The sequence below is a fragment of the Helianthus annuus genome, chromosome 2, assembly GCF_002127325.2.
Source record: "Helianthus annuus cultivar XRQ/B chromosome 2, HanXRQr2.0-SUNRISE, whole genome shotgun sequence".
Taxonomy (NCBI): domain Eukaryota; kingdom Viridiplantae; phylum Streptophyta; class Magnoliopsida; order Asterales; family Asteraceae; genus Helianthus; species Helianthus annuus.
Genome location: NC_035434.2, coordinates 173,318,747 through 173,390,835, shown reverse-complemented (window position 1 = coordinate 173,390,835; position 72,089 = coordinate 173,318,747). Strand labels below are relative to the sequence as shown.

At 36.1% G+C, this 72,089-nt stretch overlaps 3 protein-coding genes and 1 long non-coding RNA gene across 4 annotated transcripts in view; 2 read left to right on the top strand and 2 right to left on the bottom strand.

Annotated features, from left to right (window-relative positions):
• Positions 1–12,411: 12,411 nt before the first annotated feature.
• Positions 12,412–13,340, bottom strand: LOC118488434 (NADH dehydrogenase [ubiquinone] iron-sulfur protein 1, mitochondrial-like). Its single transcript, XM_035986019.1, has 2 exons — positions 12,813–13,340; positions 12,412–12,580 (listed from the first exon to the last, which is right to left on the bottom strand). The coding sequence occupies exons 1-2, from the start codon at positions 13,213–13,215 to the stop codon at positions 12,573–12,575; spliced, it is 411 nt and encodes a 136-aa protein (XP_035841912.1). The 5' UTR covers positions 13,216–13,340; the 3' UTR covers positions 12,412–12,572.
• A 3,739-nt stretch (positions 13,341–17,079) lies between these two features.
• Positions 17,080–37,213, bottom strand: LOC110927276 (DNA repair protein RAD50). The gene is made up of 27 exons (XM_022170935.2): positions 36,865–37,213; positions 35,921–36,007; positions 34,886–35,053; positions 33,914–34,089; positions 33,172–33,286; positions 31,519–31,747; positions 30,792–30,970; positions 30,515–30,685; positions 29,445–29,549; positions 29,255–29,362; positions 28,098–28,309; positions 27,471–27,563; positions 27,138–27,265; positions 26,361–26,475; positions 25,305–25,434; positions 24,190–24,399; positions 23,899–24,107; positions 22,753–22,954; positions 20,614–20,783; positions 20,201–20,525; positions 19,410–19,535; positions 19,223–19,275; positions 18,962–19,112; positions 18,824–18,886; positions 18,112–18,245; positions 17,511–17,639; positions 17,080–17,427 (listed from the first exon to the last, which is right to left on the bottom strand). Exons 1-27 carry the CDS (start codon positions 36,985–36,987, stop codon positions 17,388–17,390), a joined length of 3,951 nt encoding a protein of 1,316 aa, XP_022026627.1. The 5' UTR covers positions 36,988–37,213; the 3' UTR covers positions 17,080–17,387.
• A 24,444-nt stretch (positions 37,214–61,657) lies between these two features.
• Positions 61,658–64,510, top strand: LOC118488430. Its single transcript, XR_004884702.1, has 2 exons — positions 61,658–62,559; positions 62,841–64,510. It is a non-coding gene; the product is annotated as an uncharacterized LOC118488430 (long non-coding RNA).
• Positions 64,511–69,360: 4,850 nt separating this feature from the next.
• LOC110927275 (selenium-binding protein 1) overlaps positions 69,361–72,089 on the top strand; it is a 7,201-nt gene continuing 4,472 nt past the window's right edge. The window contains exons 1-3 of the mRNA XM_022170934.2: positions 69,361–69,533; positions 71,541–71,736; positions 71,858–72,085. Of these exons, the coding sequence (XP_022026626.1) occupies positions 69,419–69,533; positions 71,541–71,736; positions 71,858–72,085 (539 nt within the window). The 5' untranslated portion in view covers positions 69,361–69,418. The remainder of the gene's footprint in view (positions 69,534–71,540; positions 71,737–71,857; positions 72,086–72,089) is intronic.

Genomic DNA, 72,089 nt, shown 5'->3' with positions numbered 1-72,089 from the left:
CTTAATTTACTTTAGCGAGTATAAATATAAATTAAATATTAAAAAATTATCCATTTAATCTTTAAAATTTACTATACGAGAATTGTGGTTTACATTTCCACTGCAAACAAGTATGTAATTCGAATTCTTAATTAATAAAAAAATTTGGAATGTAAAATATTTTATGTTCATTTTGATTTGAGTATTAAAGATCTCAACTTTATCCATGGTCAATTTATTTCTTGTATTTATTTATTTAAATATTATCTTCTCATTTTTCCAAATGATCAAGCAAATTTGAAAATGGACCTACCTTTTTATTATTTCATCTACTAATAGGTATTTATTGTGAATGTGTGAATGTGGTTGATGGAATGAAACTTTTTATCTTTTCATCTACTAAAAGGTATTTATTTCCTTATCAACTAGTCAACCATCACCGCACGAGTTATACATTTTTGTAATGTAAACTTGCATATAGAGGTTTTTTTCTTAGATTTATTGTGATAATGTGTTTCACCGCGTGTGTGTATATATATATATGTATATGTGTCTTGTATTTATTGTATTTATAGTTAAAACTTGTTATATACGTGTCCATATCTTTAGATACACTAATCCTTTTTATCTTGAATTATTGTTTAAAGACTAGATTCATATCACATCCTCATCGACGTGTCATCGTAAAAAAATGTTTGGCTAAGAGCATCTCAAATTAGCGTTTTTTAGAGAGAAGGTGTAATATAGAGAAGATAGATTTTAGGTTGTGGTAGAGGGTTGAGGGCAGATTGACCAGTTGCCTAAGAGGACTCGTCTTTTACTATGACCATCCTTATTATCGCAATTGTATTAGCTTAGTTATTTTAGAAGGAAGAGAGAGTAGTGATAGAAATAAAATCTCTATAAGTCTACACTATTATTTTTAATTATTTGATGTAATATAAATAAATGTTATTGAAATATGTAGACATTCCTTGTTATTTTAACAATTGAAAAACTTGTCTCACATCTAAGTGATTCCCTAACAAGATCCTTTAACATCGTTAAGACTTGTTAATAGTATATATTATTATATACGGTAAGTGATTTCCTAACAAGATCCTTTAACATCGTTAAGACTTATTCATAGTATCTATTATTATATATGGTTTTAAGTTTTACATTAATTAGGGGGATGAGGGGCATTAACGGGTAAAGGAATCTAGGGTATTTACCCACGCTAGAACACGACCACCACCCCTAATGTAGAGGAAGCTGGTAGTTGAAGCTAAGAGGGATACTCACGTGAGAGAAGGTGTTTATTCAAGGTGGGGTTGACTTTGAAATTTAGTGGTGACTTGTGATTGGTTGGGGTATTTGATTCTATTAGTTTATGGCATGGATAGGATGCCTCCTCTACTTACTTTTTTTTGAACGACAAATTTGGATCACTGATAGACCACTGGAGTATCATTGTGCCACCCGATCATATCTATCTCCTCTAGCCATAATGCCTACACACCAATTCAGGAGGAAACCCAATAAATATGGGAAAACCCGCTTTATAGAAATCGAACCCAGAATCTATTGGTCTCAAAGTCATATCTCACCTCCAAAATATAACTAAGCTATAAAGCCATCGGCCCTCCTCTACTTACTAACTAATTAGTATTTTGTATAAAACTAGTTGATGCCCCGCCCGCGTTGCGGGGCGATGGCCGAATAATGAGCGAGTGGTAGGCAGCTCATTAACACGAAAAACAATTAAATCGAGTCAACCAATTAAAACAAAACACTTTTATAGTTTTGATTAAAAAACTAAAACAATGCCAACATTGTAATTTTTAACTGAGGGAAAGTTGTATTTTTTACTGTTGTAAAATCGTAATTTGCCAAAAGCTAAAGTGATGGCAGTACTGTAAATTTGAACCGGGGGCAAAATTGTAAATGTTCACAGGGGCAAATTCGTAATTTTTAACTTAGGGTAACAGGGTTATATAAATTTGAACTAAGGGCACATTCGTAATTTTAAGCTGGAGGCAAAAGCACAATTTTTTTGAACCGAGGGCAAAATCGTAATTTTGAGTTGGGGGCAAAAGCATAATTTTATTTTTGACTGGGGAAAAAAATGTAATTTTGAACTGAGGGTGAAATCATAATTTTTTAAACGGGGAAAAATAACATTTTTTAACAAAGGGAAAAATCGTAATTTTTAGATTGGGGCAAAAACAAAATTTTATTTTGAACTGGGGGCGAAAAGGTAATTCTGAGCTGAGGGCAAAACCACAATTTTATTTTGAATCGAGGGAAAAATCGAAATTTTGAGCCGGGTACAAAAGGGTACTTTTATTTTGAGCTGGGGAAAAACCGTAATTTTAAGGAGGGGAAAAACGTAATTTTAAAATGGTTATAAAATAATAAACTGGTTGGTCCAATGGGGGAGTGCCATGCAAAATCGTAATTTTGGATTGAGAGCAAAATCGTAATTTTGAGATGGGGACAAAAGCGGAATGTTATTTTGAGCTGGGGGCAAAACGATAATTTTAAGCAGGAGCAAAAACGTAATTTAAAAATGAGTATAAAATATTAAACTTGTTGGTCCAATGGGGGAGTGCCAGGCAGCTGCCTGGCACTATTCCCCCATCTTAGAAATGTATGTATGGCGCTGCCTGGCACTATTCCCCCATCTTAGAAATGTATGTATGGGAAAATTTGACATTAAGGGTGTTGATTGGTTGGAGCTAAGGTAACTATCCTTGGTGCCCGCCACCCTTGTCACATGATTATTTCTATAAAATTAATAATATATAGAATAGATTTCATAATGAATGTAAAATTGAAAAATGTTTCTTCCCACTTAAATGCCAGCTAATTAAGATTGTGGGGTGTGTAGAATATCTTATGGCATGTGAAATGTGAATTTCTTTTTTCTACACCCTCTCTTTTATATATTTTATACTTTGTAATTAATATGACATCTTGTTTTGCATCTACCATGAGCTATCATCTTGACCCTTTTGTGTGTTAAATCTTATTTTACAATTTTGCACCATGAACCTTACATAACAATTATCTTTATTAACAATTTTCAAAACTATGTTAAATCAACCATTCTGATGATTCATTAGTTTAATCGGTTGGTTCACTATCAAAAGTGGTCGTACAACAAAGGCGAGGAGACAAGCATCGGTGGTTTGTCAACAATCTTTGTTAGTTTAGTTTGGTTCACTAAAAAACGATTGGTTTATTTGTGTCTGGTCTGTAACTTGTAACAATCTTGAGAGTTCTTAATTCGGGTGGTGGAATTTGTTCCGGTCTTTAAAACATAGCTTTGCCCTTTAACTAACTATTAATCTTGCTATACTAATTTTTCCACAAATTATTGATGAAGATTCCGGAAATTTTAATTAGAAATTGAGAGTTAAATTGTAGGTTATGTGGTCAAACTTAGTACTTCAAACTTTGGGTATTGTAACAAAGGAAAATTGAATTTAAATAACTTTGATTTTAACATATTGCTCATTAGCAATCCTAAATTTAATAATTTTGACTTTAACATAACAATCTAAATCATCAAACATTGACTTATTTGCTAGATAACTAGTACACGTCAGCAAAACTTTGATTTTTTTTTTGCCATATAAGCAGCTCACGTAAGCAAAAACTATCTGGGTTAACTTTTAGTTAATATGAGATTGATGAGAAAAAAAATAGTCGGTCACAAAACATTTCTTTAGTTGAAATTGTTGTCGGCCAATATATCAAAGTTGCGACTATTAAAAACTAATTTTTGTAAAGGTGGGTCTCGTTATCTTGCTTGTAAAAATATACGAGGGCTAAAAAAGTAATAATAAATAAAAGTTATGTAATCTTCTGTCTAAAATTTGCAATATATTATAAACTAGTATTAAGGCTCCGCGTTGGGTGGGGAAGTAAAACCGTGCTAAGTAGAATTTATGTCACACCGTCGTCAACGGCCACAACATCCTAAAAGCTTGTAAAAAAACGAAAAAAATAAAACCGAACGAAAAGTAGACGTAAAAACGTTAAACCACGCCATTGCGACTGTTAATGCGCAAAACTTAGACCTAATCATAAAACACAACACGACTCAAATGGGAAAAAAAGTAAAGGTAAAAACATTGAACCACATGTGCACGTTGCGGCGTATTAACTCGAAAATTTAGACCAAAACAAAAAGTATGTATACGATGAAAAGTATATGAGACCAAAGTTGAAAGTGAAAAAAAATTTTCGGTTAAATGTAATTATAATCTATTTTATAAACTTATACACACTAAACATCATGTACAACACATCTATGCACAAAAAACTCATTAAGCATCATGTACAAACCCACTATGCACAAACAACTTTCAAACTAATAGTATACAAATATACTTCTCGGTTCGTAGATCTACGTCGCTTTGCAAGGTTTTCCGAGGTCCTCCAAGAGCTTTTATTAATCAATTTGCAAGGTTTTCCCAGGTCGTCCAAGAGCTTTGTATTAATCAATTTAAATATAGGGGATTAAATGTCGAGAACCAAGATGAATGCATCCATATCATTAGTACATATATTGAAAGAGTGTGTCGGTGTGAGGGTGGGGAACCACAAGTACTAGTTTTATCATAACACAAATCAAGAGTAACATAGAAAAAGACATACGACCTAGAATTGCAATAGATATGAAAGACAAGGACATAGGAAAGTTCCTTAACATGAGTACAATCATGTAATCAATGGATGATAAATTTGGAAGGAAAAAGAATGTTATTTATGGTAACTTGAAGCATTATAAAAAAACATATGTTATACCTTTCAACATAGCATATAAAGATTTCGGTAAATTTAAGTTATCTTGATTTGTTTACGTTAATATAACCTTAAATAATTTGTTTTTTTAACGGCAAATTTGGATTACTGACGGACCACTAGAGTATCATCGTGCCACCAGCGGAACCACCCGATCATATCGATCTCCACTAGGCAATAATGCTTATACACCAATTCAGGAAAAACAATAAATCTGGGAAAAACCCTCTTTGTGGTAATCGAACCTAAGATTACCCTTTTCTTTTATCTTTCGTTCAACGAACACTAATATTTTATAATTTTTAATGGAGATCGGGCTCGGCACAATTCTCTTTAGTATTTCACGATAAACCATGATATTAAGGTCATAACTATTATTTTTACTCCTCACACGACATGAAGTTTTGATAGCTTCATAGATATGAGCATCTCATGAAATGAACTATCATCGATAATCCTATTAGTGACATCAACATATGTTATAGTCAAAACAGGAAACTTAATCCAAAAGACTAACTTGCTGATTTCAGTTCGAAGTGGGACAAGTCACATACCTTACAATGATTTCAGTCCATAACATTCGACCCTGCATAAGAACCAACGTCCTCATTGGTCACGGTTGGTTCTCTCTAGGCCACAATTCCAAGTTTGACTCCAATACTGGTGCTACAAGTCAAATAGAAAAACTCATCTCAAAATATTAGTCTAGTCTGTGAGATAATCCATCTGGTCTATGAGTATAAACCTTACATTTGTTACCCATACAATCGTAGGCTGTTGCATCTTCTTACTCAACATCTGGTATTTTTTTATTTAGCGTTACATTTTAAATTAGGGTCGTATTGAGGTATTGTTACATCCAAACGTTGTTTAATAGTGCCAAATTTTCGATGTAGTATGTTGTGGTTTAGCTCTTTAAAAGCTTTGATCACAACATTTTCAATACACATAAAAATATTTGATAATTAAACAATTGTTAGTGATATGGTAGATGATGTGAGTAAACATTAATTTGTTTTTATTTGTTATATTTCATTTTATGATGTAGTAAACATCGTGTACTTATTATATGGGTGGAGATATAATAGGAAGTTTATTTGGCTAGGAAGGCTAAGAATTGATTTTGACCATCCATTAAGTTAATCAAAGACTAAGATTAAATCAGGGAAATTGAAAGGAAGAAAAGAGGCGCGTGAGTTTGTTCAAGGGCATTCTAGTCAATCCAAGCCAATAGTTTCTCTCTCCTCCAATTCCCCTCCATTTTTTAAACGTTAATAACTCTTTCATACGACATTATTTTTTTATAAAAATTGCACCAAAAAAACGAGCGTTTTTTTATCTTTAAAACGAGTATACTATTGCTATATTTAAAAAAAAATTTAAAACCCAGTTGCGTAAAACGCAATAGAAAAACCACCAGTTACGTAAAACGCAATGAAAAAAAAAACCTAAAAAATGACATTTTTCTAAAACGCAATGCACCAAAAACATAAAGAAATGACTTATTTGTAAAACGCAATGGTCAGAAAACACAAAGAAATGTCTTATTTGTAAAACGCAATGGTCAAAAAAGCTGAAGAACACGTTGATGGGGTTTTGAATCATTGATTGGTGATGAAAATCGCACTATAATGTAGTGATTATTGAGATAGAAAGTGAAGAAATGGTTGAAGATGGTGGGTTTTGAAAATGGTGGGTTTTGAAGTTACTGGGTTTTGAAAAAGGAAGAAGGAGGAGTTGGATTGACTAAAATACCCTTTTTCTTTATTTTAAATGTTGCCACATGTCATAATTCTATGGCTTCCTATCATTCCTAGCCAAAATTAACTTCCTATTTGATTTTTTCCCCTTATTATATTATATTAACTTTTACTAATAAATAAATCTCCAATTTTTTATTACTTTAATATATTACATTAATCGACATCTATCTTGTGAAACAACATGACGTTTGGAATACAAACATATATAATCATAAAAAAGAGGCACGTAATTCTAGAATGAACTAAACAATGTTACACAACTAGTTGATGCCCCGCCCGCGTTGCGGGGCGATAGCCGAATAATTCTCAACCAATTAAAAAAACAGTATTATAGTTTTGTTAGGAAAAAAAAAACGATGACAAGACCGTAGTTCTGAGCTCAGGGCAAAACTATAGTTTGTCAGGATTAATGAGCGAATGTTAGGCAGCTCCTTGACATGGAAAAAAATTTAATCCAGTCAACCAATTAAAAAACACTTTTATAGTTTTGCTAAAAAAAAACTAAAACGATAGCAATACTGTAATTTGAAGTGAGGGCAAAGTTGTATTTGTTGACTTGGGTAAAATCGTAATTTGCCAAAAGTTAAAGTGATGGTAATGCTATAAATTTGAATCGGAGACAAAATCGTAATATAACTATGCACTAAAGATAAAATCGTAATTTTAAGCTGGGGACAAAACTATATTTTTAATTTAAACTCGGGCAAAATCAAAATTTTGAAATGATGGCAAAATCGTAATTTGAATTGGGGGGCGAAAGCATAGTTTTATTTTGAAGCAGTCGAAAACATAAATTTAAACTTAGTGCGAAATCATATTTTTTGAAAAGGGCGAAAATGCAAAGTCGTCATTTTTAGTTTGGGCAAAAGCAAAAATTTATTTTTAACCGGGGCGAAAATTGTAGTTGTAATATGGGGAAAATAATAATTTTGAACCGAGGGCAAAATCGTAATTTGGGCGAGGGACAAAAACGTAATTTCTTTTGAAGTGGGGGCGGAAATATAATTTTATTTTAACCTAAGGACGAAATCGTAATTTTAAAGCGAATATAAAATTTTTAAACGGAGGGCGAAATCGTAATTTTGAGCGAGGGACAAAAACGTAATTTTATTTTGAAGTGGGGGCGAAAATATAATTTTATTTTAAATTAAGGACGAAATCGTAATTTTAAAGCGAATATAAAATAATAAAGCCGTTGGTCCAATAGGGGAGTGCCACACAGCTGTGTGGCACTATTCCCCCGATCTTCCTTTTGTTATAGTAGAGAATTTGTTTATAAAAAAAGATGTTTAAACTTCCTCAATAAATGCCAAAATGCCAATAAGGTGGTGGTGGAGTGGTATGAGAGATACTTAGGTAGTATTTGGTATGCCTAGTGATGATGGGAGACTATGCGAGTAGACAGAGATCACTAGTTCGACCCTTGAACTGAGCGGATTTTACCTCACAACATTGTCGTACATTCGGGCGAGTGTTCACGGGCTTCGGCCCTAGGTGAGGATTTTCCCCGTTCGGAGACGAGTGTATCCCAATATAAATTTCATCAGTAGTCTATTTAAAGAATTCGTTGTCTGTTAAAAAATGCAATATAATAAATTAATTAAATTTGCAATATAGACACAAGACATGTAATCTTAAAAAGGAGGCACGTAATTCTAGAAGAAGAAATACGTACAAAATAAAAACATAATTGAAGTTGCGTTGATGATTTGACATTTAAAATTTAACCAACGATACATAATGGCTTTTATAACTTCTTGTCGGCCAATCAATTAGGTGAATGAAATTTATTATAAACCCTAATAAATTTCATTTATATAATGTTACCCAAAGGCATAAACATTAACTAACTATTTATATATTATCAAATTTATATATTATCAAATTGTAATATGTTTGTGCTATTGTTTGTTGTATCTTATGCATTATTGGTTTAATGTGTATGATATGTTTGTACATTTGACTTTTTAACTTGTATAGTTAATTAACAAATCACATTTTACAACCATCTTTTAAAGAAATTCAAATAATTGTTATTTATATAATATAATTTTATAACATTTCTAGGTATATAATTTTGTACATTTAGCTTAGTTAGTGGTGTTTCATGCTTTAATTGGTTGTACCCTTAGTTTAGAAGGTTGTAGCTTTTGGTTTATTTATATACTATTAATTTTTAACATTATGGTGCATTAGAAGTGGTACTCTAAGCATATATTCTTGGACAATGGTTTTTTTTTACAAAACGTACTATTAATTTTTAACATTATGGTGCATTAGAAGTGGTACTCTAAGCATATATTCTTGGATAATGTTTTTTTTTACAAAACAACTAGCTTGTGTGGGTTATTGTTTTGGGCCAACTCTCTTTAATTGTACCGGTACCCTCTTTCCCCATTTTTCGGTACCGGTATTGGAACGGTACAAGTAACGGTACCGGTATTTACAGGTAAATACCGGTACTGATACCGAACTCGTATATTCAGTACCGGTACCCACTTTTCCCGTTTTCAGTACTTGTACTTTGGGTACCGTTACCGGTTTGATACCGAACGGGTACCATGCTCATCCCTAATCAATATCAAGTATTTGTATTTCCCTCCACAAGACATTTGGAAACACAATGTGATTGTTTGGATATCTAACTTGATACAAAGATGTAGTAGTTAATCCTTAGGTTTGTGGTTTTAAAACGCCACGAGCGGATCGATAGAGAAGTATAAAATAGATTCACTGCGCCGTAATTGTAAGGCAACAAAGGAGAATGGGCCGGCCTAGTTAAACTTTACAATACAAATGGTACAATTAATTTTATTAAGATTTTTAGGGCCACAAATATGATGCAATTAGGTTTTACTTTAATTTGATACCATATTGCCAATGACCTCTAGCTTAAGTGGTAGGAGGACTTGAGTTCTTCTTTGAATATTCAAGTTCAATTCTCATTTGGTGCAAAAAAAAGAAAAGAGTGAGACATTGGTGGGTAGTGATAGGAGACCCAGGGAAACCTGGGTTCGATCTTTGAGCCAAACATGTTTTACTGGTAATAAACCGTCGTGTCTACGGGCGGGTGGGTTACTGGGTTTTCCCCGGAATTGGTGGTGGATGACTCGGTTACTCTCGGAGTACTCCGTTTGTCCAGTGGGTGCGCCGAGAGTGCTCGGGATTGATTTGTTGGTCGTTCAAAAAAAATTGATACCATATTTTATTTCAAGAAAATAGATAACCACATATTTTATTCTATTTGCATGTAACATATTTTATATAGACTATTGTTGAATAAAAAAAAAACCATGGATCGAGAGCCAGGACTTGAGCAACAACGTGAAAAAAGATAGTTTTAGATACACAGTCATCCAATCATGAAATAGAAACTTTTACGGTCAAGTCAATAAGTAGAAGTACCAAGAAGTATGTAAGTATCTAACATGTATATTGGGAGCATGGTTGCAAAAGTTGCTAGTCACTCCTTAGTCGGATTCGGGAGTACTCGGGAAGTACTCGGCTTAGGCGGAGATTACTCGGGGAGTAATTGGCCTGGGAGACCAGTACTCGTGCCTCGGCAGCCTACCTTGTAGCGAGTACTCGGGGAGTACTCGAAGCCTAGGCGGGACTTTTACAACCTTGATTGGGAGATGTTGAGATGTAGATGTCAACCAAGTAAAGGTGAGAATTGAAGGAGAAATATTTAAAGCTCATGGTTAAAACATATAAAAAGCACTAAAGCATTTGTGTATGAACGGAAAAACAATGTCAGATAACCATAGACAGACCCAAGTTGGATATGTCCTCCATTTTTTATGAATCTTTAAATAACCTCATGGTCTTATTTCCCTATTCATTTTTCATGCTCTTTAAAAATCTCATCTTCTTTACACTAATAAAATAATAAAACACGTGAAATACTTTAATATTCTAGATAGTCTCAATGTTTGTTATGTGTCTCAAATTGATTTACTTTATTATATGTATAAATATACATGTATAGATTAATTCTACCAGGTCAATAATATAAGTTGAATTACAATTTAGACCAATATATTTAAATGATATATGTATATATAACAAAAACGATCATCAAAATCTTGACTACTTTATAATGTAGCACTAATTCTTGGTACCATTTTTGACATCGCCATCGTGACTTTTTTTTTCAAGAAAGCAACACCTTTTGCGAGACCTTTCTACCGTCTTCAAGATCTCAACGCTCTTTTTTATCATGATCTCAACATAAAAGTTGACACCTCTTCCAAAAGCTAGAAAGGGTATAATCTCAACGAAGTTGTCTAACTTTGATTGTTAACTTATTATACCTAGGTTTAAAAGTTCGCCGCGTTTCAACGAATTTCTTTTGTAGAAAAAAACACTAAAAGATGTAAGGTAACGGTGTTGAACCCGGGTAGTCGTCAATAAAACTAGAACCGATGTAACCGGTTACGGGTACTCTAGACCCGGTTCTGGGTGTTGTTTGGAACCGGTTCTGTCATTTTTTTTCAAACCAAAAAGCTGCCACTTACTGTTTGGAACCGTTTTAGAGTTTTTTGAAGCCATTGTAGAAAAGTATGTTAAGAAGTAGAAGAAAATGATACAAGAAGAAAATGAGGATTGGTGAGTTAAACAAATGAAAATTGAAAACAATTTACAATAATCGGTTCCAACGGCTAGTAACCGGGTCCAACGTATAGAAACCGGTTCCAACGGTCACATTTGCATTTAATGCCTTTTGCAACCTCCAAGAATTGATTATAATGGCTAGTAACCGGTTCTAACGGCAACTTATTACCGGGTACTGGAAGAACCAGGTACGGGTACTAACCAAGTATGGGTAGGAACCGGGTATGACCCGGTTATTCTCAAAAAATATAGAACCGGGTAAGAACCGCCGGGTATTTTGAACCCGGAACCGGTTCTTCTATATATCGGGTTGGAACTGGAACCGGGTACGGGTCGGTTCTACCGGTTCGAGTTTGGAACCGGTTATTATACCCATCTCTAGCTATTTGCTTATTTTCATAAAATGGGAAGCGTAGGTCTAAAAGGATGGTTCATTGAAAAGATTACTATAATCGGGGGTTTTATTATTGGAATAATGGATTTTAATAATTTCAACTATTGTCAGTTGACCGGCAACGATCCCAACTTTAAAAATTCCCACTGGCAGTCCCATCTTTTCACATATTGGCCTTCAATGGACCCTGACTAACAGAACCCTAATGGTGTTAGTCTCCGGTCGCCACGTTTTTGGTCGGAAAAGGTTCCTAAAGGTCGGATCTATGGTTACAAACAGGTTTTGGATGAAAAATTTGAGTTTTCCGGCCAAAAAGAAGTTTTCCGGCTAAAAAGAAGTTTTTCCGGCGACCTTAATATTGGTGCTTTTTACTAGAAAAAGTTCCTAAAAGTGCGTAATAAGGTTACAAAGAGGTTTGAGACGAAAAGTTGAGTTTTCCGGCCAAAAATGTTTTTCCAACGACTGGAGACTAACAACGTTAGCGTTCTGTTAGAATAAAACTCAAATAACTAAAATTTTATTAGAATAAAATTTTATCTACGGATTTTGACATGTCAATGGGTCATCAACCGATTCAAACTTAAATCAAATCATATAAATATATTATATATATTATTTTATTTGATAATGTACGTGTTTCTCTCTTTTTAATTAAGTTCATTAAAATTAGGGTAGATATACAATAGGAAGTTTATTTGTCTAAGAATGCTAGGAAGTGATCTTGACCATCCATTTAGTTAATCAAGGGCTAAGATTAAATGATGGAGTTAAATGCTTGGTTGGTCCCTGTGGTTTTCAAAAATTGCAGACTTGGTCCCAATGGTTTACTAATTACACGCGTGGTCCCAAAACTTGTCAAAAATGCACTCGGTTGGTCCCCAGCCCTAACATCACTTAAATTTCTCAGTTAAGTCCATGTCAAATGACCAAAATACCCTTGCTTATTAACTCTCTTTATAATTTTTGTTTACTTTTACTTCCATCATCTTCATCAGCAGACCAAGTCATCTTCATCACCATCATCATCTTCACCCAACTACAACAGAACGAACATCTATAGCTATCAAAATACTAATAAACCCTTGATTTTGCAGGCTAATTTACCAAAATTCTAAACTTCAATTATATTATGGTACATAACTAATCAGTAACTCCAACAAACATCTATACCTAACAAGAACCAAACACATCCTGCCAATTTAACTAAACCAAAACAAGATCTAAACATCAATTCACATATCAAAAACCAACTTAACCAAAAACCTAACCTGGAAGTGCAGGCATTGCACACGAAGCAACAGGTTTCGGAGACTTCTCAACCTCAACAAGACACATACGGCAGTTACCAGCAATAGATAACCGATCATGATAACAAAACCTCGGAATATCAACACCTGCAACCGTACACGCCTGCAAAACATTCATCCCCTTGGGGATCTTAACCGGATATCCATCCACAAAAACCTCGATGACGTCATCTGGATTGGGGAAATGAACCCTAGCTCCGGCTACAGGTGTCCGCTTCGGGAGATCCGGCTCAACCGCCGCCGGTTCAGCTGCGGCTTCCAGTTTGTGGAGGTCCGGTGTTGAGACGATGGTTTTGACATTTCTAGGGTTTGTGAATAGAAGCCTAGATCGGAGAGTTCTAGAAGCTAGCAACCCTAACCCCATTGATTTTTAGATCAGTTTTGTCAATGCGTTGAGAGATTTGTGAAAGAAGATGATGATGGTGATGAAGATGAATTGGTCCTGCCTGATGAAGATGATGGAAGTAAAAGTAAACAAAAATTATAAAGAGAGTTAATAAGTAAGGGTATTTTGGTCATTTGACATGGACTTAACTAAGAAATTTAACTGATGTTAGGGCTGGGGACCAACCGAGTGCATTTTTGACAAGTTTTGGGACCACACGTGTAATTAGTAAACCACTGGGACCAAGTCTGCAATTTTTGAAAACCACAGGGACCAACCAAGCATTTAACTCTTAAATGATAGAAATTGAAATGAAGAAAAGAGGCGCGTGAGTTTGTTTAGGACTTTAGAGGGATTCTAGTCAATCCAAGGCAATAGTTTCTCTCTCCTCCAATTCCCTCCATTTTTTAAACGTTAATAACTCTTTCATACGACATTATTTTTTTTTATAAAAATTGCACCAAAAAAACGAGCGTTTTTTTATCTTTAATACGAGTATACTATTGCTATATTTTCAAAAAAACAAAAAAATTAAAAACCCAGTTGCGCAAAACGCAATAGAAAAACCCACAGTTACGTAAAACGCAATGAAAAAAAAAACCTAAAAAATGACATTTTTCTAAAACGCAATGCACCAAAAACACAAAGAAATGTCTTATTTGTAAAACGCAATGGCCAGAAAACACAAATAAATGTCTTATTTCTAAAACGCAATGGACTAAAAACACATAAAAATGTGTTTTACCTAAAACGCAATGCACAAAAAACACAAACAAATGTCTTATTTCTAAAACGCAATGGCTAGAAAACACTTAAAATGTCTGTTTTCTAAAACGCAATGGACTGAAAACACATAAAAAAATGTTTTACCTAAAACGCAATGCACAAAAAACATAAAGAAATGTCTTATTTGTAAAACGCAATGGCCAGAAAACACTTAAAAATGACTCAATCTAAAACGCAATTGCCTAAAAAACAAAAGAAAGTGTTCTTTTTAAAACGCAATTGACTGAAAACACCTAAAAAGTGTGTTACATAAAACGCAATGCACAAAAAACACTTCAAGAATGTGTTTTTCTAAAACGCAATGGCCATAAAACACATAAAAATGTTTTAGTTTTAAAACGCAATTGCCTAAAAACACCAAAGAAAGTGTTCTCTCTAAAACGCATTGAACCATGACAATAGTTTTGTCTGTGCTTTGAACTGTCTGAACCAATGCAGTTTACGAATGCAGTTTCTAGATGCAATTTCCAGAAAAATAATTTTTCTGATGCATTTTTATTACAACAATTCAACCCCAGCCAGGGGCTCTGCCCCTTGGACCCCACCATGGGCTGCCGCCCCTGGGAGCCCGCTACCAGGGGCGCTGCACCCGGACCCCCGCCAAGATCGTAAAACGCAATAACTAAATCAAAAACCCAGATTGTAAAAATGAAATTAAAGAATTTCTTACACGGATCGAAGTGATTTTTTCAACAGTTGACGAATTTTGAATGATTGAAACACTTATCAGCGCTCGAATCGAATGAATCGAGTGATTATTTTCAAAATCACCGGAAAAAACGAGATTTTGTATGAAATTAAACTGAGTTTTCTTCAAAAAAAACTGAAGAACACGTTGATCGGGTGTTTGAATCATTGATTGGTGATGAAAAACGCACTATAATGTAGTGATTATTGAGATAGAAAGTGAAGAAATGGTTTGAAGACGGTGGGTTTTGAAGTTACTTGGTTTTGAAAAGGAAGAAGAAAGGGTTGGATTGACGAAAATACTCTTTTTCTTTATTTGAAACGTTGCCACATGTCCTAGTCCTATTGTTTCCTACATTTCCTAGCCAAAATAAACTTCCTATTTGATATTTTCCCTTAAAATCAACCCGAATCCAAATTGACCTTAAAAACAACCAAATTCTAATAACCCGAAAACCAATTCACTAATTCGCAAACCATGGGTAATGGGCGTTATAAAGGCATGAATAAGCCTGATAACATTTTTAATACCGTCCCCTGATGTTATAGGGGCATGAAAAGGGAGAGACGTTTCTAACATAATGCCAAATAAAGGGAAAAAATGGAAAGTGATGACTCAAATGGCCGTAAAGGGTGTTAACCATTACACATCCTTTAAAAGGGCGTTATGATGCGAAAAATACCCTTTAAGAGGCATTAACCATTGAAGATGGTATAAATAAAACAAATCCAAAAGAATAAAATGAGAGAAAAAAATAACCATCTCTAATTCACACCAATAAGAAACACCATCTAATTACTTCATTTTTGTTGTATGACAAAAAAATAATAATAAGTACAATAAGATTCATTGAAAGTATAAAGAATAAATCCAAAGGACATGATCATGAGATTTAAAGGGCAAGTTGCAATGGGGAAAGGACAGGATCCCATAACTCCGGTCCCCACCACCACAAGCCACCCAACCCCACCGCCACCGTCGCCACATGGCCACCATTATTAGAGAGAAAGTGTTTTTGTGTGGTGGGTTATGCACATGCTACCATTTATGAACAAACCAATTTAGTGCCGACTAGTGATTAAAACTTATAAAGTCACATGTCCTAATTCCCCCCTTGGGTTAAACAAACAAGAATAGTAGTAGATAAATGATTAAACTACCAATGATATGGTGTTTGTCTTTCACAAAGTGATATGGGTTCAAAACCTTACGAAAAACTAATAGCAATGTAACATGTCATGCTTTTGACTGCCACATTATTTAGCTTACCGTGTTAAAGTGATATAAAAACCAAGTTTGAGACCTTCTTCGTGAGCTTGGACTTGGGTTAAGCAAGAAGCATCACACGAAACTCGTTGGAAGGGTCCCAACATCGTACCCTCAAGGTAGTATATAGGTTGATGTCATGTGTAATTAATGTGTATAGGGTGTTCTTCGGGTTACGACATGCAAAGTCTGACATAAAAGATGAGTATTACCCCGAGGGTGGAAGGGTGGTTATCACCCATTACACCCCATACCCAATCACCATTTGACCTCTAACTTCATCACATTTTACACTATCACACTTGTAACAGTTATCACTCATCACTCCCAATCACAACTTAACATCTCAACACCAAAGTCAAACACACACACACACACACACACTCCATCACACGCGATACCCATCTCTTGTTTGGCCTCGAACACACGTGATAGCACACTCGCGGCAGTGTGCTATCACTCATCACAAGCTTCCATCAGTTTCCCACCCCAACCACCCTAATAACCAAGAATGTGACTGGTTATGTATTCTTGATTAGGTATTGGATGATACCCATCTAATTACCCAAAACCAATACAACATTTGCATGAAAACCAAATACACTAAGATAGTGTAATACTTTAGATTTACTTGAGTTCTTTGAAAACTTACAATTCTTAAAAATATTAAAACTGTACCTAGTATTTAACAGTATTTAACATTTCATGGCGTCTAGTTTTAGGTGATGAGAATCCCACCGGGTATGATACATGGTATCTTTTAACCACCAAAGATCATGAATAGAGGTCCAAAATCAATCAGATATCTGACAAGTATAAGATCCATGTAAGATATACCGATATCGTTTTTACCACAAGACTCATAAATAGGGGTCCAAAATCAATCGAATATTCGACGACTATGAGACCCATGTAGGATACGGTTCTACAATAGCGATGATCTTAGACTATGGAGCCAGTGGAAGAGAGGTGGTGTAACTGTGTAAGGTTTACTCTCGATGGATAGAAAAATTAACACTAACTATTTCTACACTAGCAAGAAAAAACAGCCACGTGGACACTTTTTTTGTATTTGCCTAAAAATGGGTTAGATGCGAGTCAGAAACTAGAACATGGTGGTCATATGAATAGTGTTAGTAGTGGTTGGGTTCGGTTTACACATGCCTAGATACCAACAAAAAGCATCAAACATGAAACTACATTAAAGCTAACAAATGCAACCAAGATGCACATCTACGTTCCGTTTGGCAGAAAATCATTTTCAAAACCTAACCATATGCCCAAAATCAACACAGCACAAATAGATCACTGAGAAAACCAAACCAGATTGACTCACGATTTGCTTCTTTGCACACTGAGTCAGTACAACACAGTTGACCATAAATATAGACCGATCACACCGTCTTGTGATTCAATCAAAGATTTCCTGGGCTTCAATGATGCTGTGCTGGCTGAAAAGACGATAATTTTATGTAAAAATCTTCATAAAGTTAACCTTTCGATCCAAATTATTACGAACATAGTTTAGGCTTACTGGTCATCTTTTGTGACACGATAATACTTTTCTGCGTGCTGCCGTCGACCAATAAGCTGAGCAAATCGCTCATCGTGAGTAATAACTATCAGTTGAAAATTCTCCTGTCCTTTTCTATCCTCCATTATTCTGGAAACCAGATAAAAGTCAACGCGTGAAGTCAAAATGTCAAGGCAAGACTAAAATGCCATTTTCGTCCCTGAGCTTTGCCCCGTTTTGCGATTTTCGTCCTAAGGTTTGAAATCTTGCCATTTTCATCGAGCTTGTTAAATCCATCCCTTTTTCTCGGTTAAGTCAGGGGGTATTTTCGTCTTTTTTGTGAACTTACACGGCAATTCGGTCTTTTGAACACCTGTACTTTATGCTAAATGCTCGTACATAAGGTGGGAAAAACCGAATTGCCGATAAAAAAGACGGAAATACCCCTGACTTAACAGAGAAAAATAGAAAGAGTTAACGAGCTGGATGAAAAAGGCTAGATTTCAAACCTTTTGGATCCATATGCAGAAAAACAAACCTTTGGACAGAAGTCGCAAAATTGGCCTAACCTCAGGGACGAAAATGGCATTTTAATGAACGTAAAACATGAAAAAACAGTTACCTTAAAAGAGCTGCAGCAAGACTTTCAGCATTTGGGACATCTAGGTTGGTGGTTGGTTCATCAAGTGCAAGTATTCCACAGTTGAGACAAAAAGTTTCAGCTAAAGCCAACCGTATTATAAGGGAAGCAAGTACCTGATAACCCGTTCGCAAATTATCATTCAGAACTTGTAAAGTATGCATTTCGACTCGTGCTTATTAACGGGTCAATGTCCGTTGTTTTTTAATCTCCAACGGGTTAAATGAGCATAAGAGGTTAAAGTCGCCAAAGGTGCATCACACCCTACATCATTCTTGGTCCCTGTGGTTTACCAAAGTTTTGGAATTGGTCCCTAGCTTTACAAAAGTACACAGATGGTCCCTCAACTTTAATAATAAACAACCTTAGCCCCTGACCCTCAACTTTAATAATAAACAACTTTAGCCCCTGACCCTCAACTTTAATAATACACAACTTTAGCCCCTCAACTTTAATAATGACATGTTTAGTCCCTCAACTATTAATGACATGTTTATCACCTAAACTAAAACATCAAACAACCTTAACTCTCACGATTTGCTTATTTTTATCTACGTTTTGAACCCGCTGCAAAGCGTGAGTGGTAACCCACAAGTTTATCTTACCCAAAATACAATGGGCATACCAGCATACCACAAACTACAGATTTAGTAATAGCGTGCTTTTAGACTTATGGGTTAGAGATACGACAAACCTTCTGACCAGCACTGCACCTTCCACGCATTTCCAGCTCAGCATCACCGGTTTGCATAACGACCTAAACTTACAATTAAAAAACAATCCATAATTGAAGTTTGAAGATTAGAAATAGTTGGCGGTTAAAGGACTTTACCTTGTAGCTGTAAGAACGTGTACCACCACCGTCAGCATCTGAATGAATGCTGATGTAATCTATATCCTGCCCTCTATACGTTTGCTGCCATAATTCTCTTATTATTTTATTTATTTCTTCCATTTTCATACTGTGAAACCTCATGAGTGCCCTAATAAAAAGAAAGAACATTAAGTAAGAAGCTTTTTGCAGTTTACAGGTTATATTAGAAACGTGTATCAAAGCAAGAAATTAGGAAAAAAAAAAAAAAAAAAAACTCACTTGTCAAGTGCGTTGTAATATTTATTCAGATCCTTGTTGGCCATCTCAGTGGTCTGTAAAAAAGTATAAAAAAAAAATAAAAATAAAATAAAAAAACATCAGCTGAATAGCATTGCAAGAACTGAAAACTAAGGGAGAGAAGGTCATTTGTTTAAAACAAAATCAAAATAAAAAAATTCAGAATCACCTTGAGTTTAAGTAGCTGGTCGAAATATCGTTTGTCAATGTCTTTATATTCAGGATTTCTAAGATCAATTTTGTTCTTTGATATAGCCTTCTGATATACATCTACAGTGCCTTGGTACTTGTTTAGCTGAAAAAGAGAGCAGAATTTTTCATTCTCATTCACATTCAGATAATATCAAATATATGATCCCAAATCCAGAAAAAAAGGATATAACATGACATGATTTTCATACCATTATTAGGCATGGACAGATAATAATATACTCACAGTAGAAATATAATGATAGTATTAAACAATGATACTACAGTCTTAGTATTAATATAATAGTAGAAGCCTATAATAAATCTATAATGCCACCATAATATTAATAAAATGTCACTTAAAGGTGGTAATTTTTGCCCATATTGTTATTCGTTTAAAAAAATCAACCCTAACCCGCACGCATATAAATTCGGGGCAACCCTAACACGACCTGTTTAACCCGTATTTTTAAACAAGTCATACATGTTGATGATTTTAAGCTGGTTTTTCGATAACATGTTTAACGCTGAGTATGAGTGTGACAATTAAATAATATAGTGTGCCAAAACTAACATTGTTACGACTAACCATCTAAAATAGAAACAGAAAAAACTATAAAAATATAGAAAGTTCTTTTTTCTGAATAGTTAAATGGGTTAACGGGTCAACCCGTTTTATAAAGGTCAACCCAAACCCAACCTTTTTTAATACGGGTCAACCCGAACCGTATTTTTAAACGGGTCAGGTCGGGTTTCTAGTGTCCCACATACCTCCGAAAGAAGTCTCTCTTTTTCTTTCCTAAGTTTTGCAAGTTCAGATTCAGCAGCAGAACTGCCACCCATGTCAACCATTCTTTGTTCCAGAGATTCAATATCACGAGTGCAAGCCTCTACATTCGCTTTTACTTCCCGATATTTCAAATTATCATCAATATTACGTCTTAACAAATCTTGATTGCGCACCCGATCCGCAATTTCATTTTTAACAGCTGAGAGTTCCTGTTTTTTATTATTGTAATTTCGAAGCTTAACTTGTTCTAGAGCTTGTTTTTCTTTCAGATCGTTTAGTTTCTCGGGAATATTCTCTCTTTCATACCTGGTACAAAAAAAAAAACAGTGGAAGTCAGCAGAGACGATTAATTAATTATAATTAATTATAATGAAATGACAAATTTAGCCGTTGCCTTTCAATTTTAGTGATCAATTTATCAAGTGTGTCAACACCCTGAAGATACTTTCTCTTCAACTCGGATTGCTCCTCGTATTCTTCGCCGATTTTGTTTTTCATGGTTTGATGAGCGACTCTATATTTCTCCACCTCCTTGGATAAAGGACCCACGGCTTCTTCTAATTGCTGAAACCCAGAAAAAAATGAAAATTTGGGAAATACATACTTTTCTTGATATGGGCATTTAGAGGTTCGTTATAAAAAGTTAGAAACTTAAAAAGGTTAGCAAGTCACCAAACTAAGGGTGTAAACGAGCTGCGCGGTTCGCGAGTTACTCGATATTGGCTCAAGAAAAAGCTCGAAACAAGCTGAGCCTTATCGAGCCCAAGCCCGAGCCGAGTTTGAGCCTAAAATAAAGCTCGTTCATTTATCGAGCTCGAGTCTGACATGTGAAGCTCGTCAGGCTCAAGCCTTAGTGTAATATTAGTTTTTACTAATATTTAATAACATTTACCCCGTATTTAAAGTTGTCTAGTAAACAAGCCGAGCCAAGCTTATTTGAACTTGTTTATGAGTTGCGCCCGGACCTAAAAATAAGTTTGTTTAAACAACAAACACGTAAACGCAACAAAAGAAGGAAATATAAGCATATAAGCGTAGCAATAACAAATATATCACTAGAAAACACCAAATAAGCATAGAACAAGAAACCCATCATCGAAAAAACACCAAATAGGCATAAAACAAGAAACCCAACCGACGTAGGCCGACTTAAAGTGTACAAGAAAACTAAGCTTAAGACAAAGCTAGGACACAACTCTACCGACCCCTAAAAGTCCTTAACGTTAATCCTACCTCTTCACGTACTCCTATCTTGAACCATGTCTTCAGAGAGGTGTTGATCTATAAATCATGCCTAATACGCTTGTCCCAAGTCAACTTGGGCCTACCTCTACTCCTCCTTCCTTCCACTGTAAGGGTTTCAACTGCTCTAATAGACTCTGTTGGTTCTTGGTTGCCTCCTCTTCACATGCCCAAACCATCTCAATCTCCCCTCCCTTATCTTGTTCGATATACTAGAGCAGTTGAAACCTTAGCATCCTCATTTATGTTACCTCCATCTTGTGCGCTTGTGTCTTCTTGATGGCCCAACAATCTGTCCCGTACAGCATAACAGGTCTAACTGCGACCCTATAAAACTTCCCCTTTAATTTAGTTGGGAATCTCCTGTCGCACAAAATCCCGGTGGCTACTTTCCACCTACACCAGCCGCCTGGATGCGATGAGATACGTCACTGTCTATCTCCCGTCCTTCTGCACAAACGATCCTAAGTACTTGAACTGAGTTGTTTGCGGGACCAATTGACCCTCGATGGTAATCTGAGTGTCCGCGTTCACCTGCACCACTGAAATCACAATAGAGGAACTCCGTCTTAGAGCGACTAATCCTCAAACCCTTGCCCTCTAAAGCTGCTCTCCAATCCTCTAGCCTCGCGTTCTGGCTTTGTATAGTCTCCGCAACTAACACTATATCATCTGCAAAAAGCATGCACCACGGAACTGCCTCTTGAATTGACTTAGACAACTCATCCAATACAACTGCAAAAAGAAACGGGCTTAACGCAGACCCTTGGTGGAGCCCCACCTTCACAGGGAAAGAATTAGTATCCCCTACAGGCGCACGGACCCTAGTTTTAGTCCTATCATACATATCCCTAATTATGTCTATATACTACTTCCCGACTCCTCTATCCTCCAAAGTTTCCCATATCAGTCTACGTGGTACACTGTCATGCGCCTTTTCAAGGTCTATAAACACCATATGTAGATCTCGCCTCTTCTCCCTGTACTTCTCCATTAGTCTCCGCAAAATGTGAATTGCTTCCGTAGTCGAGCGCCCTAGCATGAAACCAAATTGGTTTACCATAACCTGAGTTTCTCTTATTAGCCATCTCAGAGGTTACCAAACCTAAGTTGTTTCCCTAAATTACTTTTTGACCCGTTACCAAACCCACCCATCTTTTCGCCTTTAACAAACTATAAGGATCTCGATATGAAGTTAATATGTCCATTACAAACATAAATGGGCCAACCCACCGGGGCTAATTTTGACCTTTTAACAAACATGTCCATCTTTTGACCTCTAACGAATTACCTTGATGTCAATGTCCACTTGATTTATCTCCTCATTTATTCGTTCAAGCTCGTTTTCGACCTTGTCAAGATTACTCAAAGCATTCACTACTTTCACCTTCTCTGCTCTCTCCTCATGCAATCTGTTATTAACCCTTTGTAAATCATGTTCCAGTTGCCTTCTTTCATCACTCAATTTTCCCAATTCCCTTTCCAAATCTTCCCTGTATGAAACCAGTTATAAATCATTAGGAAAAATTAGGCCTGCAAACGGGCTGAACGTTCAGCGAACAGTCCGTGAATCGTTCAACAGGAAGTTCATTTCTGTTCGTTTGTTTAATAAAGGTACGAACACGGACACGAACAAGAAATTCATTCGTTTAATTAAATGAACGAACATGAATAAAGGCTGCTTTCGTTCATTTATGTTCGTGAATGTTCATTTATGTTCGTGAATGTTCGGTAACGTGTTCGTTTATGTTCGATAGTTCATTAGTGTTTTTTTAACTTTTATATTTATTTAAACACGTCAAAATTCCGATAAATAAAATACTTAATAAGTATTAGTGTATTAGGGTGGGGTTCTAGAGTGAACACTAGTTTATGTGCGAACTGAGTGAACAAATCTTGGCCATTGATTTTCACCCATGTATGGCTAGAATTTCATCATCAAATCCTGGCCATTGATTTACACACGTGTATGGCCAGGATTAGTTCACTCAGTTCGCAAAATACACTAGTGTTCACTCTTGAACCTAATCCTAGTGTATTATATATTATGCTCATTAACGCTTGTTTGTGTTCTTCTCTTTTCATTTGTGTCCATGAACATTAGTTTGTGTTCGCTAACCAACACGTTCATTTCCTTAACAATCGAACATGAACATAAAATCTCATTCGGCAAGTGTTCATGAGCAGTTCGTAAACACCTATATTTCTTAACAAACGAACACGAACAAGACCTTGTTCGTGTTCGTGTTCGTGTGGTTCGTTTGCAGCCCAGGAAGAATATAAATCCAAAACTCACTAGAAATTAAATGGGAAAATGTAGTATACATAGGCCACTCAAGTTTTCAAAATGTATACTTGGGTGGCCTTAATGAAAACTTTTGAATACATAATTTTTCTATGTATAGATTATCATAATAAATTAATTATCGATTCATACTTGGCATTTTGTGCGGTATTAAGCTCAAGCTGCAATTCTTCCAAAGACTTGGCGCCGACCCCGCTGATTTCAAGTTTATCCTCGAAATCATCAACTGATTTCTGCAGCCTTTCTATTTCACCAAGAAGTCTGTCACAAGTGTCTACAGGTTGCTTTAACGATTCAACTGCGTCCTTATCCGAACTTATTTGAGCTAAAACACCCAATACCTACATAACTTATTGATTTACGTTAATAATGAGTTCACCTTATGAAACAATATTCATATGAGCTATTGTAATCAAGAATTACATCATCAAGGGCTTGAGATTTTTGTTCCAACTCGTCTTTTAAGTCAATCAAGTTCTTCTCTGCAATGGGAATAGATTCTTTGCAAATTTTGTTGTATTCTTCATACAATAGACGAAGTTTTTCCAGCTGTTGATAGTTGGATTCTGCTTCTGAAGATTCCACCGCCAATGATTTCATACGCTCAGCAGAAGTCGCAGACTTGACTCTTTGCTGAAAATAAAAACCTCTTATAGGGTTATTTTGGTAAAAGAACAGCATGAATGATAACTCGTTCAAGATTTATAATTTTATATTTAGGTATAGCAAATACTAAAGAATACTTTAGAGGCTACCCAAGTATCGTATTAAATTTTGAGTAAAATGCCATTTTCGTCTCTAAGGTTTGGCCAGTTTTGCAACTTTCGTCCAAAGGTTTGTTTTTCTACATATGAATCCAAAAGGTTCGATATCTTGCCATTTTCATCCGGCCTCGTTAACTCCATCCAGTTTTCTCCATTGATCAGGGGTATTTTCGTCTTTTTTGTAAACTTAAAGGGCAATTCGGTATTTTAAATACTTGTACATTATGCTAAACGCTTGTACATAAAGTGAAAAAGACCGAATTGCCCCTTAAGTTAACAAAAAAGACAAAAATATCTCCGACTTAACGGAGAAAAATGGATGGAGTTAACAAGCAAGATGAAAACGGCAAGATTTTAAACCTTTTAGATCCAGATGAGGAAAAACAAAATTGTGGACGAAAGTCGCAAAACCGGCCAAGCCCCAGGGACAATTTTTCTCTTAATTTTATTTATGCAGATGGCAAAAGGCTTGTCAATTCTAGAGTTGTAAAATTAAAAAAATACCTCTGGATCTACTTAAATATGCGCTGACAATCCATCTAGCTTTGATTGTTTTTTGTAAACTCAGGGGCATGTTTGTCATTTTTACAACCCTATTTATGACATAAGCTTTGAATTTGAAAGCATTTTCATATTACTGTTATCTGAGAATCCGCATAAACAAAAACATTGCTTTAATGGTTATGTGGCCTTAATAGAAACTTTCGAATACTTGCGGGGCCTATATTCACATTATCTTTTAGCCTATTTGATAACTGAAGAAATGAAATCAACCTTTTTAACAAATTCATCTTCTTCTTCAGCAGAAAAAGGGCGTTCACAACAAGGGCATATATGATGTGCACGAGCAACTCTTTCAAAAGGATCAAACATTTGTCGCATACCATCAGCAATGTTGTACTTGCTGTCTCAAATGTCAAGTGAATTCAGTTAGCACTATAATATAAACATGTTACAGTACCTATAGGTGGCAATTTGTAACCAAATTTAACACATTAATAATCATCTATAAAATCCAAAAAAATTGCAGATGAAAAAAGTTTTGAACAGTTGACCTAACCCGTCCTTTTTCAACCAATATGCTTGAGAATAGGTCCATTCACATTAAATTTTAACCCCAACAAGTCAGATGTAAAAGATTAGCTGAAAATAAAACAGGTCAAATGGGCCGAGTCGCCCAACGTGTTACAGGATTGTTTTTAACCTTCAAAGTCCGATTACTGTAACAGATTATGTATCGTTTTGATGGTAATGTAGTACAGATTTAGAAATCCTGATTGATACATTAATCATCTATAAATAAATACAGACTTAAAAGCATTCATAGATCCGTCCGGGTTATCTAAAATGGGTCAAATGTGAAAGTTTAACTAGTAATGAAAACGGGCACAGAGTGTTATGTGAATTGTTTTCAACATTTTAAATGAAATACAAGTTCCAATAATCACCTAAAAATTCCAAAAACAACAAAAGAAAGTTCAAAGTGGGTCAATTCTAGTTATGCTTTATCTCCAACGGGTTGAATGTGAATAATGGAAACAGATCGATAGCCAACCAAAGTGTTACTCGTTTTAAAATTTTCTAAACTAATTCTTAAAAGTTGAACCAAGTTAGATACTGTTTTAATAGTACAGTTTTTGTGGTTGTATACTCATATTTAATACATCAATCACTTACAAAATCCATAATATAGGCGAAATTTTGGATGGATCAAGCCAACCAACGACATGTTTTAGACTAATATATATTTGAAAACCGGTCGATTGGGGTTGTATTATATCTCCAATGTGTCAAACATAAGAAAAAGTTATCAAACGGTTTGAAAGTAACCTTTTGTGAACATCTCTTTTTTCTTTAGCCACATCCAAGACTTTGGTATAAAAGTCAATGCTGGCAGACTGCCGATCCAGAGTTTGAAGCTTTGACTCAATAACTCTCTTCCTAGCTGCAATATAATCGGAAAGATTAACTCATTAACAATAAAAAAAAGATGCAAGAAAAGGTATTAGGAATACTAGAATACAATATTAAGGTGCTTATTTGTTAATTTAACTGTTTTCATTTTAATATCTAAAAACAATCTTGGTTTTAAATTGTGTGATGCGCTCCAATGCTTTTGGTCCAAAAAAACTGTTGCGCGATGTGGGCGTATCACGTATGCAATGCGCTCTTTATAAAAAAAATTACTTATTAACCTAGAATAATCAACGTAATAAGAAGATACGAGTTGTGCTTTTTGGTTCAAATGAAGCTTACTTAAATGTTTCTAGAACCACAAAAAGTGTTTAGGAACCATAATGGTCGAAATCAAGCATACTAAGGTATTAATTATTGAAAAAAACCAGCCCATTTTATAAAAGCAGAAAAAAAAAACAAAATAGACAATGTCGCGTGCATCAAAGCGCATTATGCGACGAGCGCATTATGCGAAATCGGCGCAATATTCTCGCACCACGTAAGCGCAACACGTCAGCTGTGGCGATTCGCTTTCATCAGCTCATCGGGCGCATCACGTTATGTGCGCATTTTAAAGCCAAGAACACAATCCAGCAGAAAAAACTTTTACAAGCATATTAAAGAAGTGCCAAGGACTATAAGAAGGCTTACAGTCTTTATCCTTGTGTAATTTGGCCAAATTATTGTTAACTTCTTGTATTTTTAGTTGCACTGCATTGAAATCTTTGTCAGCTTCACGAGACTTTGAGTTCAAATCATCATACTCGGTTGTAATCGCACTGCAGTAATAGGAGATTATCAGAATACGAATCTACCAGCATTGAAAGAGATAAAGACATGCTTAAACTGATGATTTTATCTTATGATTGTCTAATAATGGCTAGCAAAAATGCATGCATGTTAAATAGTTGTTTGTAAAGTTACATAATAGTATAATACGATGATCATTATATAATTTATATTTAAACATGCATAGGAGACAACCTTAGAGCTTGCATGACTTCTTTCTTCAGATCTTTGTCTAGAGGCAGCCTCCCTTTCAGGACTCCCCTTATTTTGTTCTTATGTTCATCCATTCTATTTTTAAAAAAAAAAAATATTAGCAATGAGGAAGGACTAGAAAAAAGATGCAAGTTTATATATAAAAAAGAGTAAAATGTCATTTTCGTTTCTGAGGTTTGGCCAGCTTCGCGACTTTCGTCCAAAGGTATGTGTTGCCGCATCTGAATCCAAAAGGTTTGAAATTTTGCCATTTTCATCTGGCTTGTTAACTCCATCAATTTTATTCCATTAAAACGGGGGTATTTTCGTCTTTTTTGTAAACGTAAAGGACAATTCAGTATTTTAAATACTTGTACGTTATGCTAAATGTTTGTACATAAAGTGAAAAGGACCGAATTGCCCTTTAGGTTAACAAAGATGGAAATACCTATGACTTAATGGAGAAAGATGGATGGAGTTAATGAGCCGGATGAAAATGGCAAGATTTCAAATCTTTTAGATCTAGATGCGGAAAAACAGCCATTTGGACGAAAGTCGCAAAACTGGCCAAACATCAGGGACAAAAATGGCATTTAACACTATAAAAAAGAGCATAGACTTTCGACTTGCATTTTTTTGTGTTTTTTCTTGAGATTTTCTAGATCCTCTTTCTTTAAAGACAGTTTAATCCTCTCGTTGGCGTCTGCATTTATGACGTCTCTCTCATGACCAAGATCTTTGATTTTCTTTCCAAGAACTTGTACTTCTATCGACTTTGCCTGTATTTTATCATCAAATTCTCCTTGGACAAGAAGCGTACTCAATCTATTTTGCTCAATAACCTACCAGTTCCAAATAAACAAGATTAAATTCCCAATGAATCCAAAACTATAAGAACAATGGTCTTGGGCGGTAACCGGTCAAAACAGTAATGAATGAAACAGGCAGGGTTGGGTTCACCACTTTACCCGCTAACATTTTGTCCAAAAAACAAAAGAATAATAAATGCCTAAAAAAAACTATTACAATAAAAATAAAAAACTTTAACTAAAAATGATTTAGAAGGTTATATGCACTATCAATAGTTTTTGGGTGTGTTCCAACTAGGGGCGGTAGCTCTTGACACGACCCAAACCTGACACGAAAAAACAAGTTTGGGTCGACTAACACGAACCGTTTAAAAATGGGTCGGGTTCAGGTTGACCCGTTAACCCGTTTAACTATTTAGAGAAAAAAATCTTTTACATTATTTGTTTTTTTCCGTTTCCATTTAAATGGTTAGTTATAATAATGTTAGTTTTGGCACATTATATTATATTATTATTTACTTGTCACGCTCATACTCACCATTAAACATGTTATTGATAACCCGCTTAAAACCCAACAACTCGCTTATAAATCGTCAACATGTGTGACCCATTTAAAAATACACAGGTTAAACGGGCCGTGTTCAGGTTGACCCGAATTTATGTGTGTGCGGGTTAGGGTTGAAACTCTTGAAACGAATAATAATATTTGTCGGGTTCGGGTTGAACATTTCAACCCGCCAACCTGCAACCCAACACGATTGACACCCCTAGTTCCAGCCCATTTGACATGTTTCCCAATATAGCTAAACTTCTTGATTTGCATGTTGAGATTAAATACAACCCAAATCATCTTTAGTATTGACATTCCAAAGTGTGGGTTAGTTCATTTTGGAAAAAAGCAAAAAAAAATATCACCCGACCTTAAGGTGACAACAAAGTCAAACTCGTAATTGAAGTATTGAACATAAGGACCATTACCAACTTCTTTTCTTTCTCATCAATCTGATGTGCATTATAACTAGAAACTTCGAGCTCCAAATTATCACGCTCGGTTTCTTTTTCTTTTTTCCGTTGTATTATGCCAGGCTGCATAAAGTTACAAACTTAGTGCAATCCAAATGTCAGTGAATAAAACCACCACTTCAAGAGTAAAAATCTGCACGCAAACCTTCAATTTTAATTTAGAATCCTTATCAGCCTTAGCTTCTTCGCATCGTTTGCTTGAATCACTGTAGAGATCCCATGCTACCTGAAGCTCTTCATCCATGGATCTCTAAAAAATAACTAGAAACAAGGTTAAGTATATAAAAGAGAAACAGCACGCCTAACAACTGAATCGATTTTGAAAATTGAGATTCACAAGGATTCCAGAAGAGAGAAGAATTTTGACCGTATTACACAAGTATGGGTTGATGTTGGTTATGTGTCTAAAGAGTCATGACTGGTTCAATCTAAAAAAACTGTGAAAAGAAACAGGTCTAAAGCCGGCCAAAGTTTATTTTATACTCACAAAACATCCTGATTATTTTACTCAGAAAAAGTGGATTACTAGTGTAATAAATTAGATCTAAGAGTAAGGGTCAAGTTATTCTACAAAGGCTCCTAATTGTAAGAAGTGTAAGAAGGATTTATAGAGTGACAAGTGTCCAATAACCTAAAATTAAACCCACTACATCACCACCCAAAACCTAAACACCCACCCCCACCCCACCACCACCCAAAAACCTAAACACCCACCCCACCCCACCACCCCCCCATTCGTCTTTTTAGACATTTTTGTGAAGATTAAACGGTTTGGGTGGAGAGAAAGTCAACAGAGGTGGATCTTTATTTCTTACTGTGTTTTTATTTTAATAAAAATGTCTAAAAAGACAGAAATGCCCCTAATTTAACGGAGAAAAATGGATGCAGTTAACGAGTTGGATGAAAACGACAAGATTTCAAACCTTTTGGATCTAGATGCGGAAAACAAACCTTTGGACGAAAGTAGCAAAAGTGGCCGAACCTCAGGGATGAAATGGCCTTTACTCTAAATCTAATTATGTATACCAGAATGAAATTTCATTTTTTTGCATAAAAGCAGACAAGCGCCACAAAAACTCCGAGCACTGGGGCCTTTTTTAGTTAAAAATCCAGATGTGCTATAAAACACATGCAAGTTTCAAGGATCCCTTCAGATGAAAACTACCTGTTTCTACTTAAAGTGTATTTAATTAGAGAAGATAAGATAAAACTTACTTTTTTCTCCTCTAGATCACGTTCAATATCTTTCAGTCTTGCCTTTATACGACTTGTATAATTTGAAGCCATTTCATTGCTAAAAGGAGTTTTCAGAAGACACCCCAAGTTGTGTTGCTTGTAAAGCTCCTGTATTGTCGAGTCTCTCTCCTCCTTCAACTTTGTACAAATCTTGAGTCCAAAAGAGAGCTACCGGTTAGTTACAATATATATATATATATATATATATACACACACATAAAAAGGTAAAAACTAGTGTTAAGTAGTATATTTATACTTCAAGTTCAGTCTGAAGCTTGGTGACGTTTTTAATGTAATTATTGATTTGTTGCTGAGAGTTGGAGCTTTTCGTCTCCATGTCCTCAATCTCTCTATTTAATTTGTTGAGTTTATCTTCCTGAACCGCTATCCTTTCATTGAACTTCTTATTCCATTCCCTTAATTCTTCATCGGTATCTAATCAGTATAAAAAAATGGTATTAAAAGACATAGAATATGTATATATAACTCCGTAAGAGACAATTAGATATATATACACACGTGGGGAGGTTAACGTACAATAGCCACTTAGCGTGCGACGGTGCGAAGTGAATTACGCGTGTTCATTTTTAAGATACGCACGTTATAATACGTAATTACGAACGATATTTGCATAATTACGCATGGGTTGGGTTAACCCTAATTACGCACGTTATTGTTCACTCCCGCACCGTCGCATGTTAAGACCCTTTTGTATTTAAAACTTTCAATATATATATATATATATTGTTAAAGATATAATTTAGTATTTTTAATGAAGCGGTTTAGGAGATTTAAAGCACTTGATAACACTTTAGGCGACTTTCGACCCTTTTGACCCGGTCAACCCAATTGACTTGTTTCTATTTTAGCCAAGCCTTTGAAACGTTGGAGATAATATACTTATACAACCCAAATCGGCCCATTTTTAGGTAAACGGGTCAAAATTGCCAACTCTAACTAGAGTAAGTGCATAAGTTACAAACCAGTATTTTCTTCTTGTAAATCCATATGACGCTGTTCTTGCTCCTTGAATAAAGTGCTTCTTTCAGCTATCTTGGTGGTAACCTGATCTTGAAGATTACGGAATTCCTTCAGTGTAGCTTCAGTTTGACGAATTTTAGAATCCACATTTTGAATAATTTGTTCTAAATCCTGTATTTTACTGCCTAATCTTTCTGATTCTTCTTGATCTTGAGTGATACTTTGTCGAAGCTATAGGACCAAAAACTCCAAAATTAATGAAAACAAACTCAACAGAGAATGTAAGTCAATACAAATATTAGATACGCTGGTAAAGTTTGTGCTATTATTGGCATTACATGTGTATAGTGGGCCAAGTAAACAACAAGGTCATGTGAAGCAATTTACCTATAGCTTCCGTAAATTCTAAATATACCAACTTGGAAAAAATCTACAAAATTGGTCAATTGCAGCCAGAGCATATACAAAAAGGGCATACACAACTTATCAGACAGACCATACAAGTTCTATGATTCTTCAAAATAGCGACATGAATATACTTCAAATACCTTATAACTTTTCTAAAACTACTAGCAACAAGAACAAATCAAATGCAAATGACTAGTGTCATTCTTGGTCTTAAATTGCGTGATGCGCTCCGATGCGTTTGGTCCAAAAATCTAATGCGTGGTGCGCTCTTTTTAAAAAAAGATATTTATACATAATAACTTACAAAAACATACTTAAAGTAAAACAAATGACATAATAAGAAGATAAGAGTTGTGCTTTTTGGTTCAAATCAAGCAAACTACTAGAACCACAAAAAGTGTTTAGGAACCACAATGGTCCAAATCAAGCATATTAAGATATTAATTATTAAAAAAAACCCAACCCATTCACAAAATCTGGGGAAAAACACAAGAAACAATGATGTGTGCATCAGAGCGCATTATGCGACGAGCGCATTATGCGAAATCAACGTAATATTAACGCAACGCATCAGATGTGGTGATGCGCTCTCATCGGCGCACATCGGGGGCATCGCGCATTATGCGCGCATTTTAAAACCAAGGTGTCCTTTCCTATCTGAAGCCCATGTAAAATTTTCATTAACCTGTGTTTACAAATATAATATCTTTATTATTATTATTATTATTATTATTATTATTATTATTATTATTATTATTATTATTATTATTATTATTTTAACGGCCAACAGAATCAATCCCGAGCACTCTCGGGGCACCCACTGGACCAAACGGAGTCTCCGAGAGTAACCCGAGTCCACCACCAATTCCGGGGAAAAGCCAATAACCTACCCGCCCGTAGGCACGACGGTGAAATTACCGGTAAAACCCGTTTGGCTCAAGGATTAAACCCAGGTTTCCCTGGGTCTCCTATCATTGCCCACCAGTGCCTCACTCCGCACCAAGTGGGAGTAAATTACCGGTAAAACCCGTTTGGCTCAAGAGAAATGCAAGCCTTCCACCACTTGATCTAGAGATCATTGGCAATATATAATATCTTTATACCCACTCTATTTGGAATTTGCTTTAAAACTGGAAGTAACAAACTAAAATACTACAATAGCATTCTCAGCCAAACATAAACGATGGTACGAAAATTCACATAGTTAATCTGATGTTATTATCCTAAAAATGGGAAGAAGTATAAACCTTGTATGCAGAATCTTTCAAGAGCTGAAGCTTCTCTAAATCCTTTTGAGAAAGTTTAATTTCCTGAGCCTGATCCTTGTGAAGCTTTTTGATAACCTCCAAGGCCTTTGTATATCTTCAAATCCAAATTTAAAACAATAATATGTGAAAAACCAGTGTCCAAGAAAACAATTAAGCCTTACAAATGTCATCTATGCATTAAATGGAAGCATATAGAATGTAACATGAAGTAGAGTTTTATGTTAAAGCATTCAGAAAGACAGCCGTTGATGTTATATCTGATACTCTAAAGCGATGCAGTTAATGCGGTAAAATATCGGATATCGGTCAAGGACCGATATTTGAGATATAGGTTATCGCGGTGAGATATATGCGGGATATCGGTAATTTCATGTCATGCAGAATTTTTATATATATATATACCAATTTAACACTAACAACTGTAGCAAGTAGGAACTGATTAAGACTTAAAACACTAACATTAACACCAACAATTAAGACTTAAACACGAATAGCAGCAATAAGAAGAAAGACGAACGGCGGAACTAAGAAGAAAGGTACTGATATAGGGAATATCGATGATATATCGGTCAATATTGGTCAAAATCGCCGATAATATTGGTACTGATATTTTACATGGGGAGCGATAACCGATATTAACCGCATAGCTCTAGAGATGTATATAAGTCATTAAAGTTTTAATATAACTAAGTTAGGAAATAAACAAAGATCAAGGGAGTACTTTGTAGCTGAGAAAATGTCATCGAACTTCTTTTTCAAAGTTGAAGAATCTTGCAGAGGCCAATTGGCCTCATCTTGGTGTACAAATATAACATTTTCAAGAATCGCTTTAGAGACACCCATAAGAGCAGGAATCTCACGGTCCATGTCAGCACACCGATAGCTAAGGCACACTTTCTGCATTACAAAAATTATAGAATGTTATCTTGAGCAAATACTTATTAATCTATACATACCGGATGTCCGGATCCACACAAATCCACTTATTTTATGAAGCTAGGGTACATTAGTTTTACTGAAAAGCAAAAACATCAATAAGAACTTATACAACAGGGTATGAATAGATTCAATCATGAATAATGACAAACAGAGAATGTATAAATATCATTACATCTCCCACAAAACCTTCAGCACTTCCTCAAACTATATTAAACTAGTATTATGACCCGCCGTGCGTTGCGGCGGCGTCAAAACTTGAAGTAACTCGAATTTATGCCGTCAAATATTTGACCCGACTCGTTTACGAACAAAATTTAAATCAAAACGTAGACCAACAGAAAACGCAAAAAAATAAGCACGAAAACGTATTATATTTGACCTGGCTCATTGCCGGGATAAATTTACGTCGAAACGAAAACCATTATATTAAATGACAAAATCCATTAATCCAAAATATCAAACAGAGACAAAAACATAAACATAAAAGTTCTAAATTTCTAATCTAGTCGCTGCCTTTTCGGGGCGAATTGAATCGAAATCGAAATTCGCGAATTGGATCGAAAGCCTATTCTGTATGGTACAGTGTGTACCAATTTGAAATCGCGACTCTTGAAGCGAATTTGATAACTATGTCCTAGACCATAACCCAAATACATCCATTAAAAAGCCATAAAATGTCTATAAATCCGAAATCAATGTTATAAAGATGTAAATTTATGGTAGAAAGCCAAGTGTTAATGGATCATTAACGAACCTCTCCAGTGTGAGGATTTATAGTCTGCAACACACTCTCAATTGCCTTGTACTCCATCTTAGAAGCCTTCTGAGTCAACTGAAATGATCTTATACACACCACATCTTTACCCGCTGCTGTCTTGAACCGCAGCTTTATCTGAGCCTTTGTTTCTGTTTCCCCTGCAACCTACACCCACACAGCCACACGTTCCATCCATTTAAAATTATTACATAAACCATAACCATAAAGGATAAAACCGTAAAACGCATTTGAAGGCCCATTTGACACAACTTCAAATCATTTTTGGGCTTCCTAATTTCTCTATTCATACAAACAAAGAATGCTAAAGTTTTCAAAACACAATTTATATGATTCTTTTGCATGTGATTCCAAGTGCAAACGAGCCGAGCGCCCCGCGAGCTGCTCGAGATCGGCTCGATATATAGCTTGAAACGAGCCGAGCATTATTGAGCCCGAGCCCGAGCCAAGCATGAGCCTAAATTAAATCTTGTTTACTTATTGAGCCCAAGCTCGAGCCTGATGAGCATCAAGCCTTATCGAGCCTTAGTGTAATATTAGTTTTTATTAATATTTAATAACATTAAACATTCACCCCTATAAGTTGTCTAGAAAACGAGCCGAGCTGAGCTTATTTACACTTGTGTTACGAGCCAAGCCCGAACCTAAAAATAAGCCTGTTTAGTAAACGAGCCCGGGCTTCACTTATCGAGCTCGCGAGCCTAAGGCCCTAAACGAGTCTATTATTTATATTATTTTTATTGAATATTAATTAATAGATAACAAACGAGACGAGCCCGAGCTGAGCTCGAGTTTGAGAAACTACCAATGAGCCGAGCTCGAGCTTTGAAAACAAAGCTCAAACCGAGCCGAGCTCGTCGGCTCAGCTCGTTTGCACCCGTAGTGATTCCAAACATTCTTGCTAGACACCTCACAATTCACAAACATATAAAAACCAACTTACAAAAAGATCATACAGACACACGATTTCAATCAGTAGTATCTGTATGCATACACAAACAGAGAGGAATGGACCTTGGGATCATGGATAAAACTCTGACCAGACCTAGCATTTGGTGGCAATTCACCGGTACATGAGAGCTTCAAACACTCAATAATAGTCTGTAAACCAAACCAAGTGATAATTAGATAAAATTAACATCTAATCTAACTCAACCATAATTAGCATCACATTACTTTGCCTAGTGTAACTGAAGAGAAACAATGTAACATCTAATCTAACGGTATTAATCACTTAATCAGCTAAAACCTAAGTAACTAAAAGATCGTAACAAAAAATCAACAACGCACACTTAATCATGATTAGCATCACATCACTTTGCCTAGTGAAATTGAAAAGAAACAGCAAAACACCATAAATTAACGATATTAATCACTTAATCAACTAAAACCAAAATAAATGACAATTAGATAAAATCAACAACACACACTTAATCATAATCAGCATCACATCACTTGGTCTAATGAAATGGAAGAGAAACAATATAACACCTAAATTAATTATATCAATCACTTAATCAACTAAAACCTAAACAACTAAATGATAATCAGACAAAATCAACAACAACACACTAATCATGATTAGCATCACATCACTTTGCCTAATGAAATTGACGAGAAACAATATAACATCTAATCTAATGACACGAATCACTTAATCAACTAAAACCTAAATAACTAAATGTAAATCACATAAAATCAACAACACACGCTTAATCATAATCAGCATCACATCACTTTGCCTAATGAAATTGAAGAGAAACAGTGTAACATCTAAATTAACCATATCAATCACTTAATCAACTAAAACCTAAATAACTAAATGATAACTAACTAAAATCATTAAAACACACTTAATCATAATCAGGATCGCAAACAGTATGGCATCTAATCTAACAGAATAAATCACTTGATCAACGAAAACCTAAACAAGTACGACATAAACGGAAAAGCATTACAGTTTTTCCGGCACCGTTAGCACCGACGATGAGCGTTAACGGCTTGTAGAACGTGATGACGTGACGGTTCTCCGGATCAAAGCTCCGGATACCTTTGATTAACATCTTGTCTACCGTACTCATTTTGAGAACCTTCTGTTCGATTTACGGCTTTTCTGGTTAATTATAGCTTCGCGACGGTGTTGAAATCAACATACGGTACGGAATACTACGGCAGAACACGACGGTGTGTGCGGAAAACGGTTGAGTGAGTTCGATTACGACGGTCGCCGGTGAGGAGTGACGGTTGGTGAATAGTTAGGGTTTAGAAGTTCCGGTGAACGAGGGTTTTGGTAGCGGGAAATGACAGTAAATATATTATTTGCTTGAGTAAACTGCTAAATTCATTCTTGAGGTTTGACTCAAATTGCTAGATCAGTCTAAAATCAAGTTTTGTTGCTAAAACAGTCCATGAGCCTAGTTTCTGTTGCTATTTCAGTCGAATAAATTAACACCGTTAGAACCTTAGTTAATGAATAGGTAAAACTGCTAAATTTGTCCCTAAGGTTTGATTCAAGTTGCTAGATCAGTCCAAAATCAAGTTTTTGAATTTGTTAATTATAAACTTATTTAGGTATATAATTTTTCTAGACTTGCATTAATTTTTTGAATTTGTTAATTATAAACTTATTTAGGTATATAATTTTTCTAGACTTGCATTAATTTTTTGAATTTGTTAATTATAAACTTATTTAGATTAAAAACTTATTTAGGTATATAATTTGTTAATTATAACTCAATACTATTTAGATTAAGTGTGATCTTATTTAGATAGTTACGTATATAACTACTAAATATTTACAAAGTTATAACAATAATAATACCCAAATACAGTTTAAGGCGGGTCCAGTTATATTTATGTTCGTTGAATAAATCATTAATATCACAAGAGAAAAAAAATGGTAAATGACAGGTTCTTAATGCATCAATACTTGTACCAAATGCATTATATATTTTCTTAAATGTCTTAAAATTTAAGATAAATTACAAGTCTACCCTAAATATTGTTTAAATTAACTGTTGTCTTATTTAAATCCTTAAATAAATACTAAATATTTACATGGTAACAACAACAATAACAATAACAACATCAAAATAAAATCAGTATTTAAGGCTGGGCCGGTTAAATTGCGCTCTTCAAAAAATCTACATTTATATTTTTAAAACTAATTTTATTTAAATTAAGTATTATCTTATTTAAATACTTAAGTATATAATTAGTAAACATTTAATGATAATAATAATAATAATAATCAAAATAACTAACAAATAATTTTTCTAGACTTGCAAATTATATACCTAAATAAGTTTATAATCTAAATAAGTTTATAATTAACAAATTCAAAAAATTAATGCAAGTCTAGAAAAATTATATACCTAAATAAGTTTATAATTAACAAATTCAAAAAACTTGATTTTGGACTGATCTAGCAACTTGAATCAAACCTCAGGGACGAATTTAGCAGTTTTACCCATTCATTAACAGAGGTTCTAACGGTGTTAATTTATTGGACTTAAATAGCAACAGAAACTAGGCTCAGGGACTGTTTTAACAACAAAACTTGATTTTGGACTGATCTAGCAATCTGAGTCAAACCTCAGGGACGAATTTAGCAGTTTACTCTATTTGCTTTTATACTTCATGTAAGGCCTCCTAATCCAAGATCTCACTCAGCTAAAGCAACCAACAGGTGTGCGGAATCCACCTGATGATCAACCACTGTAGATGAAACACAAGAATGCAAGGATTTGAGAGAGAAATCAAGAATACACTGAGTATTCTTGATGAAGATGAATGACGTCACTCACACAAAGCGCCGCCAGACAAAACACAATGATTAGGGCACAGAAATTCACACAGAAATCGTTACCTTGTCTATTCCATATAAAGTTATATATACAAGGTGAAACCCGGACTTTCAAGACTAACTAGAAAGCCCGGACAAGAACAAATAGCACAAAGCTCAGAGCTTTTGCCACAAAACTCAGACAAAAGCTACATCTATACAAAAACTCTGACTAAGTAAATCCTTCCAAAACTTGGACAAATTGTCCCTAGGAACATCTTGGGACTAACTTTGAGTACATGTACAATAGAGACCCTAAATATTGGAAGACTTGCACTTATCACCAAAAGTGCATTAACAAACTCCCCCTTGATCAGTGCATGGTCTTCATTGAACTTGAGATCTTCAAATCCTCTTTGAGAAACTGCTTCCTGCCCAGACCTTGTTCTTCACACAGAACTGGACCACCTTGATGAACTGGTCCGCAAGAACACGATCTTCTGCATTGTATTTTAGGGGCAGGCGCCGAAGCTTCTTCAAGTGTGCTTCCCTCAAGTTTGCGAGCCAAATCGGATCCAGTATCTTAGCAATCTCCTCCGTCACATTCTTTTCAGTAATCACGGCTTCCCCAGTCTTCAGATGCACGAACCAGACGCACACAACTTCTCCAAATCTTCCATCTTGAGATGACCGATCCAGATGCACACAGCTTCTCCAAATCTTCCATCTTGAGATGAACGATCCAGACCTGAAACACTTAACCCAGGATTAAGAAACTTGACCCCGGAAACATCGGCCCAAACCTGGATCCCAAAAATAAATTCCAATACCCCAGAATAAACAATTGAAATATTAAACAACCAACATTTAATAACCTATTTAAACAATTTTCACAACCCTAGAGTATTTTTCAGAATGATAACTCGCACATAGAAACAAGAAAGCAAAATCTTTTCGAGGTTTTTTTTTCAATTTTTGACTGAAATGGAAATTAAACCTACGAACATACTTACACTAATTATCTTTTTGCGAAATCGAAGCAAAGGAATCATATCGGTTTTACTGTCAGTACCTAACACAAGAACCATAGCATTTTATCTTTAATCTTTTAGAACGATGTTGACAGTTCAAGACGTTCAACGGTATTGTGGTCCACTTAAGTTTTAGCGCGCTTTCGAACACTGTTTTCGAGATATGGAATTAAGTGTATTAAGCTGACAGTAACTATGTTTACCCACCTCAGAATATACTCCCGTATCAAGGTATGCGCGAGAGATCATCTTACTGGTGAGTATACCATTTATCATCTGTTTTTGACGTATAAGCTAATGTGAGATACTCACTTATTTGGATTTCAGATGCAAAGGGCACAGGAGCAAGTCATTTGTGATAGAATCACTTATTAAGGATAAACTTGACTCCCGCATGATTTTGTGGGACATGTGATTGTTTATCACTTATTTGGGTCGAATGCATCATGTATTGAGGATATTTACACGTATGTATGGTATCATGGAAGATCTAGACTTGCGTCCCCGTTATTTTCCGGTAAAAGAAGCAACCATGATACCCAGATGATAAACAGCATAAAGACCACGTATCTCAGAACCTCGGCAATCTATCAAACGAAATTACGGTACCAAGACCATATATCCGAGAGATGCGCCACACGAGTTACGCAGTTCATTATGTTTATATACCAAAGACAGGTTCTTATTTACGCGTAAAACCTACCGAAGCAACGTATAATAAAGCTGTCACATTTAACGGTTACCTTTATATATATATATATAGCCATAGTCCTGCACCAGATACGACTAACCGATGTACTATCATTTCCCTTATATCTCAACACGACTTCATTTTAGATTTTTCATATGTTTTTGTATTTTTCTGAAAATTTTTCCTACAACTAAGTAAAATATTTTTGGAGTTTTTCAATTTTTCGAAAGCGGTAAGAACTGTACAGAAAAGATAAAATAAAGTTTCTATGCGAGTTTTGAAAGCATTTTACTCTGGGTTGATCATCCCAATCATTCGGACCAGATTTTCAAATCTAGCCCGATCGAATGTTTTCGTAAACAGGTCGGCAAGATTATCCAAGGTGTCTACCCTAACCACTTCTATTAAACCCTTCTCAGCACAGTCGCGAATAAAATGATGCCTAACATCTATGTGCTTAGTGCGTGAGTGATTAACTGGATTGTTTGTTATGGAAATGGCAGAGTTGTTATCGACAAGGATAGGAGTTCGAGTAAAATTCAAACCGTAGTCTCTCATTTGCTGCTGAATCCACAAGACCTGAGCATAACAGCTTGAGGCAGCAATGTACTCGGCCTCGCACGTGGATAGAGAAACGGCAACTTGCTTTTTGCATTGCCAAGAGACAAGACGATTTCTAAGAAGTTGTGCGCCGCCAGAGGTTGACTTTCTATTCATCCGGCACCCTCCGAAATCTGCATCAGCATACGCCATCAAATCCAGACCACCTTCAGCTGGATACCACAATCCAAGCTTAGGCGTCCCTTTCAGATATCTGAAAATACGCTTGACAGCTTTCAAGTGCGACTCCTTCGGAGTTGATTGGTACCTAGTACACAAACAAACAGAAAACATAATATCTGGTCGTGAAGCAGTAAGATACATCAATGAACCTATCATTGCTCGATATAGAGTCGGATCCACTTCAGGATCTTTCTCATCATCGGGTGAAAGCTTGAGATTTGTCGGCAGAGGCGTGTCATAGGGTAAGCTATCTTCCAATCCAAATCTTTTGAGAATCTCGTGGACATACTTTGTCTGATGCACGTACGTCCCGGTTTTTTCTTGACTCACTTGAAGACCTAAAAAGAATGATAACTCGCCCATCGCGCTCATTTCAAACTTTGACTTCATCACCGTCTCAAACTCACGACACACTTCTTCATTTGAAGAACCAAAGATTATGTCATCAACGTAAATTTGCACGATCAGAAAATCTCCCCTTTTCTTCAAAATGAACAGTGTGGAGTCAATCGCAGCACGCGAGAATCCATGCTCCAAAAGATGCTTTGACAACGTCTCGTACCATGCTCGAGGAGCCTGATGGAGACCATAGAGAGCCTTGTCCAACAAATAGACCTTGTTGTCTAACCCTGGAGCTTCGAAACCCGGTGGTTGGGACACATACACAGTTTCATGCAATTTCCCGTAAAGGAAAGCGCTTTTCACATCCAACTGATAGACTTTGATACGCATGTGTGCAGCAAAAGCTAGAAACAAACGAATAGCTTCCAGTCTTGCCACTGGTGCATAAACTTCGGTATAATCAATCCCTTCCTCCTGATTGAAGCCTTGAACAACCAACCGTGCTTTGTTTCTGACAACGACACCCTTATCGTCTTTCTTGCACTTGAAAACCCATTTCGTGTTGATTGCATGTTGGCCTTTTGGAAGATCGACCAAATTCCACACTTTTAACTTGTCGAACTGAGCTAACTCTTCTTGCATCGCCTCACACCAAGAATTATCCTTCAGAGCCATTTGATAGTTCTTCGGCTCTATCTGAGAGATAAAACATTCATGCAGGCTAAGATTGTAGATTTCTTCTTTCTTGATAGTAGAGAACAGACATTGCATTTCTGAAATACTCCTTCGCGTTTGCACTCCCGCAGTTGGATTCCCAATAATATTACCAACAGGATGATGAATATTTGTTCTTGGAACTGGAATTGCCGGAGCTTGAAGATTGTTTCCCAAGTTCGATTGAATCTCCCCCTCAGCATGTGCATTACTACTGGAAGCTCCACCATTACCAGAAGACGCATCAACATTTGGATATGCTGAAAAGTCAACGTATAGATCTCCACTTGTAGTTTGAGCAGCTGCATTGGGGATCTGCTCAGCAACAACATCATTTACTGTCGAAGAATCAGCGACTGGAACACTCGAAGACACATTAGTTGGAATACTTGCTCTCCAGCTCGCATCCACTTCATCTTTGTTCACAAGATGTGTGTATACAACCTCCGAATCTTCTTCTGAAACATCAGGAAGATCAAACGAATCAAATAATTTATCATAATCATAACCGCTTTTGGGACCGAATTCGGACGGTGGAGGATCGAAACTCAAAGGAGTTATATCAAACACGATCTCCACTGTTCGTTTCTTGATGTTATAAACGCGTTTGTTTGGAGTTCCATTGGCATAACCCAAAAAGAACCCAATTTCACCAACTTCCCCCATTTTCGGAGTATCTTTGGTGCGTTTGATAACACACTTAATCCCAAAAGGCTGAAAACCAGATAGGTTCGGTTTCCTGTTTTCAAGCAATTCATAACAAGTTTTATCTTCTCTTTTGACAGTAAGCACATGATTTAACACATAACATGCAGTGTTTACCGCCTCGACCCAGAAGAAAATAGGCAATTTTGATTCAGAAAGCATAGTGCGGGCCGCCTCAATCAGGGTACGATTCTTCCGTTCTGCAACTCCGTTCTGTTGAGGAACATATGGAGCGCTGAACTGATGAATTATTCCCATTTCCGACATAACTCATCCATATACTGATTTTTAAACTCAGTGCCGTTGTCACTTCGGATTTTCTTAATAGGAAGTGAATAATTTTTCTCAAGTTGTTTGAATAAATCTCTCAAAATACCAGCGGTTTGATCCTTTGTTTTTAAGAAAAATACCCATGAATAACGTGAGAAATCGTCAGTGACAACTAAGCAATAAGACATCCCACCAATGCTAGCAACATGGATCGGGCCGAAAAGATCCATGTGAAGCAATTCAAGTGGTTTTTGGATCGAGTTAACTGTTTTCGGTTTATGAGGCTTTCGTTTGATTTTTCCTTTTTCACATGATTCACATTTGTTGTGCATATTGAAACTACGTAAAGGAACCCCCAACACTAAGTTGTTTTTCACTGAGTGGTTCATTTTTCGCAGATGCACGTGGCCATTCTCCTATGCCAGAGATACGATTGATCTTCAGTCGCCTTTGAAAGTAGACAAGTCACTGGAGCAGACGAGTTAACCAACGGGCGCATGTCCATGACATATGTTTATTCACCCTTGGAGCCCTCATAACGATCCAATCTTCAGGAACAACAAATCCCGGACGCAGAACGAAGCAAGCTTTATCAGTGAAAAGCATCGTGTACTTGTTATCACAGATTTGAGAAACCGACATCAAGTTATGCTTCAGTTCTTCAACGTAGTTCACTTTATGCAGCGTGATTTTTCCATTTGACACAGAGCCTTCACCGGTGATGTAACCACCCTTTTCACCGGCAAAATTCACATAACCACCACAAATTTGTTTAAAGTTGTTCAATAATTCTTTATTTCCTGTCATGTGTCTGGAACAACCACTATCGATATACCAAATATAGATAGCCCTCTTCAGCTGCTCCTACACTCCCCAACAAAAATTTAGTTAGAGTGTGGGACCCAAGCCATGATGGTCTTGGGTCGTCCTGATTCGTCAACATAAGAAAACTCTTTGAAATAACCATCATCGCCTCTGTGTCCACCATTTCCATTTCGGAAATTGTTGGAATGAGTCACCGCAAATCGTGGATTATACGGAGTTGACGATCTGTTGGTATACCCAGAGTTTCCATACCCTCGGCTTCCATAGTTTTGGTAACTGTAATTTTGATTCCTGGGTGGCTCAAAATTCCTACCAAATCTAGGAGCATCTTCGTGTCTTGAGAATGATCGTGGATGATTATCCGAATGCGGTCGTTGATTTGGAAATCGGGGGGGGGGGGGGGTGACGCATTTCGATCATTCACGAATCTGTTATGTGCATGAGGTCTAGCATAGTTGTTGTTCGAACCTCCAGAACGTTTGTCATTCTCAACTCCTTGAAAAGTGACATGATTTTGTCGTCTGTGAGGGGTTTTCTCACGAGTATCATGTCTTTGAGGCACATTTTCTGATCTGTCCCCACGGTTAATAACAACGGGTTTCTCCTCTTGATCCTGTTTTTGTTGTGATTTAACATTTGGTTTAACATCAGGTTTTACTTCTTGTTTAATCACTTTGTTTTTCTCAACCTTCTGATTTTTACCATTTTTCTTTTCAACATTAACTGCTTCATTTTGTGGTTTGTCAACAAAAGGTTTCTTTTGATCAGGATCAACAAGTGATTTACCCCTGTCATCTGGACAGTCTGCTGCTAAGTGTCCTTTCCCACGACACTTGTAGCATTTGCGAATTTTCGCAGCGTTCTTCGGACGTTCCTCATGAGTGGTCGAAGATGATGAGTCGTTGGTGGAATTTTTCAAAATTTGGTTCAAAAACTGAGAGTTGGAACATGTTTCAATTTTTACTTCTTCTTTGATAAAATCCTCCCCTTTAACAAACTCAGTTTTAGGGACATTTTTCAAAGCCTTTTTATTTTTCCCACGTGACTTTGGTTTTGATTTCTCATTTTGAACTTGATTGAAAATTTCCAAAATCTTGTTGCTTATCAAATTTTCAATGTTTTCAAGATTTGCTTCATTTTTCTTTGAAACTCCACTCATCTTCGACTGATCTGAGTCAGTAACTTCATCTGGCTCAGATTCTGACTCACTTTGTGGTTCAACCGTCAGAGGAGTCTTTGGCACAAAATTTGCCAATTCAGGGTCAATGCTTGGCATCGATGTATAATTATGGTTTACCGGAGGAGGCACCTTGTTATAACCAATGCCAAACATTCCTTCCTCAGATTCTTTGAGACGTTGGCTGTTAATACAGAAGTTCATCACTTCGGATGAATCCCTGAACTTTTCGATCTTTCGTTGCAAATCTAAAATCAGATTATCTTTTTCCAAAATGATTTTGTTCTTTTCCAAAACACAATTTTGATTCATTTCAAGTTCAGATTTTAATTCCTGATTTCTAAGATTACCCACAGCCACAAGTCTCTCAAATTCAGAGATATCATTTTTCAGTGCTTTTATCTTAATTCGGTGTTCTTTATCCGAATTAGACAAAACAGCAATGAGTTCTCTGGATTTTTCTAAATCTGCAATTAAGTTTGTGTTATGAAGTGTATATCTATCTATCTTAGTCACAAACTCAACACATCTAGCACATCGCTTATCTACAGAAGATGATTTTACCTCAATGCCAGCCATGAATGCACAAGCCTCGTTTTCTATGGAGTTTTCTTCCAACCTTTTAGCTTCTGCATCCGCAAATTGCTGCATTTCGGCTGTGGAGATGTTGAATTCAAAGCGTTCTCCCTTTTCTCCATCTTCTGTCTTGCTAGACTTCTCAACAGACTCTTCAATCGATGGGTTTTCATTTTCAGCAACATTCCCCGAATCCAATTCTTCCCCAATAACCTCAGCTACAACTGCAAGCTCCTCAATGCTAGTCTCTTCGACAACCTCTTCACACACTTCTTCGTTCACAATTTCAGCTAGGGCTGTAAACGAACTGAACGTTCAGCGAACAGTTCGTGAATCGTTCGGCGGCAAGTTCGTTTATGTTCGTTCGATTAGCTTAACGAATGAACACGAACAAAAAATTTCGTTCGGTTAGCTTAGCGAACGAACACGAACACAGGTCTCGTTCGTTCGACTGTGTTCGTGAACGTTCGGTAATATGTTCGTTTGATTATATTAAAAAAATAATAAATAATAAACCTTTTATCTAAACATATTGAAAACCTGAAACCTTATTTTTTTTCTAAGTTAGCTAAAATTTAGACATTCTAAGACATTTTTGGAGATAATTATGTCTAGTTAGTTAAACTTTATTCATCGTTTGGCGGTGTGGTAGACCTCTTGTGTTTCGATTTATCATTTGATGGTTGTATTTAACTACTTATATCCAATGTTTAAGGATAACAACGTTTTCATTTTTTTTTATTTTCAAGTTAAATGTTCGTTTGCGTTCATTTTTATTTGCTTGCGTTCGTTTGTGTTCGAGACAAGTGTTCACGAACTGTTCATGAACAATTGAATTTCCTTAACGAACGAACATGAACATAAACTTATGTTTGGTATGCGTTCGTGAACAGTTCGCGAACGTGTTAATTTCCTTAACGAACGAACACGAACATGGCCTTGTTCGTTTTCGTTCGGTTCGTTTACAGCCCTAATTTCAGCTATAAATGCTTGTGACACAATAGCTCCCGAAATGTCTTCCAAGGCACAACCCCAATCATAAGGCTCAGTCACACTCTGTAGAGGTTGTGTGACACCCCAGGAAAACCAGCGAACGATATAACTTACCTAGCTTTAACTTATTTAGCTTTCTCAGTGAGTGCGTACCAAATTTCGGGACGAAATTTCTTTTTAGTTGGGGATACTGTGACAACTCGTAATTCGAACCTACTTTGTGTAACGCTACGTGCTTACGTGAACTATGTTAATTGAATGTTGTGTTTTATTATATGTGAATGTGTGTTATACATGTTTGGTTGAAACCCGGATCGCACAACAACACACGCACACCTGATCGCACAAGCCGGTGGGCTTTGACTCATACAATCCTCGGCCCACTTCTCCTTGAACTCGGAACACATAGGCAGCCCACGATGGGTTCGGCCTACTTGTCATACCATGTTTAGGGTCATACTTCTCACTTGTTACAAAACACAAGACATACACAAAACCCTAGCTTCCTCTCGTTTCTCTCTCAAGCCCGGCGGCAATCATCTCCCATCTCTTCGAAGATTTCCCTTGTTCGGATTGAGTTCTCCTTCAATCGGTTAGTGTTGTTTGTTATGATTGATGATATATATGATTAGATGATTGAATGATATTATGTGATGATGCCTAGACGAATCGGATTGTATGTTAAGTTGTAATCGGTTCACATGTATATTTGATATTCATACGGATTAGACTGCATGATCTAGGATTAGAATCAAACAAGTATTAGTCGGCTGCTATGGGGTCTCGTATGAATGATTTGGTTGTTTTGGCATGATAGATTGTATGATAGCCTGGAAATCCGATTGTTTGCTCATTGTGATGATTATTATTCGTGTTTGTTATAATAGGGTTCATATGAATTTCATGATAGAAACCCTTGTTTGATCGATAATTGATGGGTTGGGAAAACTGTTAGTGTTGATTGATGTTCATAAAAATGGAAAACTAAATTGATTGTAACCGAATTGGCAAGAAATCCGGAATGTTTAAACAGGCGCACAAGGCCTCTTGATCGCACAAGGGGTCCATTCGCACGAGTTGATCTGAACGCACAAGGTGTTAGTTATGCATGATCGCACAACATCTTGTGGATCGCACAAGCTGGTGCTGATCGCACAAGATGTTGGGCCACACACTCCTGCTCAATGTTGTTATACTGTTGGGCCTTAAAGCCCAAGTCACGAGTACACAATCCAATCCGATCACACAAGACATCTTGGGCGGTCGCACAAGATGTCTTCTGTCGCACAAGATTATTATCTGTTTATTGTTTTGGGCCTTATGTATGTCTATTGGGCTTTCAATCTTTGGGCCGGGTAAAGGGTGAGTCGCACAAACCGCTTCAATCACACAAGTTGTATTGGATCGCACAAGTGGAGTTGTTGTTATGATGATTGGGCCAATCAAGCCCAAAGCCAGTCGCACAACCCAATCCGGATCGCACAAGATATTTTATGTTGTTACTTGGACCGTATATGCCATTGAACCATTTATGATGTTGGGCCGACTATCTGATGGGCTTGGACTTTCTAATCGCACAAGTTGAATGTATTGCTTGACTGTTAAAGTGTTGCCATGATCTATACGTGTTTGTAACGTGTTAACTCTGTGTAATCGTACGTGCCTTACTTGAACCCAACCTGACTTGTATGATAAACCTGCTAGGACGTGGTTGATCACATTATAGCTTAACTGAACCTTTTCGTGTATCATACCGAGCAACCCCAGGTGAGTTCAATGCATTTTCTCAAGCATGCGTCCCGGTGGTTTGGGACAACTGGTAAACATTTGGAAGGGAAACTTTGGGTAAACAACTTAATCAGTTTTGGGTATTGAACATGGAATCTATCATCGGATTGCCTGGAGGGCAATGAGGGTAATTAGTTGATAGCGCTATTAGGTGGGAAACCTCACACCGGGCCGTAAGGACGGGGGTGAACTAATTATCTGGGTTTCACTATGGTTGTTAAGAGGCACACTCCTCGGTTACGTAAGGGCGTTTTCCCTAGGGTAACTAGCGTGAACAACATAGTGGGTTGCTAAGAGGCACACTCCTCGGTTACGTAAGGGCGTACTCCCTAGGGTAACTAGCATGAGCAACATCGTAACACAACATTGAATCGCATTAACATACATCTGGTAACAAAACACGTTAATAAAACCTTGAACTCACCAGCGTAGTCTGACACACTTGTTTGCATGCTTGTAGGTCATTGACGTTTGGAACATGGACTTGCTATCTGGGAGTGCTGGAGTGGTCATGGATCGAGGCTCTTGGATTAACTTACATTTGATACATTGGTTTTAAGTATTATCATGAAACAATTGCTAAACGACTTATTACATGCTTCCGCTACACAACTTTTGAGAATTGATATCATGTTTAACAATTTCTATTGGTAATTAATGGCATGTTCTATTAAGTATTTACTAATGGTTCAATGTGATTGGTGGCTCGAACTCTGATGCGTAACACGCCTCGCGGGGTTTCCGCAGGTGGAATTTTGGGGGTGTTACAGGTTGAGCCACCATAGCGTTGTTTGTCGAAGGTGTAAGATTTTCAGACCCACTTGAACGAGCACTTGAGTTAGAGGTACCAGCTGATGAATTGTTGTGAGGTCTTGAATTATTTCCTCGGGAATTGTTGTCAGATCTTTCCATTTTCGGCTTTCGATAATCACGTGCGAAATGCCCGTAGATACCACAGTTGTAACATTTTACTTTGGACATGTCGACTCCCATTCGAGTCTTTGTCTGACCTCCTATGAACTTCCTACCCGTCTTCAACAGAAACTTCTTCGCTCTTCGAACTAACAGTGCCATATTGAGTTGTAGATCAAGTTCTTCCATTTCGTCTTGATCTATCTGATCAAAGTCCTCATCGAGACTTGACGGTTCAACGAGCTTTCCAAGACAGAAGTTCTCGTAGGCAGTCATGAAGGACGCCAACAAACTCATGTTTTCTTCAATCATCTTTAAACAACTTGCATCTATCTTAGGAATGCTCAGGCTTGTTCCTTGAGATTTCTGAGCTCCACTAGAAGAGTACATCCCTTGATTTGAATTGTTTGTTCCACCTGAACTGTCATTGTTGCTTATGAAGGCGTGTTCACTTGCAGGACCTTCATTTTCCGAATACAAAGCAACACCGACTCCACCATTACTACCCTTATCTGTTGGTTTCGAAGCCTTATACAACTGAGGATCTTGGATCTTCTCGAAATCAGATGCTTGATCTTCCATATTCCAAGCGTAACCCCTCAGCTTCTGAACAGCTTCTTCCAAAGAAAGCTCTTCGTAGAGAACACCCTCTCTGATCAAAGCGATGTACATATTCCATTCTCTCGAAAGACAATTCAGAAACTTCTCAACCTTCTCGAATTCAGTGTAGATACCCTCTTGACTTCTATCAAGTTCGCTCAGCAGATGATAAAATCGATTCACAGTGTCATCAAATGATTCATTCTTCAACGCCTTGAACACAACGAATTGAGTCTTCAAACGTTCGAGACGTCGTTTCTTGTACATTTCGTTTCCTTCATATCGCTGGATCATACTATCCCACAATTCCTTTGAGCTATTTCTCTTACGGAACGTATGAAGTATAGACTGTGTCATTGCCATCGTTATCATTGACATAGCTTTCTCTTCACAGTCATAAAACTTTTTCTGGTCGTCAGTGAGTGCCAAATACGTATCAATCGTCAACGTACGTACTGGAGTAGCTCCACATCCTTTAACGATGCACAACCAGATTTTGATGTCTTTTGCTCGAACATATCTTTCGAAACGCTCCTTCCACTCAGGAAAATCAAGCTCGTTGATCAACAAAGGAGGTTTGTCGTTACTTCCTACCTCAGCATTGTGCTTGAGGTTTTGCACCATTGTTGTCAGATTGTTGTTTGCCATTTCAGAAAACAACAGAGAACTTCCAAGCAAAAACTGTGTCACAGAAGACTTTTTCCAAGTTCAAAGTGAAATGTCTGAGCTTTAATCAGAGTGTAAAACCTGGATCACAGAACCTGAAATAAAACACAAACAAAGCTCAGACTGCACTGTTAGAACTTTAAACTCAGACACCCTAACAGATGAAAAAATTCGGACAGATTCTAAACTAAAAGAAAGGTCGGACTCTTATATATATATATTAAATCAAAAACTCGGACACTCTTATATATATTAAAAGAAAACTCGGACACTAAAACTTAAAAATCGGACTCTTATATATTAAATTAAAAACTTGGACTCTATGAATAAAAGGAACTTGGACTCATCTAGGACATAAAACTCGGACTCAATGATATTATATATATTAAAAAGAAACACTGACTCTATGAATTGGAATTAAAGAAACTCGGACTAATGGATGCTATATGAAACTCGGACTAGAGACACATTTAAAAAAAAGTTCGGACTTAATAAATTCTAAAAGAACTCGGACACAAAATAAAAACAAAAGAAGTCGGACTAAATAAATTCTAAAAGAACTCGGACACAAAACAAAATCTAAAGAACTTCGGACCTAATATATCTAAAGGAATTCGGACGAAACAACTAACTCGGACTCTAATAACTATTAAAGGAAAATTCGGACAAGGACAAAAGTGAAAACTCAGACTCTTAACAACTTTAAAAGGAAAACTCGGGCTAGGACAAAGCTCAGACTGAATTTGAAAACTCAGACAAGTCTCAAAACTCAGAAGAAACCAATCTTCGGAGTATCTCCCCAATGTGACTACACACTGGTTCAACAATACCCCGGAGACACAAACACAAAGTGTAAACCACGGACCAAGCTTCCCAAGGATCAAACTCAGAATCTTTTTCACCTTCAAACCTCTGTATGAAGAAGAACAAAAACCTCTGTAAAACCCAGATGAAGAAAACACTAAAAACTCAGTAAACTACTCAAAATCCATCATCAAATCACTAGAAATGAATGAAGAATCATGAATAAAACACAAAAACTCACTAAAATCTCACTAAACCCTATCAAAGTAAGAACTTTTCTCACCAAAACCTTCAAACTAAGAACACCTATAGTAGTATGAGCACACTGCTCTGATACCACTTGTAAGGCCTCCTAATCCAAGATCTCACTCAGCTAAAGCAACCAACAGGTGTGCGGAATCCACCTGATGATCAACCACTGTAGATGAAACACAAGAATGCAAGGATTTGAGAGAGAAATCAAGAATACACTGAGTATTCTTGATGAAGATGAATGACGTCACTCACACAAAGCGCCGCCAGACAAAACACAATGATTAGGGCACAGAAATTCACACAGAAATCGTTACCTTGTCTATTCCATATAAAGTTATATATACAAGGTGAAACCCGGACTTTCAAGACTAACTAGAAAGCCCGGACAAGAACAAATAGCACAAAGCTCAGAGCTTTTGCCACAAAACTCAGACAAAAGCTACATCTATACAAAAACTCTGACTAAGTAAATCCTTCCAAAACTTGGACAAATTGTCCCTAGGAACATCTTGGGACTAACTTTGAGTACATGTACAATAGAGACCCTAAATATTGGAAGACTTGCACTTATCACCAAAAGTGCATTAACACTTCAACTAGGTTACAACCCCGTGTAATACACGAGTTGAATAAATATGATTCTACATACTAAGTAATAAAATAGTTACATCTTTTAATAAGTCGTGTATTGCACGAGTTGAATAAACACATGTATTACACGTATAATGTAATCCATTAACACATTTAGTCGTCAAGTTATGTTTTCTAAAAAATGAACTTTCATGTACTATACACTTATTATAACATTTTACTTTGTTTTTTTTATTTATTATTATGTTAAATTGTTAAATAAAATTTTCAAACCAAATCAATTTTCTTTGTTCATTCATTCAATATCCTTACAATGACCAACATTTATAGGTCTATTTCATAAATGCCATATATGTTACTAATCATGATATGAAACGCAAGTTAATTAATGATATGAAACGCAAGTTAATTAAGAACGTCTAACTCTAATTTTATTTGTCTGTGTTTATTTTAAAACTATAAATAATTACAGGAATTTCAGAACTCCAAACAAACAAACAATCATTTTATTTGTATATTTTATGTTATATATTTTATGGGGTGAAGTAGGTTCAAAGGAGTTAGTGGTGGAGTGGCTGGGGAAAGACTTGGTGTTCCTTGTAACCCAGGTTTGACTTCAACTCTCCCCATTATTTTCTGCGGCATCTAGGTGAAGGGCGAATATGGGTGGTGCCGGTTCATCTTGGATGGGAGGCTAGGTTTTATCGATCATTCCACTATCATGACTTCCATTATTTTCTAACCATTTTGGCCCCTAACACTAACCCCATCCATTAAATGTTAGGGCCAAAAGGGTTTAAAAAAGACGTTAGGGCCAAAAAGGTTAGAAAAAAGACGTTGGGAGCTCAGATGTTAAAAAATGTTCTATAAATTTTAAATTTAATATTATTAATAATCGACTTTTCATAATAATATTTATTTAAACGGGAAAATAAAATTGAGACAATCTCATAGAGCGACATGTGTCCATCAAATATCTTATAGAGCGACATGTGTCCATCAAATGGTTTCTTTTATTATATACTATAGATTATTGTAGGTGATGACGTGATGTACTTGGTTCAAAGCGTGCTCGAGAAGATTTGCGAATCTCGACTGCGTACGTTAAAACTTTCGAATTCGAGATCAATGGCTATGCAGTCGACCCGTCACACAACGCAAACATTGGTTTGTTAGATTTTCTTTTGAGCGAATCGTTTGACTACTCTTTCCAATGTGTTAATTAGGTTGGGTTTACGGGTTGTTGTGTTGAACTTGACAAGAAGCTAAAGATTTTATACGAACCTAAACACAACATAAATATGAAGTTTGAAATGGTGACAACTGACAGCCTGAACAGGACGCGTGTATTCACATGTTAATACGAACACCACTCGTTTAACCCGGTAACAGAACATACTTAATTTGTTTTTGTATTTGTAACTAAAAGTTCTAGATTTATATATTACTTTTATAAGCAGTTTTAAGTATGTCACTTTAATTTATTTATTTGTTTAAAAACTTTAAATTTTTGACGTAAAAGAATAAATAGTTTAAGTTATTGTAGAAAAACACATTTTTGAGAAATAAAAACGTATACATATGGGTTAAATAGGCCAACATGTGAACGTGTTGCGTTGACGTGAGCACGACTCATTTAGCTAAATGTGTTAGTTCGACCTTAAACTAGCTAAAGCTCTTTTAGACTACACTTAAACCCGCAAATTTTGTGGTAGATTCATGTCGTGTCAGAACTTTACACCCATAAATTTTTTATTGTGTCTGGTTGTAAAACTATCATTCATATTTGGTATCATATCCGCCAGTACCCGTCACTAATTATACATCATGTATTTAGTATACGCCCATTTATTATCTCATGGATTAGTTCGGTTTTGGTCTAAACTGTAAACCAAACCAGACAATACGGTTTGGAAGTTCTAAGCCAACCGGGCAAATCATTAAAAAAATTACCACGAACCCAAGTCAACGTCTAATTTGGCTCTTTTAGATGGTTGTTGTGTGTTTATCGTTCTAGCTATTCGAATAGCTATATAATAATGTAGTCTTGATGAGGTACATATACTAATTTTGTGTTCCACTATAATAAAATATCACCATAATGGCATGTGTTTTCATTGTTTAACTATGTGGGTTCGAGGTCTAAGTGATCACTTCTTTGATTGTTAATCTTTCCCGACCTGTTTATATGTTTTACTTATTAATATATATTTTGGTTTAAATACAAAAGTAGCATATCATGTAGCCTAAATAATGATAACTGTTTCGTATTAGGAGATCTTGTATCCATTGATCGATGTTTAGTTCTTATTGTTGTTATGCTACGTATACAACTAGGCTGGAATCTTGTAAACCACACGAGTTAAATATGTAATAAAATGTGAAAGGAAAAATAAGTTTTTGGTTACGCACATTGTTTAGAATTCTACATCTGCATAATTACGCATGTTATACGCACATCACATTGGCTTTAAAAAATGTTTTTTAATAGTATTAGCAAAGATATACTCAAATTTAAAGAGAATAAAGTGTTCGGTTTTACGCTGAAGTTTTGTATTTTAAACAACGTCAAACATGGGTATCTATACTTTTGATAAAAAAAAAAAAAAAAAAAAAGATGTTATAAATAACCGGAAAACAATGAAATGAATGCAGTGATTGACAAGTGATAAAAATACTAGATGGATACCTTAAGAAGTGGTCATGACTACATCTTAAAATCTCGTTTTTTATATCTTAAAAATATGATAATGACTTGTTGAAAAGGATCCTAGTTTTTCTTTTCGCCTAGGACGTCCAAAATGATTGAGCCGACCCTGCTTCATGGGCGTCCCCATTGGAGATGGTCGTAGCATAAGTGATTGAAAACCATTAAACTCGTGGATCTACATAGTTACCCGACCAAATCAAGTTAGTTCGAAGTCTTTAATCCGCTAACCGGGCTTCCAACATGTCCTATTCAAGCCGAACCCATGAACCAGTCATACATGGACCAGAATGGTCTTAACCACCAAGGCCTTGTCTGTTTGCATAATGTTATAACAATACATATCTTATAATCTTATAATAACAAAATCACAAGAATAATCATTTTTGCTTATATCCAAAACACAATATACAGCTGAAAAGTTTTTTCCACCTATAGCTAATGATATACTATAACTTATTCGGTGTATATATTTTATTATAATAGCGTATCATTATAAATCCCTTGAAATTTATAAAAACGAACACATTTTTAACCCTTTTCTTTTAGTAATACAAGATTTTTTTGGTCAACTACTGACTTTTTTCTTAGAGTTAATTACCGTTTTCGTCCCTGTGGTTTGTCAAAAATCACTATTTCAGTCCATTAGTCTAAAAATTACAATTTCAGTCCCTGTGGTTGCACTTTCATAACCATTTAAGTCCCTATGGTTTCACTTTTGTACTCATTCCAATCCATTATTCTGTTAAGTACAGGGACTGAAATAGTTACAAGGTGGGCTGAAATGGTTACGAAAACAGGGACTGAAACCGCAATTTTTAAACTAATGGACTGAAATAGTGATTTTTGACAAACCACAGGAACAAAAACAATAATTAACTCTTTTTCTTAAAATAGGACCAACTTTATACATTACTCTATTCTTATAACACTATAACACTTATAAGTTGGTACATGGAATTTGTTGGCCTATTTCATGATTGTGGTAGTAAAATATCGCAAGACATCAACACTACGTAATTACGTATTCACATATTCAAAAAAAATCACGGTTTTGATGATTTTCTCTTTTATAATCCCATCACCGGCATTCAATATCTGGTTTCTTTCAATCATTACACGAGTATACAAGTCAACAAACATTGCATACAACAGATAAATCAAATTTCTAGCAATAATATGATTGAGGCAAGCTAACAATCCAACTTGAAAAATCATATTTATTGGATTTACAAGCAAGATAATAAGATACATTGGCTTGCAATTGATCAAAAACCATCTTATTAACTTGCATCCCCCCCCCCCCCCCCCACAACCTACTCAAAACACTATATAAACCAAACCAACCAACATGAATCAAGATTCCAAAAATCATGGAATCCAAATTACATTTGGTAATAAATAAAGTAGATCAAAACACCACCAATTGCACTATATGAACATCATGAGTTGATAGCATCTTTAGCACAATATGTAATGATTTCACATCCTCTATTATAGGGATTTGCAACACCATTCCCTTTGCAATTGTAATATGAAGAGCCAGGTGTACCACAAGGCACAACATCCCTTCTTAAAGTCTCATAACTTATATACCTTTTCCTCATCAACAACACTCTCCTTAAAGTCTCAGCCTGTATCATCTCATCTTCTGCCCAAACCCTCTTCTCAATTGTGTCAAGATCATCTTTTTTCACTGAATTAGTGTTCAATATGGAAATCCCATATGAGATTTTGATCTGGGTATGCAAAAAGATTGAAGAAAATAGTAAAAAGATGATGGATTTCATATGGGTGTTCTTGAGTTCTTGAGTTCTTGAGTTGAGACTGTTGTGTTATTGGTTTGGGTAGATGGTATGTAATTTGGGATTTTTTTTTTTATGGTGGTGCAATAAATGAGAGGTTGGTGATTGAGTGAAGGTTATGGCATCTCACCTACAAATATGTACAAACAGAATGAAAAATCTTGAACTTATGTGCCCCACATTGCACCATTTTTGGTCACATAAAAGTTAATACATATGACTCCTACTGTGCCAATAATGTAGTAACCAACTAACATCAGGATCATCCTCCTTTTTCTCTAGAATTGTATAATTTCTTTATGTAAAAACAAAAGAACCACAAGTTCAATAGTATTTTTTAGCAGCCACAAAAACAATATATATAGTTTAACTTGTATATAAATAATCATGTTTTTGTTCTTCATGTTCATCAACACTACTTCGAGACAAGAAACTAGCGACCACCTTTTTGTGACTTGTTATTAAGTTATGATGGATATTTCGACAACTTCTCTATCGCTTATTCATCATGTCCATCAACACTACTTCGAGACAAGAAACTAGTGACCACCTTTTTGTGACTTGTTATTAAGTTATGACGGATGTTTCGACGACTTCTCTATCGCTAATAGTTGTCATTTGCTAGTAATGTAACTTTAAAAAAAATCCATCACTATTTGGTTCAAAAACATGTTACAAAATTCGTTTGGCCTAAAAAATGTCGATGATTCAACTGCTTTCTTCCGTTGCAAATGTGATTTACACGCTAAAAATTGTTAGAAAAGGCTTTTTGACCATCATACTTATGAATGAAGTGCTAAGCCAAAACATTGACAAAAGTTAAGAAAATTATAGTTTTTGGACTGACTACTCATTCAAACATAGCAATTGGAAGAAATCTATTTTAACTTAATTCGAAACTGATCATATATATATATGGAAAAGTTTAGATGAGAATGCTAAATATTGTGAAAATCGTGAGAACAATGAAAAAACCGCAAGAACTTGGTCAAAAACAATTCAAATTCGGTTTTTTTTACACTTATCATTATTATTCGAATACAATGTTAGAAATTAAATTTACATGTTTAAATTTACATGTATTTGTAAATATTGAAAATTTACACATGCGTAAGTTTTCTCATTTACACATGTGTAAATTTATTGTATTTAACAAATTTACACATGTGTAAAAATTTTAATAAGAGTGATTTTGAGAGGATAAATGAATTATTTGATGTTGTAAGTTCTTTTTTTGATGTTGCATTTTAATTACATTGAGGTTTGTATTAAAAAAACTGGTTTTGATTGATTTTCTTATTCGTTCTCACGGTTCTCGCAATATTTAGCTTTCTTAGGATAACTCTCTCTATATATATGGTGTGTTTAACGAACCAACTTAAGCTGCCAAAATGTTGCTTCTGTCACCATAAATGATGTGTTTACATTGCAGTTTTAAGGTAGTGGGCGGGCGGTTTTTCTTGCTTGAAAAGCCACTTCAGAATACATCAGGCATGGAAGTAGTTATGACAACTGCCATATTTTACTCGTGTTATAACTTATAAACACTTTTTTTGAACCGTACAAACATTCTGTGGGGATCATGGTTGGGACATGATTTGCCACCTAGGAACATGAATGGAAGGCTACACCACCCCCTTGATTGATCCACCATGGTTTGCATGGATTAAACCATGGCAACCATGGTCCTCCTTTCCATTTTTCAACAAATCATTTCCTTTTTGTTTAGACAAAGATAATAAATAAGGGACTAATGGTTTGGGTCATGACCATACCCTTAGGGTAATGGTTTTGGATGGTGGATTAAAGATTAGTTACATGGCACTAACATGGAGGGTCATGGTGGTCATGAGGGTCATGACCACACCCTATAGCCTAAATGTTTTTTACATTTATTTTTCATAATCAAAATAATTGTATTTCTATAAGTGTGATTTTATTCGGCATGTTTGTTTGCTAATCAAATTGTGTTAACACCAAATCAATCTTTTTTGTATAGAAGCTTAGCTTTTACTTTAGTAATCAAAATATTTTGTTTATAAATAATTTACATAGATTAACTTTACTTTAATTAGAGTAAAAAAATTGTGTAATAAAGTTTTAAAAAAATGTTGTCTATAATATTTAAGTATTAAACATTTTTGTTACTTATCTAGTTACTACATACAAAACTACTAAAAATTATAAATTAAAGTACTGTAAAAGTTATTAGAACACATTGTGTACACTGTATCCCAAGCTAATGAGCTGGTGGTGAAGTGGTAATGGAGAGACCTCATTTCCCAAGTGACCTAGGTTCGATTCCTCCCCTCACCATTTAGTTTCGGCAGCACCTGGTGATGATGAGAGACTAGGCGAGTAGGCGGCAATCATTAGTTCGATCCTTGAACTGAGCGGGTTTTCCCTCACCGCACTGTCGTGCCTTCGGGCGAGTGTTCGCGGGCTTCGGCCCCAGGTGAGAGGTTTCCTCGGTTCGAAGGCAAGGTATCCCGGTGTGGTGAATTTCGTCAGTAACCAATTTGCAGGATTTCTGTCGTGCCTTCGGGCGAGTGTTCGCGGGCTTCGGCCCCAGGTGAGAGGCTTCCTCGGTTCGAAGGCAAGGTATCCCGGTGTGGTGAATTTCGTCAGTAACCCATTTGCAGGATTTGTTAACCGTTAAAAAAAATATTCCATTCCGAATAAAACTGAAACAAAACAAAAATAGTCCAAGCCATTTCAAAAGACCGTCCACGAGCATGCAATTCCGACCCAATCCTTCTAAAGGGCGCAGCCATGACGGTTTAGGGCACCTCCATTGGCTTGGGACGCATGTGTTCTTAGTTTTGTTAGCAACCATTTTTGTTTTTATATTTGTATGATTAATAATGATAACAATCAAATTTGTAATATAGACATATTCATTATGCATTTGTTTTCTGGTTTTAAGACAACTATATTATTGTGATTTGTTTTCTGGTTTTAAGACAACTATATTATTGTGACTATATATGTAAAAGTAGGGGTGCAAACGAACCGAACAAACATGAACAAGGCCTTGTTCGTGTTCGTTTGTTAAGAAATATATATGTTTATGAATTGTTCATGAACGCTTACCGAACGAGATTTTATGTTTATGCTCGTTTGTTAAGGAAATGAACTTGTTCATGTTCATTTGTGTTTGTTTGTTAATTTTAGGCAATGAATGAAAAACAGACGTTGATTAACACAAAAGAGCACAAACTGATGTGGAGTCTGCCCCCACGAACCATCAACAATGAAGGAGTTCCAAGTTTGCCTCTGTGGAGCCTGCTCCCACGAACCATCTCAAAAATCTCTTCTCATGACGTTTGAAACTTTCCCTATCCTCTCCTTCTCACAAAAGCTTTATTCTTCTACAAACGCATCACATGTGTGGCATGTCCAACACATGTAATATGTGAATCCAAAAACCTTCTAGTGTAAATGATGTGTAGACAGTGACGGACCCAAGATTTTTTCCTGGGGTTTTTTAACATTTTAGGCCTCTAGCTATATAAAAAAAATCGGTTCATAGCGGGTCGGGTAATGTAAAATAAAAGAACATCAAACTAAAACTTATATAATCATCAAAAACATGTCAAATGTCATTATAAACATATTTAAAATTGTGCCTTACAGTTTTTTCTTTTTGGAAATATATTTAAAACATCATTTAGAGATACTTTCCTAAAAGTATCCACATCAACGAATTCGGAAGATGATTCAACCTCTTTCCTCTTGAGAATTCGTCATAACTTCCCTACTCAACTTAAAGTTTTAAACAATCATCAACTATACTTCATAATTTTCAATTTTAGTTTTAAGCTTTAGTTTTTATTATTGATTATTTGTAACTGAACATTTAAACAAACAAAACTTTAACTAAACAAACAAAAACAAACAAAATCACCATACTAAAGTCAAGAACAAAAATTACACTATACAAGTTTGTCTTATTAGATATTTTTTTATAAATAAGATATATATTTCTTATATTCGTTCCTATATAAAAACAGCTGAGTTAAAATTTAAATATATAAAATAAGAAAGTAAATATATGGAATAAATAAAAATCAAATAAAGCTAAATACACAAACAATCGTACAAATAAGTGTCAAGTGAAATAAAATAAATATTGAAATTACAGAGAAAAGTTAAAAGTGTACAGTGTTAAAACATCCTACCTATATCTACATCTTTTTAAACAGTCATCTTCTTTCCTATATTTTTTTTTTTAAATTACACTTTTCGTCCTTTATGTTTGTATCAGGTTACAATGGATAACCTTTAACTTCAATAATTACAGTCACAATCCTTTATTTGAAAAACGCATTACACCCTACGTCCTTTAGCACTAACCGGGTTAAAATTTTCAGTTAAGTTAGACATGTGCCTTGCACATGAGGGTAGGTTGGTAATTTTACTCAGCCAAAAAACAAGCTTCACCACTGTCACTCCAACCACCACTCCAGTCTCCAGCCACCACCCCAGCCATATCCGGCCACCAGCACTCCGGCCACCACCTAAACGCCTCACCACCCATCTCTCTTCCTCCCAAATACCACCAACCCACAATAAATCAATCAATCATAAAAATCATAGAATAACTGCAAATTAAAAAGAAAAATTAAACTAACAAGCTTGCTGTACACAACATAAATCAAATTATGAACAACAAATCCCAATTCACATATTTTAATAAGTAACGTAAAAAAGAAGAAAAACCCCTTTTATTTTTAGAACATTAATCACATACAACATATCATCCCCCTTATCAAATCTGTCGGCACTTGTATCGCAAAACACTTGTATATCCGGTGTAGTAACCAAAACCTCCTTGTTAGCCGGCATACTAGGGTTTGATCGAGACGAAAATATCCGTCGTGAACCTCTACGATGGTGTAATTGATGCGGATTCCGAGACTAGATCTGAAGGTGGAGGCGGCGTACTAGGGCTTCATCGCCGGTAGTGGTAAAGGCGGTGGTAGTTGTAGAGAGTAGAAGTTTCGGCTAGAACAGATCTGATGGTAGTTTGACAGAGGTGGTGGTGGTTCTGGCGGATGTGGATGGAGATGGGGGCAGTGTGGCGATCTGTATGGAGGGAGCGTGGTGGACAGGGGCGGACCTAGTGTAGTCTGAGGCGTAGCCCGGGCTACGGCTCAACTTTTATCCGTTAGTGTAAAAAAATTTTTTTTTTCGATTTTTATACTAAGGACACCCCTCAACAACAATTAGGACACCCCTCAAAAAAAAATTTACAAACTGAAATTAAGCCCAAAAAATACTGATTATATTAGCCCAAATAACCAAATGATAGCCCAATACTAGTTAGCCCAAAAAAAAATAATAACCCAACAGTGCATATGCATTGGGCGGCAGATTCATTGCAGGGATAATCAAAGGTCACGAAGACTGAAGACACGAAGTCACGAACAGAATTCGCAGGTCCTTGAGTCCTTCGTTGATTTGCTGCATCTCGCACATCGTAGGAGGATTACAATCGAAGTCACAAAACTCACGAACTCACAAAGATTCGCAGAAGGATTATTGGATTAACTCACAGATTCCGGCATTCCGCATTCGGCAATCGGCTCCGCTGTCCGCCTCCTCTCATCGGCCATCGCAGATTTGCAGGAGGTTGTTTGAATTCTGATACTTTCATTAGTTTTCTACTGTTGAGTGTTGATTAATGATTAGTTTTATTAATATTAGTTAATGTTCTAGTTTGATAACTTTGATTAGTTTTTTTTATTGTTTCAGTTTTATCAGTTGGTTTAATAAATTGTTTGATACTTTCATTAGTTTTTTTTAATTGTTGAATTCTTTGATCAGTTTAATTAGTTGGTTTAGTAAAGACTTTGATTGTTTGATTGTTTGAATAATTGAATTGATTGTGTGATTGTTTGAATTCTTTGAAGTGATGACGAAACCAAAATTCAAAAAAGAAGCTTTAATTGGGAACTTTTTCTAAACCGAGTGGGCTGAACGCTGAAGTCGCTGAACAACAAGGATACCAAGTCGCTGAACATGGGCTGAAGGTGTCGCTGATGATCATTGATCGCTGCTGATTGCTGAAACAGTTCAGAACAATAATCATCGAACAGGCTGATTGGCTGAAGTCGCTACTGTTGTGCTGATTGTGAGTTGTGAGTATTCTTTATTTTTTTTCTTCTTGAGTTCTTGAATTGTTTAATTTCGATCTAAAAATTAAAAATAAACCAAGCCCAATCTAAAATCTAAAATCTAAAAACTTATTGCCAATATTAATTCATAGAGCCTAGCCCAAATGTGATATGCTCAATATTGATTCGTTAACCTAAATACTAATAACTTAAAAAAGAAACTAGTTTATAAAATTTAATTCGACAAGGCCTAAGGGCCTTTTTTTGGCTCACCCAGGGCACTTGAATTTTCAGGATCGGCCCTGCCCCGTAGTATAGGTAAAAAAAATTATGTTCTATAAATATATCGTAAAAAAATTTGGGATACCCCTGAATATTTCTTCTAGTTCCGCCACTGGTGGTGGATCTTGGATGGGGGTGGTGGTGTGTGGCAGATTTAGATGGGTTCTACTTTTGAACGGGGATGGGTTATTTTCTATGCAGACAATCTATATAGACAATTTATATATTGAGAGAGAGAGATCTGTGCTTTCATTAAAGACCAAAAATATTTATTGCACAAATATAATAAAAAGACGAATCTGCCCTTATGTGCAATGCACATAACTGAATTTAATTGTAAATTTTAACTAGGTTAGTGCTAAAGGACGGAAGGTATAATTAGTTTTCCAAATAAAGGACTGTGACTGTAATTATTGAAGTTAAAGGTTATCCACTGCAATCTGATACAGACATAAAGGACGAAAAGTGTAATTTATCCTTTTTTTTTGTCGCTGCAACTACATCGGAAAAAAATTCCGGTGATTACTCTTCAGTTTCTTTTAATTTTTTTCATTATTATTCATGCGAAAGTTTAAGGGGTGCGACTACAAAATTTTATGAGGTGCGTTTTAGATTTTAACTTGAATATAGCACTGAAAATTTTTATTTCAAAGGGGAAGCCCGCACCCCCACCGGCAACCATAAGTCCGCCCCTGTGTGTAGATCATTAAAGTTGTCTACACGATTTTACTCATAAACAAGAATTAATTGCATCATCTCTCTACAATACGCATTATTTTCATTAACAACATATTTTCCTCAACTAGTATTTTTATACATTCTAGTCATATATGTAACCAATTTAATTTAAATTTATTCTAGTCATATATGTAACCAATTTAATTTAAATTTAAGGTTTGCACTTTCGTTGGCATTTTACGAACTTGCTTACAATGTACTCTAAAATTACAACTCCTGCGAAGTTAATGAAGAAATAAACTTCTTTACATTTTAATATTATGAACCCATTTATTAACTTTTGTACAAAACAATTATGTAAAGCAATCCGTAACCAAGTCTGGCCAACCCAGCGTGAGCCCGGTTAAGACAACGTAAGTCTGGGCAGACTTGGCTAGGGCCGCCGATTAGACGGTGTGACATTGGGTCACTCAAAAAGAAAGTCACCGTTCAAAAAAAAAAAAAAACAAGCCAATCAAAGTGGATAGAAATTAGAATCATAGAGGATATCAAGCTTCTGAGTTTTCAATTTGTAATGTTCGCTATTTGTTGCTGCCGCACCCTGCTAGAATCTTGTTAGGAGGCTAGTTTTGGCTTGTTTTAATTAAAATCGTCGTTCAAAAAAAAAATGATTTTGCTCATATTGAAATCTCACAAAACATAATAAAATGATAGAGCTAACTGCTTTAACCATTAAAACAAGTTAATCAACTAAAGTAAAAACAAAAAATGAAGAACTTTGCTATAATCATTAAAATAAGTTAATCTGCTAAAGTTAAAAAAATTAATTTATATATAACTTCTATGGCGGATCTATAAAAAAAAGTTTAGGAGGAAGCGTAATTTTTTTTTGGTCTTAGAGGTATTATAACGTTTGCTTAGAGGATATCTCAATACATAAAACGATAAAGAAAATTTTCTTTTTACACTAATATTACACTTTGTCGATAAAGTTAGAGAGTGACGTGTGCTACCCGTTCATGTAAGCTAGATCACCCTCGCTTGTAATTGACAACATCACAACAAGTGCCACACATGTCCTCGATCATATCCATTCGTTATAAAAGTCAAGCTCATCAATAGTCTTTTTGTTCCATAATATTTGTATTTTACCCACGAATACGGCACCATACATAACCATAAAAGTCGAGCTCATCAATAGACTTTTTGTTCTATAATATTTGTATTTTACCCACGAATATGGCACCATACATAACCATTTCTTGATTCAAGTATTTTAACTCCTGCCACTTACTTTGATGAAACCCAGATTCGAACCTGATTAGGTGTATTATTAAGGGAGAAATAATTTACTGTTAAAAAAAAGGTATTTTAACTCCTCTACTTTCGGCTTAATCCAACTTTAAACCTTTTAGTTTTAACAACTTTTAAATTAAATCGAAATTGAGGATAGGATCTCACAACCACATCTATACATGTCGAATCGCAGAAAATAACAGACGACGAGTCTGTTACCGGAGATCTACCAATGTTCGTCATTTACCAGAATTAACCTACAAAAAAGAACAGGTTAGCGTCGTCACGAAGAGCCTAGAAGGGGAATCCATGACTAACCTCCGGTGTGAGAATAAGTCTCGTGCCTTGGATCAAAGTTGTAGTAAATGAGAGTAATAAAGTGGTCGGAGTATTTTTTTTTTTTATTACTCACCTTCTTGTGATCATCTTTCCTACTTATATAAAAGTAACTTTTTACCCGAGGTGATGTCTCTCCGGTCAATAACCATTGGGTCCTTTCCTGGACAACAGGAATGTCCGGGTATCTTTAGAACATTGTTCTCTCTGCAAGATCTCTTGAGATCTATCTAATTAATGTATGCTCTTCTCCACAAGCAAACAACTCATCTTTTACAAGCTTGGGTTGAAAACGTCATCAACGCCCTTCAGAGCATTTAATGTAGACGAGTGATCATATCGCACGTTGCTCTTCCGGAATAGTGATTTGATGCCTTGGTCATAGGTGGGAAGGTAAGCTCCTTTGACCGAGTCCTCTTTCCCAAAAGCCAAATAGTAGAGAAGTTGCAATGGGCTTGGGACAACACTCGGTCCAAAGCATTAAGTTCAAACGTGGGAGCCCACTGGGAGATCCCCGTCATCAATACCCTTTTCAAATAAAAGGTAGAGTTAATTGCTCGGATAGTCCCTGTGGTTTGTAAGTTTTTCACCTTTAGTCCCCACCTTTTCAAAATAGCATATTTGCTTCCTATGGTTAGCTCACTTACAGTTGATGGAGGTTAGTTTGTTCAGTTAAACTTGTATGAAATGACCGAAATACCCTCACTCTTAATAAAAATAAATAAACCAAAATCCACTAATATCTTCAATCACAATAGGTTTGCCAGATTGAAATTGACAACCCAAAATCCCCAAATTTTCACCAGTTTGTTATAAATCCTCAAATTCATCCATCAATTCACCAATATTCCGATCATGTCGTCGGAAAGATACAAATCCGGTGGATCGTCACGCATCTCCGATGCGAATCACTGTCACACGCAGCTCTAATGTACGCACCGGAGCTCTGTCTGCCAAAAAATGACTGGCGAGACTCACATCTCCGAACACCTCTGGTCGCCACCCCCTTCTTCGCCGACGAACATTAGCGATCTGAAGCTTCATGTGGAATTCGATGATAACCGATTTATGATTTTGGATAGATCAGTTAGAGATCTGTGTTTGAATTGTGGTTGACTTTCTTGTAGACTTATTTGAGTGTAATGCAGTTACATATTATGACTGCTTTCCTGTACTGATTAATGAGAATTGCAGTAGTTTAAACACTTATTTGCTCTGGATCTGTGATAAGTTCATTAATTTTTGTCGTTGAGTATGCACTATTAGGCCGATGTAATTGATCACTGAATGCGTATAAACAATGAAATTAGAAGGGGTCGGCGGCCGGAGGTGTTCGTTGGCGGAGACGGGGGCGGCGCCGGAGAGGTGGGGAAGATGGTGGTGGCAGGCGGTGAAGGTGGATGCTATGGAGGAACTATGGTGGTTTTATAGAAAAATTAACTGGAGAAGATAGTGAGTGGGTGGGTGGGGAGGGTAATATTTTATTCAACACGTGTAATATACGAGTTTTTTTTAAAGATATATATATATATATATATATATATATATATATATATATATATATATATATATATTTTATTATTTATTATATAAAATTACATTTGTACAACCTGTGTAATATACGGGGTTCAAACCTAGTTAGGCTGGTGGGTATGGAGAGCCTCATCCCCAAGGGGATGGGCCGTCACGTCACCGCCACGTAAAAGAGACTTGAAAGGGATGGACCTAGGGGGTGGGGGATGAACCCCTTTATATATATGCATGTATGTATATATAGATGTGTGTGTGTGAGGAGAGAGGAAGGAGGTCCGTCGAAATCGGCTTGCGGAGGACAAAGTTAACGGGGCTGGGGCGGCGACGGGGCTGGGGGGTGGAGAGTTTGGGGCGGCAACGGGAGGATGGGCATGGAGACAGCCCCTATACCCTCCGGTCTTATAATTTATAAAAAAATCTTTTAGAATATGGGGTTGACTTGGATCACTATAATCACGACCGTCCAGTCGAACCTGGGGATCATCACTAGGATAACTAGAATCACGACCGTAATCTTTTTAATTATAAAAAAATAAAAAAATAAAAAACTTTTATACACATGCCCTTGATCACAGCCGTTCATTATAAAATTTAAGTCAAGTTCATCATAGAATTCGGGACTATAAATATTTGTATTTTACCCACGAGTCCGACCCCATACATAAATAACCATTTCTTGATTCAAGTATTTTAACCCCTCTACTTTTGGCTTAATCCAACTTTAACCCTTTCAGTTTAACTCTTTAACTTAAAGTGAAAATGAGAACAGGATTATATCACCATGAAACATTCCATATAATTAATGTATTTATAATTTTGTTTACAAGTTAACTATTCTTTTAGTTACATACATAACAACTTACAATATGATACAACATATGTTTTTAAGTGGCTAATACTTTTGGTTACAACAACAACAACAACAACAACAACAACATTTTGAATTAGACTTTACTAAAAACAGATTTTTATGAATATCTTTTTTAAAAACTCATGTAAATTATATAAATAAATGAATATATACAAGTAGTAACATTTTTCACTTTTTATTGTGTTATGCAAACAAGCAGTTCTCATTATTCAACATAAGGATGAGTGTTTGGTACTTGATATTGGTACCGAATTCCCCGTACCGAAATTTTTCAATACTTGCTTTTTGGCGTATTATGTACCGATATTTTCGATTCGGTACGGTACCGGTATTTTACCGATTTTACATACAAATACCGGTACCATCCCCATACCAATATCGGTACCAAACTCATCCCTAAGTCAACACATGTAATACATGAGACTATAACCTAATTATATAATATACAAGGCCTTTTAGTTAGTATCATTATCCTAACACATATAGAGTAGTACTAATAGTGACATCTTGGGGGTAGGATAAATCTTAGGGACCATTAGGTCTTAAGTTCGATTCCCACAAGGGGTTTTTCTCTGATTTATAGGGTTTCCTTCCGAATTGGTGTATAGCTATTATTGCTTAGTGGAGATAGATATGATCAGGTGGATCTGCTGGTGACACGATGATACTCCAGTGGTCCGTCGATGATCCAAATTTGCCGTTCAAAAAAAAGTACTAGCATTAAATTTGGAGTAAACTGCCATTTTGGTCCCTGAGGTTTGGTTACTTTTGCCACTTTAGTCCAAAACTCAAACCTTTTGCATCTGAGTCCCTGTGGTTTCAGTTTTATTGTCATTTTGGTCTAAAAGTGAAATTAGGTCATATTTTTTCGTATAAACTCCTGTTATTTTGTCCTTTTCCTCAGGGGCAAAATGGTCATTTTAATTTTTATTATAACATATTATTAATTAAAATAATTAAATTAAATAATCCCCATATAAAAGCAGCAGAGGAAACAGACAAAATAGCAGGACTTTATAAGACAAATATGCCCTGATTTCACTTTTGGATCAAAATGACAATAAAACTGAAACCACAGGGACATAGATGCAAAAGGTTTCAGTTTTGGACTAAAGTGTCAAAAGTGACCAAACCTCAGGGACCAAAATGGCAGTTTACTCTTAAATTTGTGTGTTGTTGAGGGAAAATAATGCAAATCAGATGAAATATAAGGAGGTGAAACAAACTTATGACAAACCGAATTGGAAGATACCTGGAAAAGCAGTCACAATCACGTGCAAGTAACAAATATGTACCTGTCACCTCACCTCTCATCAGTTCCTTCTATGTCTATATATCATTCATCTACTGCAACTGATTACAGACCACAATCAACAAGATGGCTCGAGAGGCTAACCACAGTTGCTGCAAGAAGGGCCCTGGTTATGCCACACCGGTTGACGCCATGGCTGGCCCCAAAGAGTCTCTTATCTACGTCACATGTGTCTACACAGGTATATTATATAATTTCATCATATATTTTTCTATCTTATGATTAACTAATCCAGTGGTGGCGGAACTACAACTTTTTATCAAAGTGTCATCTTAAGATCACAAGGCTTTTTTGTCTATCGACTACAACTAAAGGGTCCGAAACATGTTTTTCTAGAAAAATCTAGATTTTTATATATACAAAACTCGTGACGGAGTTTGACCAAAAGTTTCAGAGGCGGAAAGTCAGGGACCCAATTTATATATTGAATAAATATTTAGGCAATTTTCGGACGAAAATCCGAAATTTTACAGTTCTAGCCAAAACATTGGGGGGGGGGGGGTTGCGTCTGCTCTTGACCCCTCTTTGGTTCCGCCTGTTTAAGTTGATTTTGGTTTGGAATTTGTTTTTAATTAGACTTGAATCCGGACTTTGCTACTTGATTAACTTAGGCGGTCTCTGAATTCGGGGGTCCTTGTGGGTAGGGGTGCAAACGAGCCGAGCCGAGCCCGAGCTCGGCTCGATTCGAGTTTCGTTTTCAAAGCTCGAGCTTGGCTCGTTTGTATTTTCTCAAGCTCGAGCTCGGCTCGGGCTCGGCTCGTTTATTAGCTATTAATTAGTATATTAAATAAAAATAATATAAATAATAGACTTTTTAGGCTCGCGAGCTCGATAAGTGAAGCTCGGGCTCGGGCTCGTTTACTAAATAAGCTTATTTTCGGCTTGTAAACAAGTTTAAATAAGCTCGGCTCGACCCGGTTTGTTTACACTAAGGCTCGACGAGCCTAACGAGCTTCACATGCGAGGCTCGAGCTCGGGCTCGACAAACAAACGAGCTTTGTTTTGAGGCTCAAGCTCGGCTCGGGCTCGATAAGGCTCGGCTCGTTTCGAGCTTTTTCTCGAGCCGATCTCGAGTAGCTCGCGAGCCGCTCGGCTCGTTTGCACCCCTACTTGTGGGTATGTGAGATCGAGTTGAAAAATGGGTCCTTAATATGAATTTATATATAAAAAAAAAAAATCAGTAATAGGACGATAAATTGGCCCGAAATTGGCCAAAACTATATAGGCTAATCTTTACTATTTTTTTGTAGGGTTTTAAATTTAATTATGGGCTTTTGTTTTAAAAATCTGTATATAAAAAATATATAAAAAGAATTAAAAGTTTTGGGCCCGGGAGAGTGAGCTCTGAAAGATCACCGACCCTGCAATGGCCCGGGCCCGACCTAGATTAAGTTGGTTTTAAGTTTGATGAAGATGCGTGTATTGAATATTGCTACCTGATTAAGTTAATTCTATGTATAATTATTATGTGAATTATGTTGGTAATTTGGAAATAGAGGATAGTGATTTAAGTCCACTGACGGTGATGAGGGTGTGCGGGGAGGACCACCGTACAGTACAGGGCCTGTGATTTTGAGGGGCACGTGTTTTTTTTTTAATCTGATATATTTATGTTAATTTAAAAAAAAAAGACTAGTATACTCATACCGACTCCAAGACAGACCCTTTTTACAAAACAATTTTTATGATTTAGAAGTTAGCCCATTGACATTAGGTTTAATGAGCCAAGTCATGTGGCAATCGGCCATAGTCGGGTTGTCTCAACTATCGGACCAAAATTTAATCATCTCATCCGGTGTTTCAACGTTTTTTCTACAATTTTAGCAATATTAAAATAACCTTATTATTAAAACGTATTAATCTTTGATTTGAGTAAGAGTTAATCCCGTTTTTCGTCCTTGTGGTTTGGTCATTTCACCAACACTTAACAGAATAAATGGATGGAGTTAACGGAGGTGGACTGTAATAGTTACGAAAGTGAAATCACAAGAACTGTTTTGGCAATTTTTAAACTAATAGACTGAAATGGTGATTTTTGACAAACCACAGGGACGAAAAACGTAATTAACTCTTTGAGTAATTTACGTGTTTATGCGGAGTGTATCATAACATGTTACATACAGATAGAAGTTAGTGATTTCTTCTGTAAATTAAGAAAACATTTCTTTGTGTTTTTGGTAAATTTTAGGAACAGGAAAGGACAAACCAGATTTCCTAGGAACAGTCGACGTGGACCCCGCCTCGAAAACATATTCACAAGTCATCCACAGGCTGCCAATGCCTAATGTAGGCGATGAGTTGCATCATTCCGGTTGGAATGCCTGCAGTTCATGTTACGGCGATTCATCTGCCTCGCGTCGTTTCCTCGTTCTCCCGGCTCTTGTGTACGTATCGTTATTCGTTAACCGCCAACACGAAAACAGTTGACTTTTAATGGTCAACAGACTAGTTTTAGCATTTAGCCTCATAAGTTCTTAAACCTTTGTTTGTGTTTCATATTTTCAGGTCGGGTAGAATATACGCTGTTGACACACAAAAGGATCCGCGGGCCCCCACCTTTCATAAGGCGGTTGAGCCCGCTGACATCGCGAGCAAAACCGGGCTCGCGTATCCCCACACCGCTCATTGTCTTGCTTCTGGTGACATAATGGTCTCCTGCCTCGGAGACAAAGAAGGGAAGGCCGAAGGGAACGGTTTTCTTCTTCTCGACTCAGATTTCAATGTGAAAGGAAGGTAT

Excerpts from the sequence above, each read along its gene's own strand:
- LOC110927276 (XM_022170935.2), bottom strand. The coding sequence starts at position 36,987 with ATGAGTACGGTAGACAAGATGTTAATCAAAGGTATCCGGAGCTTTGAT. Across the intron at positions 29,550-30,514 it reads GTGATCTAGAGGAGAAAAAA|AGATCCATGGATGAAGAGCT; the intron begins GTAAGTTTTATC and ends GTTATTTTTTAG. Across the intron at positions 24,400-25,304 it reads AAGATGAATTTGTTAAAAAG|CAAAGAGTCAAGTCTGCGAC; the intron begins GTTGATTTCATT and ends TTTTATTTTCAG.
- LOC118488434 (XM_035986019.1), bottom strand. The coding sequence starts at position 13,215 with ATGGGGTTAGGGTTGCTAGCTTCTAGAACTCTCCGATCTAGGCTTCTA.